Source organism: Lepidochelys kempii, chromosome 2 (assembly GCF_965140265.1).
Source record: "Lepidochelys kempii isolate rLepKem1 chromosome 2, rLepKem1.hap2, whole genome shotgun sequence".
NCBI lineage: Eukaryota > Metazoa > Chordata > Testudines > Cheloniidae > Lepidochelys > Lepidochelys kempii.
Window position 1 is genome coordinate 61,938,350 of NC_133257.1, and position 72,089 is coordinate 62,010,438.

At 41.6% G+C, this 72,089-nt stretch overlaps 1 protein-coding gene and 1 non-coding gene across 4 annotated transcripts; both read left to right on the forward strand.

Moving 5' to 3' along the window:
• Window positions 1-1,579: 1,579 nt before the first annotated feature.
• TRNAY-GUA (transfer RNA tyrosine (anticodon GUA)) lies at window positions 1,580-1,669 on the forward strand. The gene is given in 2 exon segments: window positions 1,580-1,616; window positions 1,634-1,669. It is a non-coding gene; the product is annotated as a tRNA-Tyr (tRNA).
• A 526-nt stretch (window positions 1,670-2,195) lies between these two features.
• MYBL1 (MYB proto-oncogene like 1) lies at window positions 2,196-47,286 on the forward strand. 3 transcript variants are annotated; one of them, XM_073330993.1, is made up of 16 exons: window positions 2,196-2,746; window positions 13,917-14,022; window positions 14,102-14,173; window positions 25,439-25,531; window positions 27,753-27,973; window positions 29,314-29,497; window positions 30,205-30,279; window positions 32,064-32,168; window positions 34,871-35,104; window positions 35,784-36,149; window positions 36,663-36,805; window positions 37,211-37,325; window positions 41,375-41,491; window positions 41,593-41,697; window positions 43,273-43,452; window positions 44,577-47,286. In XM_073330993.1, exons 1-16 carry the CDS (start codon window positions 2,727-2,729, stop codon window positions 44,703-44,705), a joined length of 2,265 nt encoding a protein of 754 aa, XP_073187094.1. In that variant the 5' UTR covers window positions 2,196-2,726; the 3' UTR covers window positions 44,706-47,286. The 3 variants fall into 3 exon arrangements, with proteins under 3 accessions (XP_073187094.1, XP_073187095.1, XP_073187096.1); XM_073330994.1 differs by lacking the exon at window positions 25,439-25,531; XM_073330995.1 differs by lacking the exons at window positions 43,273-43,452; window positions 44,577-47,286 and adding an exon at window positions 41,938-43,265.
• The last annotated feature ends 24,803 nt before the right edge of the window (window positions 47,287-72,089 follow it).

Here is a 72,089-nt window from a genome sequence, read left to right on the forward strand (position 1 = left end):
CCAATGTACTAGTCCTCATGTGGCCCTCGTGGTCATTTGCGTTTGAGACCCCTGGTTTAGGCAATCCCCCTGTCTTGGTTTTAGTTTCCTGTGATCCTGTCTTTTTCCTTTTTAAATCATGATTTATTTCATTTAAATAATTGTGCAGTACCAATTAACTAATTAAATAAAAGGTGTAAAAGTACTAAGTACTAAATGCTGTTCTTAAAGGATAAAGTATTTTATTTAGAGACACCACGAGTTAAAATATTTGTAAAATCCTTACATATATGATAGAGGTGAATCAGTTTATTAAGTGAAACAATTTTTAGAATTTGATCTTTTACATACTGTTTACTACAGTAGAACCTCAGAGTTATGAACACCAGAGTTAAAAACTGACCAGTCAACCGCACACATCATTTGGAACTAGAAGTTCACAGTTAGACAGCAGCATAGACAAAAAAATTAAAAAAATAAATACATTACAGTAATGTGTTAAACATAAAGTACTAAAAATAATAAAAGGAAAGCAGCAGTTTTCTTCTGCGTAGTAAAGTTTCAAAGCTGTATTAAGTCAATGTTCAGTCATAAACTTTTGAAAGAACAACCATAACATTTTGTTCAGAGTTACAAACATTTCAGAGTTACTAACACCTCAGGAATGGAGGTTGTTCATAAGTAACTCTGAGGTTTTATTGTACTTTCATTTCTCTCAGGGTAGACAATAATGATAAATAAGTTTTGTTTTTAATGTCTAGTCATTTCCTCTTTAGTTTTTATGACTATTTTGCTTGGGTTGCAAACAGTTGGGGGGGGGAAAGGGGTTAGAAAAGTTGCTTTTTTTAGACTAGGTTGAACACCTATTATTAGTGTTTGATTTAAATAAAAGGCAAAAAGATAATACCAGTTTGACTTTCATAATTAACCTCCCTTCCCCAAAACAAAGTACTTTATAACTGAGGAGGCTGATCTTCTGCCTTTCCTTATTCCTAGTGATTTTTCACAGGAGTAAGGGAGGGAGAATGCTATTCCTTAGGGCTTATCTACACTTATCCATGCAGCTGCACTGCTGTAGTGCTTAGTGAAGCTATCTACACCGGCAGGAGAGCTTTGCCCCTTGGCATAGGTACTCCAACTCCCCAAGAGGTGGTAGTCGTGTCAACGGGAGAAGCCCTCCCATTGATGGGTTAGGCTGTCTACACCCCCACCTTGGGCTAGGTTGGTATTACTATTTTGGTCAGGCAATATAAATTTGTACTGTAGACCAAGCCTCAGATTATACATTATATCATACCATATTATGTCAGGCAAATATACATGAAAGGAAGGAAAATCTCACTGGAGAGAATTTACTTGTTTTTATAGGGGGAAAAAATTGTAAGTCTGCCTACCTAACAGTGCATCAAGAGTCAACAGGTGGCCTCTCCAAAGCTCCATTTCTCTCTCCATTTTTTATTGGTATAAAAGCTGCCCTCACTAAATTTATTACTACTCCAGACTAACTTATTTTTAAGTGCCATGAACTAAATTATAGTAGATTGATTGAGTCATGAAAGTGAGACTTGTGTACAGAGGAAACAAGCCTAGTTTTAAAGTCCCTTCGATAGCTCAGCTGGTAGAGCGGAGGACTGTAGAGGTGCTGCCTATGGGAATCCTTAGGTCGCTGGTTCGATTCCGGCTCGAAGGAGACATGTTTTATATATTATCCTCTATAGCAGGGAAGGTGAGAGAAATCCCTTGTCAGTAACGTTTGTGCTAAAAGAGGTGTTTTCCTCCCTCTGCACACTATGCTGTTCACGTGCATTTTATTAGTCATGAGTCACTGGCACGCAAAAAAGCTCCTGAGTGTAGGTGATCACAACCAGCCTCACTGCCTCCCTGCAAGCGCCAGCCCTAGCAACTAGGGGGAGAGGGCCGAGGCCTGAGAAGCAAGAGCGGCGGCAGCTGCAGAGCCCAGACAGGGGTATGAGCTTATTGCACAGCCGCAGCGGACCAAGCAGCCATTGTCCCCCACTGCCAGGCTTGGCGGGAAGAAAAACTCACTCCCCCAGCATGCAGCGCGCTATGTCCCGCCTCCCTGCTCCCTCCCCGTGCCCGTCTGGCTCTATGCCCCGCCCGCTCCTTTCCCACTGGTCGCACCCCTTCCCCCTCTGGCGCGGTGCCCCGCCTCGATCTCGTGCCTCCCCCACAGCCAATGGGGTTGCAGTCCGCGTGCGCAGATTCAAACGGTGACTCTGGAAGGAGGCTGGGCGCGAGATTCGGCGGCACGGACAAAACCAGCCGGGAGTGCGGCGGCGGCGGAGCAGCTAGAGAGGGCGGAGAGGCGCGGCCGGGACGGGCACAGGGGAAGCTGGGGCGGCGGGGGACGCAGCTGGAGCCGGGGCAGTTGTGACGGAGACTTGGAGCCGCAGCTTGGACCCGGACAAGAAGCGTCCGCAGCCCCCGAGCCTCTCGCTGTAGCCGGGCCGGGCTAAGCCATGTTCTGTGTGCGGCGGGCCGGGCCAGGCCGGGGCTAGGAGCTGCTGCCGGTGGAGGGGGTGGGGTTAGATGCGCTGGAGTCTCCGGGAGCGGTAGAGGGAGTCGCCCGCTCCCCGCGGTGCGTGACGGGGACGGGCGCCACGAGCGGCACAGACTCCCGAGCCCGTGCGTGAGCCCCGGGGCAGCGTGAGGAGCCCGGGCGGGGAGCCGCGCAGCTCTGTTCGCCAGCCCGCCTCCGCCCCCCCTCCCTATGGTGCGCCTAGAGGATGGCGAAGAGACCGCGCAGGTGAGTAACGCCCCTGACTGGCCGGCCCGCCTGCCCCGGCTCAGGTGTCTCCGCGCCTTGGTCCCAAATCCCTGCTCCCTCCCCCGGTCTCAGCGCCTTCTATCTTCCGCCCCCAGGTGGGGCAGGTAAGTCCGCCTTGCCCCCACCCCTCGTCCCCTTTCATCTTTCTCCCCAGACCAGAGGCGCAGACTCTCCTCTTACCCAGCTGTCCTTCCCCGTGCTCAGTTATCATTGCCCACTCTCCGCACCCCGCAGTTATCCCGATCCCGTCTGCATCACCCCCTCTCTTCTGTCGCTCTCCTGTCGCCACACAGGTGTTCCCTGACTTCTTCATCTCCCCTGCATGTTGGATCCCCCAGGAGTCGCTGCATCCATGTCTTTCCCATGTTGCCCCCTACCACAGACATAAAGATAACCTCATCTTCTCTTTCCCTCTCTGCTTTCACACACCCCTGAGGGGAAGCTGGGGTTGACCATAATCAACCATGTGCTTTTAATATTCTTTGTCTTCACTAATTCTTATTTTAATTAAACACAAACTGTTTCTAGTCCTGGGATGTCCACTTATTGAAAGACCCCTATATGGGGTTCTTTCCCCGTAGCTGGGGATCTATGAGAGAAAGTGTGTTTAGTCAGCTGCAGACATTGAGAGCTGTTCTAGATAAATCCTCAATTTTGCAGGAGCCTGTGTGTCTCCTAAAAATTCAGATTTTGAATATAAAATGAAAAATGTGTTAATCTAGTTACTGCCATCCTCAGTGTTTCTAGTTGTGGACTTCCATAGTGTTACCTGTTTAAAAATAAATAAAATTTTGAAAACCAATAAGGAAATACAGAAGGGGGTTTAGAAGGTTGATAAGGGAAGAGCAGGATAGTTGTTAATAGCTTTCATAACTAATAGGTTTTGATTTTCCACACTATTTGGCGATTGCTGTGGATTCGTATTGTTCATAGGAGTGAAGAAATTATAGGTTGGTGGTTGCTACATAAGAATCTGCTACTGTATTTTTCTTCTTGAGATCAGGTTTATTACAAATACACTATAAATTAATAGTTCTTGTTGAAAAACTGCAGTGTGTGTGTGGGGGAGGAAGTAGTATGTTTGCCCTGTAATTTGTTTCAAGGAACACACAAATATCTGAGAAACTAGAGATAATCAACTACCTCAATGTAGGTGTGTAACTGTATCATATAACATCAGAAATTCCATCTACAGTATTGTACCCAGTATAACATCTGGAGTATCTCTCTTTCTCCAACAGAAGTTGGTCCACTAAAAGTTATTACCTCATCCACCTTGTCTATCTGGCGTTTAGGAGCTAAATAAGACTTACTAATCTTTCTGTAAGTGCTAACATGCTATCAGTGAATATTGAGTTGTGAAGAATTTACATTTCTTGCTAGATTATTAAAATAGGTGTGCATAGAGGATGAACTCGTCTGTTACAGGTTGGTAACACTAGAACAAAAAAAAACAAAAAACTCCATGTTGGCATATAACAACACGACATGCAAGAATGGGTGCAAATTGCTTTTGGGATTGCTCATTTAGTACAAGAGTAAGGAGGAATCTTGATCTTTGAGTTCCAGGTGGTATTATTAGATACAGTAACTCCTCACTTAAAATCATCCCAGTTAATGTTGTTAGGTTGCTGATCAATTAGGGAAAATGCTCTTTTAAAGTTTCACAATGCTCCCTTATAACATAGTTTGGCAGCCGCCTGCTTTGTCCACTGCTTGCAAGAAGAGCAGCCCGTTGCAGCCAGCTGGTGGGGGTTTGGAACCAGGGTGTACTGGCAGCCCCCCCATCAGCTCCCTGCTCTCCTAAATTCCATGTGCCACAGCCACCCAGCAGGTTACCAATTGCTGGCAGTTCAGCTGTCCTTCGCCCCCACTGCCATGTGCTGCTCCTGCCCTCTGACTTGGAATTGCTCCCGGGAACTGTGCAGGGGAGGGGGAAAGAGAGGGGCTAATGTCAGGGTGTCCCCTTCCCCCCTACTCCTGCCCCCTGTTTACCCCTTGTCCATATAGAGCAGCGTGGGGACAGGACAGAGCTCAGGACAGAGAGAGCTTGGTGGCCTCAGCTGCTGTCTCAACTTTCTGATTTCTTTTTTTTAAAGACAATGTACTTAGAATGGGGTCAGCGTACTTAAAGGGGCAATGCACATCTGTCTCCCACACACAGGGTGTGTGTCTCTGTCTCTGTCTGCCATGCTGTTTCCTCTCCCTCCATTCATGCTGCCTTGTAGAGTGTGAGGCTATATTAACAACGTGTTAACCCTTGAGGGCTCAGCCGAATGCCAGTTCATCATTTAGCAGTAAGACATTGCCTGGGAAATATTCCACCCTCTGACTTTACCACCTCAACCAAGCTTCACAATCATCATTGCTGTGTACAGTATTAAACTGTTTGAAACTTATACTCTGTGTTTGTTGTGTATGTATATATATGTGTGTGTGTGTGTATATATATATATATATATATATATATATATATATATATATATATTAAAAAAATATAGTTTTTTGTCCGGTGAAAAAAATTTCCCTGGAGTCTAACACCACCCCCCCCCATTTACATTAATTCTTATGGGGAAATTGGATTCGCTTAACATCATTTTGCTTAAAGTCTCATTTTTCAGGAACATACCTACAACGTTAAGCGAGGAGTTACTGTATAATATTCTTTGATTTTTAAAATGAGAGAAGTTTTCATTTCTTAATACATCTGCCAACTCTTCAGCTACATAATAAAAAGACACTGAAGGCTAGAATCTTAATTAAAAAAGTATTTTGACTACTAGAATTATTGAAATTTAACGTATATTTTGTTTACTCTTTCAAACAGCTTGGTGAAATGGCTCCATTTCACTTTCTGTTTTTATGCACTAATTCAATACAGTTTCAGTTCACAACACTACAGAGGAATGGTCAAATAAATTATAATCACTGTAATTTAAAAAAATCCATTCATTTTGAGTTTTAAAAAAACTACCTTTTGTTTACCTAAGCACATATATAATTTTTGGACCTATATGCTACAATTCATGTTTTTCAGACTGATATGGGTGGGGTACAAGAAATTTTAATATGTGACTCTAGAGTAGATACTTTTATCTCTGTGAAATTTAAACATTCAGTCTTTGGCCTGTGTAGAATGCATTTGTCTTTTTGTAGAACGTTCAAGTGAATAGTTCTTAACTGCCATTGTAGGCAGAGCTGTGTGTATCTTGCCCTGCTGAGGAATCCACTGCTGGCTGAGATATGCTCCATTTCCAGAATCTAGATACAATTTTTAAAAAATTGTTCCTAGCACATGGTAGCCCAGAGAACTGTAAATATATAAATCAAGTGTAAGAAGATACTCTGTTGTCTTCCTGAGGCTGTAGACAGCCTGAAATAGTGCTCCAAAGATGTGAACTGCCCCATTCACCTCAGTGATGTTAATTCTGAGTTTTAATTGACAGTTTAAATGTAAGCATTGTACATTATTTCAGTGCTAGCTGTTTTAGTAGAAACATCCAGCTAATATTATTGCATAATTCCATGTTATCTCCCACATCTAGTGTCAAAAGTGCCAACTGTGCCCGACCCACTTGCCAAAACATCCAGCTTTACTCCGAGAAACTTCTACAGTGTGATTTTGTGCTTCTTAAAAACAAAAATACCCACCCATCCCATGGTCTACTGGGAATGTAGAGTAGTGTAAAATATATTGAGTTTAATATAAAATAACAATTGATAATATTCATTGTCCTATTTCATTTGGAAAAAAAGTTGCATTTTAAAAATATATCCAAGTTGCTCCAGAGTTTCCTATTCACCGTACTAGAATGCCACAGTGACCAGGAACTGTGGTGTTGCTGCATAATTTTTGCCAGGCTTTTCACCGAGTGTACTGATCCTTGGCTATAATTCAAGAACAGATACGCTTTAGGTTTTTTTATTGCCTTTCAAAATGAGTATCGTATTAAATAGTTTGACCCAGAAACGGTAGTGTTTGAAGTTGTAGATTAGTAAGACTAGTGTATCTGGACCAGTGGGTTGTGTGTGTTGGGTAGTAGTTAAAACAGAAAGAGATACCTCAAGCCATATGCTTTGTTTGCTCTGTCACCATCAATTTGCAGGTGGTCTGAGCACAAAGCTTTCTGTTCTTTCAAGTCAGAATAATACTTTAAGGGGTTAATATTAGAGGTGCTTATGAAGTGTTCATTGTAAACCATTTAAATAGCAAGATGTTCGCGTATCAATTATCAATATTTTAAAAATTAATGTTGGTAAGAGTCATTCAAATGTGTAAAGCATTTAAAGGATGTCTTTTTGAAGTGGGAAATGAGAAATTAGATTAACTGTACTGTAACATAATTGGGAGAATTATACAAAATAAAACAGTATCTTATTGTCTCTTTCTTTACCTGATTGGCCCTTTTTCTGCAGACTGCTTTTTGTAATAGCTTCAGACTCCTTTTGCCAGTTGTTAACTTAATTTTGGTCCACTATGCAGTGCTTAAATTACAGAGATCCAGTTCACAGAGTGTAATCACATGGAGACAACTGAGTTGTAATTTTAAGTGTATTTTGTGGCTTACTTGAGGTGAAAAGGGGTAGTATCAACATGCAATTGCTGAGCCTGAGTGAAGAGGTGGAGTGTGTGTGAGTGGGGGTAGAAGTGTGGGCAGGGAGAAAAAATAAATTAAGACTTGGGGTACAGCTTTCAAAAGCACTTAGGTGACGTAGGAGCTCAAATCCCATTAAAAGCCAAATGGTTATATGTTGAAAGTCAATAGGACTTAAATCCTATTGAAAGTTGTATCCAAAACCTTAACGTTCTTTTTTCTTTACAACTTTGGGTACAACTTTCTTAACAACCTAAGCGAGTTAGGTTTCAAAGTCCCATTGACTTTGAACGTATGTACTTTTTTTATATTTGACTTTTAATGGGACTTAGATGCTTTTGAAAATTTTGAATTTTATCTTTTTTATAGACTAGGTATTTCTTATGACAGTAAAATTGAAAAACAAATAAGGACTGCGTGATCATTTTACAGTCATCACTCTGAGTGTAATCTACTTTAATAAGTAGTGGGAAGGATTTGCTATAGATCATTAAACATTTATATTTATGATAAAAAATCAAAGTACTTATACTGACAAATTAAAAGGGGGAAAATAACGCAGTTGTAAAGGAGGGGGGAAAAGAATGAGTTAAACCATTAGACACCTCTGTGTGCTCCTCTGTGTAACTGAGTTTGTTTGCAAAGTTAAGGTGGTGAAGTATTATACCACTTCTCCAGTAGGTGGAGCGTACTCAACATGATGGCACAAAAGTCACTACCTGTTTCTATCATTTCTTTCCTCTGCCCTGGTCTACACTAGGAGTTGAGGTCGAATTTAGCAGTGTTAAATGGATTTAACCCTGCACCTGTCCACATGACAAAGCCTTTTTTTTTTTTTTTTACTTAAAGGGCTCTTAAAATCGATTTTCTTACTCTATCCTCGACAAGGGGATTAGTGCTGAAATCAGCCTTGCCAGGTCGAATTTGGGGTACTGTGGACGCAATTAGATGGTATTGGCCTCCGGGAGCTATCCCAGAGTGCTTCATTGTGACCGCTCTGGACAGCACTCTCAACTCAGATGCACTGGCCAGGTAGACAGGAAAAGGCCTGCAAACTTTTGAATTTCATTTCCTGTTTGGCCAGCGTGGCAAGCTGCAGGTGACCATGCAGAGCTTATCAGCAGAGGTGACCATGATGGAGTCCCAGAATCGCAAAAGAGCTCCAGCATGGACCGAACGGGAGGTACGGGATCTGATGGCTGCGTGGGGAGAGGAATCCGTGCTATCAAAACTCCGTTCCAGTTTTCGAAATGCCAAAACCTTTGTCAAAATCTCCCAGGGCATGAAGGACAGAGGCCATAACAGGGACCCGAAGCAGTGCCACGTGAAACTTAAGGAGCTGAGGCAAGCCTACCAGAAAACCAGAGGGGCAAACGGCCGCTCTGGGTCTGAGCCCCAAACATGCTGCTTCTATGATGAGCTGCATGTCATTTTAGGGGGTTCAGCCACCACTACCCCAATAGTGTTTGACTTCTTCAGTGGAGATGGAGGCAACACGGAAGCAGGTTTTGGGGACGAGGAAGACAGCTCACAGCAAGCAAGCGGAGAAACCGGTTTTCCCGACAGCCAGGAACTGTTTCTCACCCTGGACCTGGAGCCAGTACCCCACCGAACCCACCCAAGGCTGCCTCCCGGACCCGCCAGGTAGAGAAGGGACTTCTGGTGAGTGTACCTCTTAAAATAGTATACATGGTTTAAAAGCAAGCTTGTTTAATGATTAATTTGCCCTGGCATTTGTGGCTCTCCTGGATGTACTCCCAAAGCCTTTGCAAAAGGTTTCTGGGGAGGGCAGCCTTATTCCGTCCACCATGGTAGGATGCTTTACCACTCCAGGCCAGTAGCACGTAGTCGGGAATCATTGTAGAACAAAGCATTGTAGTGTGTGTTTGTTGGTGTTCAAACAACATCCGTTCTTTATCTCTCTGTGTTATCCTCAGGAGAGTGATGGTATTCATGGTCACCTGGTTGAAAGGTTTTCTTTTCTTAAGGGTGCTTTTCTTAAGGGGACATTCAGAGGTGCCTGTTCCTGCTGGGCTGTTTGCCTGTGGCTGAACAGAAATGTTCCCTGCTGTTAGCCACAGGGAGGGGTGAGGGGCTAGCCACGTGGTGGGGGGGGAAGCAAAATGCGACCTTGTAACAAAAGCACATGTGCTATGTATGTAATGTTAACAGCAAGGTTTACCATGGAAGAGTGTACCCATTGTTCTATGAAATGTCTTTTTAAATACCATTGTCCCTTTTTTCTCTCCACCAGCTGCATGTGTTTCAAGGATCACATGATCTTCTCCTTCCCAGAGGCTAGTGAAGATTAGAAGGCGAAAAAAACGCACTCACAATGAAATGTTCTCTGAGCTCATGCTGTCGTCCCACACTGACAGAGCACAGACGAATGTGTGGAGGCAGACAATGTCAGAGTGCAGGAAAGCACAAAATGACCGGGAGGAGAGGTGGCGGGCTGAAGAAAGGGATGAAGCTGAAAGGTGGTGGCAGTGTGATGAGAGGAGGCAGGATTCAATGCTGAGGCTACTGGAGGATCAAACTAATATGCTCCAACCTATGGCTGAGCTGCAGGAAAGGCAGCAGGAGCACAGACCGCCGCTACAGCCCCTGTGTAACCAACCGCCCTCCTCCCCAAGTTCCATAGCCTCTTCACCCAGACGCCCAAGAACACGGTAGGGGGGCCTTCGGCCACCCAGCCACTCCACTCCAGAGGATTGCCCAAGCAACAGAAGGCTGGCATTCAATAAATTTTAAAGTGCTGTGTGGCCTTGTCCTTCCCTCCTCCACCACACCTCCCAGGCTACCTTGGCAGTTATCCCCCCTATTTGTGTGATGAATTAATAAAGAATGCATGAATGTGAAGCAACAATGACTTTATTGCCTCTGCAAGTGGTGATCAAAGGGAGGAGGGGAGGGTGGTTAGATTATAGGGAAGTAGAGTGAACCAAGGGGGAGTGGGGCTCATCAAGGAGAAACAAACAGAACTTTCACACAGTAGCCTGGCCAGTCATGAAACTGGTTTTCAAAGCTTCTCTGGTGTGCACCGCGCCCTCCTGTGCTCTTCTAACCGCCCTGGTGTCTGGCTGCCCTTAACCAGCAGCCAGGCGATTTGACTCTACCTCCCATCCTGCCATAAACGTCTCCCCCTTACTCTCGCTGATATTGTGGAGTGCACGGCAAGCAGTAATAACAGTGGGAATATTGGTTTTGCTGAGGTCTAACCGAGTCAGTAAACTGCGCCAGCGCGCTTTTAAAAGTCCAAATGCACATTCTACCACCATTCTGCACTTGCTCAGCCTGTAGTTGAACAGCTCCTGACTACTGTCAGGACTGCCTGTGTATGGCTTAATGAGCCATGGCATTAAGGGGTAGGCTGGGTCCCCAAGGATAACTACAGGCATTTCAACATCCCCAACAGTTATTTTCTGGTCTGGGAATAAAGTCCCTTCCTGCAGCTTTTGAAACAGACCAGAGTTCCTGAAGATGCAAGCGTCCTGTACCTTTCCTGGCCATCCCACGCTGATGTTGGTGAAACGTCCCTTGTGATCCACCAGTTCTTGCAGCACTATTGAAAAGTACCCCTTGTGGTTTATGTACTCTCCGGCTTGATGCTTTGGTGCCAAGATAGGGAAATGGGTTCTGTCTGTGGCCCCACCACAGTTAGGGAATCCCATTGCAGCAAAGACATCCACTATGACCTGCACATTTCCCAGGGTCATTACCCTTGATATCAGCAGATCTTTGATTGCTTTGGTTACTTGCATCACAGTAGCCCCCACAGTAGATTTGCCCACTCCAAATTGATTCCTGAGTGACCGGTAGCTGTCTGGCGTTGCAAGCTTCCACAGGGCTATTGCCAGTCGTTTCTCAACTGTGAGGGCTGCTCTCATCTTGGTATTCTTGCGCCTCAGGGCAAGGGAAAGCAAGTCACAAAGCTCCATGAAAGTGCCCTTACCCATGCGAAAGTTTTGCAGCTACTGAGAATTGTCCCAGACCCGCAATGCTATGCGGTCCCACCAGTCTGTGCTTGTTCCCAAGCCCAGAATTTGTGTTCCACTGTATGAACCTGCCCCATTAGCACCATGATGCCCACATTGCCAGGGCCCGTGCTTTGAGAGAAGTCTGTGTCCATGGCCTCATCACTGCGCTGATGTTGCTTACTTGCCCAGTTTCGCTTTGCCAGGTTCTGGTGCCGCATATACTGCTGGATAATGCGCGTGGTGTTTAATGTGCTCCTAATTGCCAAAGTGATCTGAGCGGGCTCCATGCTTGCCGTGGTATGGTGTCTGCACAGAAAAAAGGTGCGGAACTATTGTCTGCTGTTGCTCTGACGGAGGGAGGGGCGACTGACGACATGGCTTACAGGGAATTAAAATCAACAAAGGGGGTGTCTTTACATCAAGGAGAAACAAAAACAACTGTCTCACAGAATGGCCCCCTCAAGGACTGAACTCAAAACCCTGGGTTTAGCAGGCCAATGCTCAACCCACTGAGCTATCCCTCCCCTCGATATTTCAGACAGGACTGAATTGCCATTAAACTTTTCAAGGTGCCCCTGACAGACCTCACCGAAACGATTGTCGGTCGTTGATTTCAGAGAGGGAAGGAGGGAGGGAGGAGCAAATGAATACAAAACAAATCTGGTCTATTTCTTGTTTTGATCCACTCCATCTATCTTTTACATCTTTGGCTGGCAGCAGACGGTGCAGTAGGACTGCTAGCCATCCTCATCTCCTGCCTGCCTGGCAGAAGATGGTGCAATAGGGCTGCCGGCAGGACTAAAGAGAGTGACCTGGTTGAGTCACTCCTAATTTAGTTTCTGTGCCCATATCTGCCCATGTGCTCCTGACCGACCTTCCTGAGGTGGCCAGGAGCACCTCGGACACGATGATGATGGTTGTCAGGCCTATTGCACCGTCTGCTGCCACAAGGCAATGGGTTGCTGCTGCTGTGTAGCAATGCAGTACCGCATCTGCCAGCACTCAGGAGACGTATGGTGACAGCTGAGCAGGCTCCATGCTTGCCGTGGTATGGCGTCTGCACATAACTCAGGAAAAAAGGCGCGAAATGATTGTCTGCCGTTGCTTTCACGGAGGGAGGGAGGGGGGAGGGTCTGACGACATGTACCCAGATCCACCCGCGACAATGTTTTTTGCCCCATTAGGCATTGGGATCTCAACCCAGAATTCCAATGGGCGGCGGAGACTGCGGGAACTGTGGGATAGCTACCCACAGTGCAACACTTCAGAAGTCGATGCTAGCCTCGGTACTGTGGAAGCATTCCGCCAAGTTAATGCACTTAATGCACTTAGAGCATTTTGTGTGGGGGGACACACAATCGACTCTATAAAAATGATTTCTAAAAAACCGAGTTCTATAAATTCGACCTAATTTCGTAGTGTAGACATACCCACTGACTGTCAGGTAAGGAGCTCAGCACTGTAGTTTCAGATCTGCTGCTTGCTCAGCTAAATTTTGTCCATCTAAAATTGTAATTTGTCTTTAGTTCTTGTACTTTTCTTTTCTTTCCTTTTTGAAAGGAACCCCTACTCATGGTCTCACTTTGACTTTTCAGGATTCCATTGGATTTTTTTTTCCTTTTGCTTGTTTATTATCCTTCCTTCAGTTGACCCCCAGATAAGGGTGTGTATCTCATAATTTTTTCCTGCCTTCCACCTTCAGAGACTGAATTATTCCTCTGCAATTCTTCCATTCTAAGATTCACAGGAAAAAGGTTCAGGCATGGTTGTGAACTCTGATACGCTGGTTACTGCTTGTAGCAAGCATTTTATCTAGGTTCTGATACTGACACTGTATAGCACAATGTGTTTTTGTGGGTCTGGATTTAGTGATCATGAAAGGATTTAAAAAAAAAAAAAAAAGATCCTAGAAGACATTGCTTCCACTTGAGCAACATCCTTAAGTTAAACAAAGCCTGGGACCTGCCGTAACTGATAGTGTGACTGTCATATACTCTGTTAAATTCCTAAGTATTTTTAAAAATGTACATTCTCTAACTGTTTTTTTAACCTAGGACTTGCACTTGTGTACATCGAAGTACATATCATAGGATGTGTGTGTGTGTGAATTAAGAAAGGTGAAACATGGCATTAATCTGTGGGTTATTAGACTAGAAAACCATTTTGTCATGGCCCTAATGCACCTAGTTATTTGCTATGCCTAGCTGACACATTGTTGGATGCTATATTTAAAAACGCTTAAATAGTGAGGTTAAGCAAATCTTTAAGCTTTTAGGAATTTTCTGCCTATTCCTCACAATATACAGCTTTGCAAAACTGACTAGGTTCCTTGTGGGGTTTATTACTTACCTTTGAAGCATAGGATATGAGGAGGAAGGATACTATACTGGATAAGACAATGGTCTGTCTTTATGTTACTACAAATTTTATACTTCATTCTAGATATCTTCCAGAGATGCACCAGATGCACAGATTATAGCCAACACCCTCTCTGGTTTCTTGAGTAGTTGGTGGTCTATATTAATTTAAAATATATTTCTAGTTTGTTTAAACTGTTCTGTTTGTACTCTGCAGTGAGGAAGAAGATGACGACCTTCAGTATGCAGATCATGACTATGAAGTACCACAGCAAAAAGGGTTGAAGAAGATATGTAACAGAGTAAAATGGACACGTGATGAGGTAACACTTGACCAGGTAACTTTACTTTTTATATCATACCAAAATGCTATATTTCTCAGCTGATACTATGTCTTTACAGGATGACAAGCTAAAGAAGCTGGTCGAACAAAATGGTACAGATGATTGGACTTTCATTGCTAGTCATCTACAGGTAAGTGTGAAGTATAATTTTTTTAATGAAAGGGTCTGCAATGGTGATATGTCCAATATGGAGATGACTGGCTATGTAGCAGTTCACATGGGGAGGCATACATGACTGCTATATTTGACTATTCTATGGATACCCATAACTTGGGCTGGGACAGCCAAGTCCCAAACCCTCGAGGCTTGTTGAGTAAGACCAAGATTTTGACTTCCTATTAATTTCAGGAGTGAAGCCCGCAGCCTGTGAAGCACCAGTGTGCTATGCTCATGTCTGCCATTATATCTGAAGTGTGTTGCTGCATTCTGAATCATTTGCAGTCTTCATGTGGGGTTACAGTCAAGTCCATGTTGTGGATTAAAGTAGTTTAACTAGGAGGTGATAAAAGTACAGATCAATCAAAATCCTCCTTTCAGATGTGAAAGGAAAAAGAGGTTAGTTTTTTGACCAAAGGAGGATTCCTTATCACTGTGGCAATCTGTGTTCGGGAGCTATGAGTAAACCACCTCAAACCTAAAGCTTTGTACCAATTTGGCAACCTGTGGTCTTACTCCTACAATTGATAAGGTTAGAGTAATATCCAGTTTCCAATTCCCCCCCACCCTTCCTACTAAAACCCCTCCACCCCTTTTGTGAAGATGAGTTTAAACTAGCAGCTTTATCCGTCTGTGGATCTGTTCCACGCGTTGGGATATGGTGGTGGGCTGCATTAATGGAGAATAACTGCCATGTGCATGTTGATAGCACTGAAGTCCATGGCTTCTTATTTTTCCCAAGTTTCCTCATGATGAAGAGGGAGAGAGAGAGTATTGAGTCTTGTGGGCCATGGCATGATGGGTCTGGGTGAGGCAGCACAGGTGTTCTTTTTGGTATTGGGATCTGTGTGGTAAACAAATGAATAGAATGAGTACTTTGTGATACTGCATGTCAAAAGCACCATATGGTCACTGGTGTCAAGTGACAGATCTACACAGTACTGTAAACTTAGGGTAAATCTACACTGCAGCTGGAAGCAATCCTCCCAGTCCAGGTAGATAAACATGAGCTAGCTCATTAACAGTAGCAGTGCGGATGTTGTAGTTCAGGCTGGGGCTCAGGCTCTGAAGCCCACCCGACCCTCTAGGCTTCAAATTCAGAGCTGCAATGTCCACACAGCTATCTTTAACATGCTAGCTCGAGGCCCATTCGTGTGAGTCTTTCTATCGGGCTGGAAGGCTTGCTTCCAGTTGCAGTGTAGACATACCCTTAGGAACTTGTTTCCTGCCCAAGGACAAAAGAGTGTTGTCCACAAGTGCCAGAAGGGTTGAATTTGTGCGGTACTTTTTCGGAATCTGATTGTGAATGATCCAGGATTATGAAGATGACAGTGCTGCTGGAATTTGGGTGCCACTACCTTCTCAGAGACTTCACTAAGAAAACGAGGGGTAGGAATATATTCAATAAACGGCAAGGTTATTGCTGCCAAGAGCAGATTTCATGGTTGCCCAATCTTTGCCTTCTAAAATGAATGTAGTAGTTAACCTTTTGAAGGCATTGATGCTTTTAGTTCTCTTGCTGGTGGGGGAGTGGCACTGTATGTGAAAGAAAGCATAGAGTCAAAAGTAAAAAACATAAATGAATCAAACTGTACCATAGAATCTCTATGGGTAATAATTCCATGCTTGAAGAATAAGAATATAGCACTAGGGATATACTACTGACCAGGATGGCGATAGTGACTGTGAAATGCTCAGTGAGATTAGAGAGACTATAAAAATAAAAAACTCAATAGTGATGGGGGATTTCAGCTATCCCCATATTGACTGGGTACATGTCACCTCCGGATGGGATGCAGAGATAAAGTTTCCTGGCACCTTAAATGGCCGATTCTTGGAGCAGCTAGTCCTGGAACCCAGAAGAGGAGAGGCAATTCTTGATTTAGATCTAAGTGGAGCACAGGATCTGGTCCAAGAGGTGAATGTAGCTGAACCGCTTGGTAATAGTAACATAACATAATAAAACTTAATATCCCTGGGGGGGAGGGGGAAGAGGGAGAAAACACCAAAGCAGCCCACCACAGTAGCATTTAATTTCAGAAAGGAGAACTACACAAAAATGAGGAACTTAGTGAAACAGAAATTAAAAGGTACAGTGCCAAAAGTGAAATCCCTGCAAGCTGTATGGAAACTTTTTAGACACCATAATAGAAGCTCAATTTAAATGTAAACCCCAAATTAAAAAACATAGTAAGAGGACCAAAAAAGTGCCACCATGGTTAAACAACAAAGTATAAGAAGCAGTTAGAAGCAAAAAGGCATCTTTAAAAAGTGGAAGTGTAAAATTATAATTAGGAAGGCCAAAAAAGAATTTGAAGAACACCTAGCCAAAGACTCAAAAAGTAACAGCAAAAACATTTTTAAGTACATCAGAAGCAGGAAACATACTAAACAACTGGTGGGGCCATTGGATGATCGAGATGCTAAAGGAGCACGGAAGATAAGGTAATTGCGGAAAAACTACATGAATTCTTTACATCAGTCTTCACAGCTGAGGATGAGGGAGATTCGCAAACCTGAGCCATTCTTTCTAGGTGACAAATCTGAGGAACTGTCCCAGATTGAGGTGTCATTAGAGGAGGTTTTGGAACAAATTAATAAATTAAACAGTAATAAGTCATCAGGACCAGATGATATTGATCCAAGAGTTGGGAAGGAACTCAGATGTAGTCCTGCAATTTCACTAACTGTGGTATGTAACCTATCATTTAAATCAGCTTCTATACCAGATGACTGGAGAATAGCTAATATGATGCCAATTTTTAAAAAAGGCTCCAGAGGCGATACCAGCTATTATGGGCCTGTAAGCCTAACTTCAGAAGGGGGTAAATTGGTTGAAACTGTAGTAAAGAACAGAATTATCAGACTTATAGATGAACACGATTTGTTGGGGAAGAGTCAACCTGGTTTTTGTAAAGGGAAATTGTGCCTCACCAATCTACTAGAATTCTTAGAGGGTTCCATCAAGCATGTGGACAAGGGGGATCCAGTGGATATAGTGTACTTAGATTTTCAGAAAGCCTTTGACAAGGTCCCTCACCAAAGGCTCTTAAGCAAAGTAAGCTGTAAAGGGATAAGAGGGAAGGTCCTCTCCTGGGTCAGTAACTGGTTAAAAGATAGGAAACAAAGGGTAGGAATAGATGGTTCAGTTTTCAGAATGGAGAGGTGTCCCTCAGTGGTCTGTGCTGGGACCAGTACTGTTCAATATATTCATAAATGATCTGGAAAAAGGGGTAAATGGTGAGGTGGTAACATTTGCAGATGTTACCAAACTATGCAAGATAGTTAAGTCCAAAGGAGACTGAAGAGTTACAAAGGGATCTCACAGAACTGGGTGACTGGGCAACAAAATGGCAGATGAAATTCAATGCACACTGGAAAACATCATCCCAACTATACATATAAAATAATGGGGTCTAAATTAACTGTTACCGCTCAAGAAAGAATGTTTCTTGGAGTTGCTAGGAGTGGCCCCTGACCCTGCTCCCTGGCTGGAACGGGGCAAGCCCCAGACCCTGCTCCTCAGCAGGAGCTCGAGGGCCGGATGTAGCCCACGGACTGTAGTTTGCCGACCCCTGGGATACATAATAAGACAGAAAATATCATATTCTCTCTCTAAAAATCCATAGTATGCTCACATCTTGAATACTGCATACAGATCTGGTCACCCCATGTGAAAAAAGATATATTGGAATTGGAAAAGGTATAGAAAATGGCAACAAAAATTATTAGGAGTATGGAACAGCTTCCGTATCAGGAGGGATTAATAAGACTGGGATTTTCAGATTGGAAAAGAAATGATAGAGGTCTATAAAAATCATGACTGGTGTGGAGAAAGTAAATAAAGAAGTGTTATTTACTCATAACACAAGAACTAGTTGTCACCACATTAAATTAATAGGTAGCAGGTTTAAAACAAACAAAAGGAAATATTTCTTCACACAAGGCAGAATCAACCTGTGGAATTCTTTGCCAGACGATGTTACGAAGGCCAAGACTATAACAGGGTTCAAAAAAGAACTAGATAAGTTCATGGAAGATAGGTACATCAATGGCTATTAGCCAGGATGGGCAGGAATGCAAAACCATGCTCTAAAGTGGCAGAGACTGTTTTGTCAGAAGCTAGGAATGGGCGATGGGATGGATCACTTGATGATTTCCTGTTCTGTTCATTCCATCTGAAGCACCTGGCATTGGCTGCTGTCAGAAGACAGGATACTGGGCTAGATGGACCATTGGTCTGACCCAGTGTAGCCGTTCATATGTTCTATGTTCTTATCTTGGGGTGGCGGAGAGGGATGTCAGGTGCCCTTTAGCCTACAGCAATCATGAAGGATACCTTAACAGGTGATGGTATAGACAGTCATTGCTTTCAGTTCTGCTGTCTTGGTGATGAATTCCATCTTAGGTCTTTAACTCAGATAATGACTAGATACAAGATAATACGTCTTTTAAATGTGTTTACAGCAGCTGACATAATAAGGCCCTGTGTAAATCACAACTTCAGAAGGCATGGAAATCATGGAAATGCCCCAAACCATGATCTCTTAAATATGCTTTTAAAAGATAAATGTCTACAACAATTTTTAAAAAAACAACTGCCTTAGCTAGTTAATTTCAAGGACAGAAAAAATTTACAAGTAATGTTAGTCTATTTCAAGGACTAAATTTAGTTACAAAATTCATTCCATGCAACCTCCATGAAATTCAATACTTTGCCATTTACACTGTTGTGAATTTTTTTAAAAAAATTTGTGAATTACACAGGGTTCTAGTTATAAACTGAATGAGGTGTTAACTTCAAGAACACTTTAGGAAGTTCACATGGTAGAAATGTGACTGTTTACTAAAATAACAGTCAAATTTTTTTAAGTACTGGCTAAAATTAAATTTGGGTGCCTAAAATTCGTCTCATAAATGAAAGTGGGCAGAAGTTTTCAAAGCTGCTGAACACCTGCAGCTCATGCTGGCTTCAGTGGCATTTGTGAAACCTTAGTGCTTCTGAATCTAAGGCTGCTTATATTCAGGTGGCTAATTATGGATGTTAGGGGACTACCCTTAGGCATGCAGGTCTGCAAACGTTTGGCTTTTCTCTTCCTTCCTCCTTCTCCTCCTCCATCGTAGACTAACTTTTTTTGGTGGGGATAGTGTGTGTGTGGGGGGTGGGGGTGGGGTGGGGAGGGGTGTTGCATGAGTAAAGGTAGGGGTGTTTCTTGTATTTTCTCAAAGATGCTTGAATAAAAATACAAATAGGTTAGAGTATGACCAAATGTAATGGTGTGTAGTTGCACTGCAGAAGTCTAATTAGTTAATGCTTGTAAATTGTTTTCAACATACAAAATGACTTTAGGATCTTAGAGGGAAAGAAAGGGAGGAAATAGTCACTTTCCCCAAGCTAAGAGGTTCCAAAAACCTACTTGTAGGGAGAAGGAAATGATCCAAAGCTGACAAGATTGATAAGTGGTTGCCATTTTATTTAAAAAAGACAAAAAAAAGACAGGATCAATTATAGACCAGTGTGATTCTAACTCTTAAACTTGGGGTTGTTGTTTTTTGTTTTTTTTAAGTCTTTATGGGGGTCTGCCTGGTTTGAGGACTCTCTCACCACAGTAGCTGTGTAGGTGCCCCCGAAGACTCCCTTTTGGTAGCATCAAAGGAAATCAGCCTAGCTGCTGAAAAGAGAAGTTATTTAGCTGCTGTGTGGCAGTGGGGGGGTCAGTTAAGGGGACCCCCCCCAACCAGCCTGGGAAAAATATGGGGGAAGGATCAAGCATCCATTCACCAAGTCAAATAGTAATTGTGGGTGGGAACTGTACCTGTGAGCTGTTGCTGATACTCAGGCATAGGTTGCTTATACTTAAAAAAAAAAAAAAAAAAAAAAAAAAAAAAAAAAGGGGGGGGGGGGTGGCGGCAGGCAAGGGTGTTCTGTGGATTTGCCCTCTACAGAAATCTGCCATTCTGTGACAGGTTGTTGGCACTGAATGTGAAGGGGTTTTATAGTCAGTCTGTTAAACTCTTTAACTTTGCCTTGACCAAAAAAGTGGCAGCGTGTAGCGCTCATGTGCTAGCTAAGCGTGACTGAAATGCAGCTCATTTTTTGGTCAAGACAAAGCATTTTTTTTTTTTTTTAACACTTAACTTCACTCTCTGACAAAGATACCCTCTTCTGAGTATTCAGTAAAGATTCAGCACATCTGCCTCTTCAATTAAGAGCTCAAAATACACATGCCTGGGACCACCATCAGACTTAAGTGTGGAGTCTCTGATATTTCAGAAATAAACAAGCAAGCAAAAACAATTTCTTTAAAAATATTTCTGGCTGCCTTGTTTATGGATCATAAATAAACAAAAATGGGAACTTTAAAAAGTCTTATGTAAGTTACCTAAAAATAGAGGGAAATAGAAGCAATGAGGGCCACATTGGGAATAAGTCCCCTTTCCCCCCAAATATAAAGGATGAAGGCCTAAATTTGCTCTTGGCTGGCATAGGATTGCATGAAAGTAACAAGCAGAAATTCACTCAAAATGTTTTAAGCTATAACCAACTGGAAAAGGGGCTCTTTGAGTGGATGCAGATGTGTATTCTTCTCAGGTGTGTTGGTGACTTCCGCACTGAGTTGGAGACTTTTTTGGCACAGCAGTACTCCCTGAGGTGGTGCACGTGCCCTGTACCACTGAATGGCCCCTACCAAGATTGTATAAGAGTAGCATTACCAAGACTACCTTCAGTTCTGTCTTACTGTCTGCTACATGAGTTGGAGCTTTCTGTGTTGGGGTCTCCTCATTTCCCTGCTATTACTCTTTATTGTTCAGTATTTAATAGCATAAATAGTTACTGACAGTTAATACCCATAATTTAGGTTAGAATGAGTGTATTTAGTTGTATAGTTAGTGTGTGGTGCTTGATGCTGAAGGTTATGCTGTGTTCCCCAGTCTTCAAGCATTGTCTGACATGTGGAGTCTCTGTCCCATTCCTTTTCTTAAAGGACTGACCAATATTGCACTTTTCCTTGATGTGGCCCTTGCCCAGGCACCACAATACTCTGCTTGTGGTGCCTGGGCGAGGGCCACATCAAGGAAAAGTGCAATATTCGTCATTCCTTTAAGAAAAGGACACAGATTGCTAGACCTTAGTCTAAAGCAACACCTACTGGAACAGGCTATGACACCTGCCTCGGCACTGGGATCCTCTTCTGACCACTCAATTAGCTGTCCACAGACATTCTCTACTTCTATGGGAGTTGGGGACAGACCCCCAGCATCTGATCAGTCATTGAGACACAAGGGGTCATTCATCATTCCCATGTGTCCCTCGTAAGGAGATTTATAAAATGAACTGGGGCTGCCAGAAACCAAGGAGGGATTTGTCATTGTCTTCATCAAGAGCAGGGCCTTACCATCAGCAAGACTCTGGTACTCAGGGTAAAGCTGGGTCGCCAACCTTGTCTCCCTGGTACCAAGATGGGAGAATCCTAGTGCTGTACCATCGACTCTGCAACCGTCTCTGGAGTGGCTGTCAAGTCTAGTACCTATGGAAACTCTCACACATCACTTTGTGCCATCAAACCTGCATATTTATATGGTTGCTTCAGACTTGCTTTGTCTGTCTGTACCAGCATTCCTGCTAACTCAGGACATTAGTGCAGGGATGTCACCCCAGGCTACCCCTTCAGCCTTTTCAGCTTTGGGACAGAGATTGCCTTTAGCTCTAGTACCAATAAAGAGGTTAGCTCTGCCTGCAGTGCTTATGCAGGTTAGGTCAGTACCGAGACACCCTTCTCCATTGGCACTATCTGCAACATTGACCTTGGTACCAGGATCCTTGGAATCGGTAGCTGCCTCAGAGTGGGGACCGAATCCTGACTCCTCAGTATTGATGAGTAACTCTTCCTCGGTACTGGACCCCACTGTCAGACAGCCTCCCTACTACGATTTCCTCTCAGGACTGACTACAATGCTAACCAAGTTATAGATGTTAAATTTTCTGGGTTGAACAGTCACATAGGCGCCGACTTCCCCTCTGGCTGGTGGGTGTTCGACCCCTGCCCCTGCTCTGCCTCTTCTCTGCCTTTTCCCCTGTGTGCACTGCGTCCCAGCTCCTCTCCCTCCCTCCTGGAAAGTCCTAAGTGCTGCCAAACAGCTGTTAGGTGGCAGGGGGGAGGGAAATGCTGGGAGGGAGGGGGAGCAGGGATGTGGCACACTCAGGGGGTGGGGAGAAGGAGGAGAGGAGTGGGGAACTTGGCTGCCGGTGGATGTGGAGTACCTGTTAATTTTTCCCCGTGGGTGCTCCAGCCCCAAAGCACCCATGGATTCGGCGCCTATGGTGGATCACTCTGGATTTCCAGTGGCCATGCTGGGCTGGGCACCCACCAGGCCTACTGATTATTCAAATGCATCTTCTTGCACCAGATTGGAGTCCTCCAGCTCTTCTCCTTCCCATCCGTGGCAAAAGAGATGATGTACAGCTCTGGTTATTCAAGGTGGTCCAGGAGGATACCCAAAAATTGGTGGACATGCCTCGGATGGATTGCCATCTCTATTAATAACACCTGTCCAAATCTTCGTGGCAGACACCAGCGTCACTATACCCAATAGCCAAGGGTATGGAAAAATGATGCCATGTCCCTTGTGAGGAGATTCAGTGGTTCTGCTTGCACCTGGCTTAGTTGTCTGCTAATGAGAGGTTGTGACTCAGAAAATTTAAGTCTACCACAAAAGAAAAAGAATCTGAAAGACTGGACTTGTTGGGAAGAAAGATTTATTCTAATGCTTTGCTCCAGATGAGAATTGTGAACTAGTAAGCTCTTTTAGTGAAGTACAGTTTTATCAACTGGAAGATGATGATGAAGTTCACAGACAAATTGCCAGACCACTCCAGAAAGGAGTTCAAAGCTTTCTTGATGAAGGACTGGCTTGTGACACAGATCTCGCTGCAATCTGCTCTCAGTGTTGCATGTGCTTCCTCCAGAGCAATGGCCTCTGCAATCATCATGAGGGGGTCATCTTGGTTATTTAATTCCAAGATAGCATCAGATATCCACTAATCCATTAACCTATGTTTTGTTGGACAGTTTTCATTTTCGGACAAAACAGATGAGGTATTATGTGTTTTTTTTTTTTTTTTAAAAGATTCATAAGTGACTTTATTATCCAGCCTGGGTGTTACTATCCAGCCTCTAAGAACATCAGTATAAGACCCTGCAGCAGTATTCTGATCACTTTCACAGACAACCCTTCTATCCTTCCAGATGATATGACTCCTCTAAAAGGAAACGGAGACCCCAGAAAATTTCATCTAGCTCTCATGCTAATCAATCGTGTGCTCAGCCTCCTGTAGGGAAACAGCCCTTTTGACTTGTTTTTCAAGGGCTATGTAGCAGCCAACAATCTACAACTCCCTTCTCCGTTTGGAGACCTGTTATCGCACTTCCTGGGTGCTTGGGAACAAATATCTTAGGACAAGTGGGTCCTTAGTACTGTGGGATTGGGATATTTGATCCAATTAACTTCCATCCCTCCTCTCCACTCACCTTCTATGTCCCTTTTCAGGGACCTATCTCATGAGTTTGTGCTTCTTCTGGAGGTTCAGCCTCTCCTTGTCCTGGGGGCCATAAAGAAAGTTCCCCTATCGCTTCAAGGATGGGGTTTCTACTGCTATTTCCTGATTCTCCAAGTCCAACAGTGGACTTATTCTGGTCTGGACCTCTGGGCTCTCAACAAGTTCATCAAGCAAGTGAGATTCCACATGATTACCCTAGCTTCAGGTCTTCCTTCTCTGGATTAGAACAATTCGTTCCCAGCCCTCAATCTTTGGGATGTGTACTTCCATATACCGTAGCTGTTACCCAGCAATAGGAAAATCCTCATATTTATCACAGGAAGCAGTCATCAATACACAGTACTCCCCTTTGTCCTGTCATGGGATCCATATCTTTCCCTATCTCAACAATTGGCTGCTCTGTGAGTCCTTTCATGATCAAATTTGCTGGCATTGACTAAATCATCCACCTGTTCAGTCGACTGGGTCTTATCCTGAACAGAAAAGTCAATGCCAGTTCCTACCCAGAGTCTTGAGTTCATTGGAGCACTACTCGACTCTACTAGTTCAACTGCTTTTCTTCCCCAAGAGAGATTTCAAACTATTCACAAATTATGCAGGTCCCTCAAGTCTCACCTGTCTGCTACTGCTTGAACTTGTCTGAAATGGCTATGCCACATGGCCTTTTACCTATATAACCAAATATGCAAGATTGCACCTCCACACTCTTCAGCCATGCCTGAAATCAGTCTATTGTCTGAGCAAGCACCATTTGGACAAGTTAATCTGGCTCCCGCGAGCTGTACTATGATCTTGAGTGGTGGATGATCCGGGACAATTTGTGTGGGCAGATTACTTCCGTATTACGATGGTTTATGGAATGGCGAAGACTCCTCCGTAGAAACTTTCAGCCCATTCCATGAGGGTTCAGGCTATTTCAGTTGCTTTTCTGAAAGATTTTTCCTATTCTGGATGCTTGTAGGGCCACTACTTTGGTCCTTATTTCATATATTCACTCAGTATGTGGTTACTGCTGCATCCATATCTGATGCAAACTTTGGCCAAGTAGCATTGCAATCTTAATTTTCTAGACTCTGAATCCACCTCTGAATGGTCCTATTTGAGAGTCACCTGAGTGGAATACATGTCTGCATCCACTCAAAGAAAAAAGCTACTTACCTGTTCTGTAACTAACTATTCTTCGAGATACGGGTGCAGATGTGTATTCTGCGGCCCACCCTCAATCTCCTCTCCATTGGAGTCTTCAGATATTCTTTCTGGTGTGAAGGAACTGAGGGTGGATCAAGGCAGTACTGCCGTTATGTGACCTTGGGAGAGGCCACGAGGACATAAAGCACACATGCACTTCCCTTATGGTTACTGCTGTAGTAAAAAAAGTCTCTGGCTTTTTGTGTATATTGAGTGAAATACATATCTGCATCCACATCTCGAAGAACAAGTACAGAAAGGGTAAGTAACTTTTTCATAACGAAAAGAGCCCAACTATAATAGTGGCTCAGATGTTCAGTGATTACGTCTTTTCCACTTTGGAATAACCTGTTTAATGCTAATCATCTATAGTTCATTATTTAGTTTTACATTTGCATTAGTCAAAACTATTGCTGTTTGCTAGGAAAACAGTCTGGGAAACTGTCTATAAAGATAACCTTTAGCAAAGTCATTTTTTTAAAACTGTTTCAGAATCGTTCGGATTTTCAGTGCCAGCATCGCTGGCAGAAGGTTCTAAACCCAGAATTGATTAAAGGTCCCTGGACTAAAGAAGAGGATCAGAGGGTAATGGAACTTATTTCACATTGTGCTTGGTTATTTTTTGACTGTAGCAAAAGTATACCAAGACTTCTTTCTGTGTTGTCTCCTCCCTACTCCCATTATCCTGGTTTTGTTGGATTCTCTGATCCCAGATGACACATACTAGCTAGTTCACTGTGTTACGCTGGGTATATTCCACTGCCCTGGATGACATAAAATGTTAGGCCTGCTCAGGTGTTTATCATTTCCCCATGGTAGTTGAACAGCTTCTTTAACTCATTGAGTAGAGGAGTCCTCTGTGTTTGGAACTGACATTTGTAGGCCATAATCTGGCCTGTTTTATACCTTGTGCTCTCCCAGACCACCAGACTTAACAGGTGCCTGCCATGGTGGGGGAAAATGGATTTGTATGCTCTTGTGAAAGAGGCTTATAAGACTTTAAAAAGATAATGAAAACAAAACCCTTCCCTTTTTCTGCCTGTTAAATACAGTATTAATATAGTATTAATTCACATCTTCTTTGTTTTCTGTGAAAACAGAACAACTGGAAAACTAAGAGGATTGACATAACAGATACCAAACAAGTGAAACCTGAGTCAGAGTGGAAACTATTTTTATTCAGACTGTTTAAAACCCATAAATGTTTAAAAAGAAAAAAATACCATTTTTAAACAGTTGGAATAAAACATCATTCCCCTCCTTGTAGGGCTTTACTTGCTTAATATCTCATTTGATGATGATCTCAGTTCTTCAGTTATGTATAGCCTTCCAGGAAAAACAGATAAGACCTTTCATTACTAATATATAAAACAAGCAGCATGCACGCGTATTTCTTTACAAGAAGTATAGAATCCTAGAATTGTAGGACTGGAAGGGACCTCTAGAAGTCAAGCAGGACTAAGTATTATCTAGACCAGTGGTTCTCAACTTGGGGGGCTGCAGCCCACTGGGGATTCATGAGCCCTTTCAGACGGGCCACGGAGTCCCGCAGCTGAAACCTGGTGCCCCAAGCCCCAGCGCTGAAGCCAGTAACGGCATGCAGGGCTGAAGCTGGCAGCACCTCCCTCTCCCCAAGCCGGGAGCGGCATGTGGGGCTGAAGCTGACGGCGGTCCCGCACCTCCAGCCAGGAGCAGTATGGGGCTGAAGCTGGCAAACCTCCCCACAGCCCTCTGCCAAGTCAGGAGCAGTGGGTGGGGGAGGGGAAGAAGGGCTGAAGCTGGGAGCCCCCTCCTAACCCTTATACAGCCCCTACCTACCCCCTGCCTGCACCCTGAGCAGTTTTCATGCTTTTTGAACTGAGTCCCCACTTTGAGTTATTTTTTGGTTGCATCCCCCCACAGCCCAGACAGGTTGGGTGGCCTCCTGAGTGAGTCAGGGTGGAGGTGGTGCTCCCCGCCCTTGCCCCCCCAAATTAGAAGTAAAACTATGCCTATGCTCAAGACCCACCCAGAGCCCCGAGTTCCCCACCCCAACTGGGCCCTGGCATTTTTATAGCATGTTGAAGGCAGGCCTCAGCAGGAAAAAGGTTGAGAACCCCTGATCTAGACCATCCCTGAGAGGTGTTTGTCTATCCTGTTCTTAAAAATCTCCAATGATGGAGATTCCACAACCTCTATAGGCAATTTATTCCAGTGCTTAATTACCCTGACAGGAAGTTTTTCCTTAAGTCCAACCTAAACTGCCCTTGCTGCAATTTAAGCTCATTGCTTCTTGCCCTATCCTCAGATGGTAATGAGAACAATTTACTTCCCTTCTCTGTGTAACAACCATTTATATACTTGAAAACTGTTAAGTCCCCTCTGTCTTCTCTTCTCCAGACTAAACAAACCCAGTTTTTTCAATTTTCCCTCAAGGTCCTGTTTTCTAGGCCTTTAATCATTTAATCAAGTAATTTAAGTATTTCCCAATGTCAGTGCATCAGTTGGCAGGTGACACTGAAATCTAACTTGGTCAGCATATATTTTTCTACAGCTAGTGTTGCCTTTACAACATAGGCTCCTTTAACTTTAAAAGTAGGAGTTTATACATAATTCTGATACCAGGATTCCTGCCAATGACTTCTGAAAGCACCATGATTGTTTCTATAGGCCTTCTCTAATCCTTAACTTAATTTGTTAACAAATCAGTTTTATTATTCATCTTTTGAGATGTTAATTTTGCAAATGCTTTTTAATAATATTTCCAATCTAATTTTTCAAACATACTAAATTGTCTGTCATTGCTACTGTTTGGTTTGTGTTCCAGGTTATTGAATTAGTTCAGAAGTATGGTCCAAAACGCTGGTCTTTAATTGCAAAACACCTAAAAGGGAGAATAGGCAAGCAGTGCAGAGAGAGATGGCATAACCATCTCAATCCTGAGGTAAAGAAATCTTCATGGACAGAAGAAGAGGACAGAATAATCTATGAAGCTCACAAGCGTTTGGGAAACCGATGGGCTGAAATTGCAAAACTTCTTCCTGGAAGGTGCTTTTCAACGTATTTTTTGTATTAAACGTAAGAAAGTGTATGAAAGCCAGTCGTTACAAGGTCTTTCCAAAATCCATGTAACTATTGTAAAGGTAATCAAACCAAAAAAAAAATATATATCTCCACGGAAACCTCATTGTCTTCCTATGGATTTTGCAGTGTTTGCCAAAATTTAAGTTCTGCTTAAAAAACCAACAAAGCTTATGTCTTCTAGTTAAAGATAACTCTCATGATTAAGCAGTGTTTTCTTGTCTGTTGCCAGACCCACAAAAACATTATCAGCTGGAGTAATGTGATCTTCCTCCATTTATATCGTTCAAATGTCAACACTATTAACTGTTTTACTAATAAATACAACACCCATCTCATCCTGATTTTCCATCTGTTTTTAAGGCTATTGCAAGGCAAAATGTTACTAGAATATGTGCATATTCTGACATCCAAAAAGGTGATTAAATGTGATGTGGATACATTTTGGCTTTTCACTGAAGACACATGCCCCAGAAACACCCAATCTTAAACAAACTTTGAAAAAGATCTTGGGCAAGCTTACCGTAATTAAAGTGTTCTAAAGTGCAATTTCTGATCTTTCTAGGTTTTTATTTCGTTTTATCCACAGGTTAGCTAATGTGTGACAAATTCACAGCCAGATTGTGAGCCCCTTACTCAGACTGCTAAATTAATTGTATGAGTACTTCAGTTGAAGTCAGTGAGATTTCTTATGTAACTGCTCGACAGTGTGAGTAAAGGGCTTGCTAACTGTCCATTTGTTACAAGTTTTGAAATGTATTCTACAAAAATCTGCAGATACCCTCTTTTTTTTTTTAATTTAAATCCTTACTCTTACTCTGCAAGTAGTCTAATGAACTTCAGTGGGACTGAAGTGCGGGGTATTCATCTTGAGTAATGTTGCAAGAATCTGGCCTCTATGTGTGGTAGTTAGCTGAGAAGGTATCTAATGAATTTTTGGGTGATTCTATTTTTTTTTTTTAAAGAAATTTTAGATCCAAAAGTAATTGTCTAAAGTTCTGCAGGAATTAAATTGTGTGTTTTTTTTTTTTTTTACAACTTTATATTTGATAACGTTAGAGGTGAAAACAGTATGGTCATATAGCATATCCAGCTGTTGAGGTATCCAGTCAAGAAAAAGATGTTCCTCACCGGTTAGGGAAGTGGTAAAATGTATGTGATAAATGAAAAAAATTATTGGTGTAATTTACAATGTTTGCAATGTGGTGGTGGTGGTGGTTTGTAAAGTTGTGTAATTTACCTAATTAAAAATATGTTCCTGAAATAATTTGGTTTCCATATCTTCCTACTATATGACTTTGTTTTAGGACAGACAATTCAATAAAAAATCATTGGAATTCCACTATGCGAAGAAAAGTGGAACAGGAAGGATACTTACAAGATGGAATCAAGACTGAGCAGCCTAGTTCATCAAAACTTCAACACAAACCTTGTGCCACTGCAGAACACTTACAAACCCAGAATCAGTTTTACATACCTGTTCAGGCACAAGTAAGTTTTAAATGTACATACAAAAATGCATTAATTGCAGTGTATATTTCTTCTATACTGTTGGCATATTATAAAATATAAATTGGTCTCTGAAAAGGCCACCTGTCGACTTAATTTTGACCTAAATTATGTTTTGGAAAAGGAAACATAAAAACCTAGTACTGTTAGAACTGTTTCCATGATATATTTTAAATTCAGTAGGGAAGTTGTTTTCTAACTAAAATTTCCCAGCAGTGTTCCCAAGTCAAACCCTGCAATTCTAAAATCTTGAAAGTGCAACTGACTTCCTTCATTTTTGTTTTCACGCTGAAAAAGTACTTCAAAGTTGAAATGCAGACTGGATTTTAAATCGTATCAAGTGTTAGTAACATAGGTAAATTTGTTTAAAACATTTTTTTTTAAATTGAATGTTGCTTTAAAATGTGACTGCAGTGCAAATTTCAGTCTTCTGCTCAAGCTAAAATCAGGCTACATGGTTTGGCAATTTTTTCCAGTTTCAAAATTATTTATCAAGTTTGAAAATAGACAATCTGTAAAATAAAAGATCATTTAATTGAAGTCCGTTTTCAGCCATTTAGTAATTTAAGTTTTCTAAACTCTCTAATTAAAACTATACTATTTTCTAAAATATGAATCTGTTTGGCTCCCAGTCAGTCTCTAAAGTTGTTTTTTATAATATGCAAAGATAATTTTTTGAATTCTTTTAGATTCCAGGTTACCAGTATGTGTCATCAGAAGGCAGCTGTATAGAACATGTTTCAGCTTCTTCCAACTTTATTCAGGTAATTTTCATTGGCTATTGTAAATGAAATGAGGTTAGAGTTTGACTTATTCTGTCTCATTTCTTAGCCTGATAACCCAAGGATTCTGTTGTTTATTTTTAAAGTTTTAAGTAGTCATATTTTTTTAGTTTAAGGCCTTGACCGTTCAGCTAAATCTCCATTGTACAAACCTCAGATTGTATTTGTGCCTTTTTTCTTGAAAAAGCTGTTGCAACTTTACAGGATCATAGAGTCCTGTACTGAGAAATGAAAGGAGTCCCCATCCTCTTCAAGTGCAGGCTGCAGCTGCTCATCAGAGGATGCCTATGTTCATTTCTGATATTTGGAAATGTGATCAACTAATTTAGATCTGCCCACTAATTAAATCCTTTGGTCTAACGTCTGTCACTGACTAGGTGCATAGCTCCCATTAAATTTAGCCAAAGGCTGTGTTTTGCTTTTTATGTGTGCAGTACATGTATTACTGTAGACCTAAGTAATTGAAAGATTCACCTAAAATGTGTTAAGCCCATGTAGTAAATAAATTACTAAGATGATTTTATTCATATAATTTTTCTCACCTCTTCTGGGTAATCTAAACCTTTGTCAATCTTCACAAATATTGAAGTATTGAGGTAAACTGCATAGAAAAACCAAAAGTTTTATGTTGGATGTATTGGAATTAAGAGCAGAAATAAGTTTGAACTAACTTGTTAGAAAAAAAAACTTGCTTTGTGAAATGCTCATGATACACTTTGATTTACGTAAGGTATTGAGAATACATTGGTAACATCATAAATATTGTGCGCTGCAAGGAGCCTTCTGTTGGAAATGGCATTCTGGGATATTGTTAGTGGACTAGGAAATGGCAGAAAAGGCATAAATTTGGAAAAATTAAGCTAAATAAACTAACTTTTGTATGGCATTCTCTTCCCACAGTTAGATAGGCATGGATTTCTGTGAAGAACGCCTTTAACTTAACTATAATTTTTGCGATGTAGTTCATCTTTAAATAAAATTCTGTTCCTCCATCCTGCCACCCTGGTGTGGATGCAAACCATGATTGAATGCCCTAGGATGGCCTTGAAAGAAGCAGGCAACACTATTAACCCACTCTAGATATCAATATATATATAGAGAGAAATTAAAAATGCCACCTTCTTTTAAGACCCTTTTAAAACTCTGGCTCAGTAACTATATTTGAAACTTATCATTTACATCTATATTGACCACAAGAAACTTGTCTAAGTTATACTTGTTTCCCCAAAAACTTCCTTGTTTTTGTTACAACCAGTCCACTTCCACTGGTGGGAGCACTAGTGTAGACAGAACACCAACAACTGTCAGTGTTTGAAACTCATGTCATGCAGATCTATTCTGAGTAGGGTTAACCGTGCAGGTGCTTAAAATGCAGGTGGTCATCTGGAGTGTGCTCTAGACTTCTGTTTCCCTGGGTACTTCCACTAGAGCTAGAACTGAGGAATTGGTGAACATTCAGCACGCTATACTAGGCTTTTATGACAAAAACAGAACTAAAACTTATTAGCAAGCTAGCATGATTTTCTGCATGAATAGACTGAAAATCAGACAAATCTGTCTGTACTGGGCACTGAAATCATGCCAAAACCATGCAATTGGCAACCTTATTCTAAAATGGTTGTCAAGCATGGCTTTGTAGCTTACATAGTTCTGCTCCCAGCATGTGCAGGATGTAAGAAAGTAGAAGTCTAGCTAGTAAAGGGAGGCCTTACATTTATTGAGTTCTATTAACAGCTTCTATCCTGTTTTCTAAATACCCTTTTCAGCATCCATTTGTTGATGATGATCCTGATAAAGAAAAGAAAATAAAGGAACTTGAGTTGCTCCTTATGTCAGCTGAGAATGAAATCAGAAGAAAGCGAGTATCATCTGTAAGGACTGTGCATTTGTATACATATGTGCATTGGCTTTACACCAAGATTGATCAGCAGTTCGTTAATGGATGCTAGTAATTCTAGAATAGCTTTAATATGCTCTTCCAAAACTGATCAAACTTGGTGTACGTGTAGGACTTTAATTTGGGGAATGTACATTATTTTTCTTTTAACATAGTGTTTTTAACCTATGGTAAGTACTGTGGTATAGTCAAGTGCTTTTTTTCCATAATCCTAGAGCAAGAGATGACTTTCTGAATGGCAATTTCACCTGCTACTGGTTTTACTCAGCCCTAATTTGAGATCCACTCCAGCAACACTTCATGTACTGAGTAATTGTGTTACTTTCAAAGGGGTAACCATGTGAATAAGGGCTGTAAGATTTTGTTGTTTTTTAAAAACAGCCCAGAATTCAAAGTACTTATTTCCTTGGATAAACCATTTAGTTGATCAACATAGGTAATGAAAAATGCCTATATTTTGCTATATCTGATTTTTCTACTATTGACTCTCAGAAAAGATAGCAAAGGAGACCTATGGTTCGAGCCCTACCAAATTCATGGTCCATTTTGGTTAATTTCGTGGTCATGGGATTTTAAAAATTGTAAATGTCATCATGATTTCAGATATTTAAATCTGAAATTTCATGGTGGTGTAACTAGAGGTCCTTACGCAAAAGAGGATTGTAGGGGTGTGGTTGCAAGATTATTGTAGGGGGGTGGGTTTGTGGTATTATCATCCTTACTTCTGTTCTGCTGCTGGTGGCAGCACTACATTCAGAGCTGGGTGGCTGGAGAGCAGTTGCTTCTGGCTGGAAACACAGCTCTGAAGGCAGCAGACTGCCCAAGTAAGGATAGCATGGTATGATACTGTCACCCTTCTGCGTTGCTGCCCCCTGGACGTCTGGAAAGTGGAAACTGCTGGCCAAGGGCCCAGCGCTGAAGGCAGCAGCGAAGAAGTAAGGGTGGGACAGTATGGTATTGTTGCCCTTAAATCTGTGCTGCTGCTAGTCTCTGGCCACCCAGCACTGAAGGCAGCGCAGATGTAAGGGTGGCAATACCGTGACCCCCCTACAATAACCTTGCAACCCCCCACCCCCGCAACCCCTTTTTGGGTCAGGACCCCCAGTTTGAGAAACGTTGGTCTCCCACATGATATCTGTATAGTATAGGGTAAAAGTACACAAAAGATTAGATTTCACGGGAGAGGCCAGTTTTCACAGTCCATGACGTGTTTTTCATAGCTGTGAATTTGGTAGGGCCCTACCTATGGTCCAGTAAAACATTAGTGTCCTCTGCAGTTCCTACATGTATTTACAATACCAAACACCACAGGGTTCATAAAGGGACATTTATTTAAAAAAAAATACTTTCTCCTGCCATGCAAACTTTAATGACCGATAAAGGGGAAGTGAGTTGTGAAGAAGCAAAATTTGCAAGAGACAAAGTTATTTAAGTTAGGACCAGCAAGGACTGTGAGGAACTTCAGGAAAGACTGAAACAATCTAGGTGAGTGGGCAATGCAATTACATATGAAATTCAGTGTCAATAAATGTAAAGTAATGCACACTGGAGGGGAAAAGAGAAGAGTAACAAGGACGATCAAGGGCCTGAAAACACTATCATATGAAAAAAGTTGGGGATTGTTTACCGTAGAAAGGAGACAGATAAGAGGGAGGGGACATGATGCATGTATATAAAATAATGAATGGCATATATAAAGGTAGATCAGGAACTTCTGTTCTCCATCTCTCAACATAAGAACAAGGGGACATTATATGAAATTAAAAGGTAGTAAATTCAAAACTGATGAACTTTTTTCACACAACACTTATTTAGACTATAGAGCTTGTTGCCACAGGATGTTGTTGATGCCAAGAAATTAGCAAGTTTGGAAAAGGGAATGGATGCTAATGTGAATATCAAAAATATCCAGAGTTGTCATTTAATGATGAATTTTGGAAGGAATATGAAACCTTATGCTTCAGGGCTTAAAACGATTCTCTAATGGAGACCCTGATGATAGCTAACTTTGAGATCCAGGGGGAAACAGCAGACTATCCCACATCTGCCTACTGTGGACTTCTTTCCTCCTCAAAGCTGTGGTACCTGCCACTGTCAGAGATAGGATACTGGACTAGATGGACTCTGGTCCGATCCAGTATGATAATTCCAATGTCTCTTCATAAGCACTGTGTTATGATGGTGAATGAGAAGTTGGAAATGAAGTAGACTATAAACAAAAATGAACATCTCTTTATTAGTCAGCTTACTGTCTTACTGTTTAGGAGAGTGGGGAAGCTTACATCACCAGTGATTTTCAACGTGAGCAATAGGGAACCATACATAAATATATATGAAATAGAATTTCAGTCACAGTAATGAGTAGAGGTTAAAGGAATAAATGTAAGAGAAGGGGAATGTTGAGTGTCTCCTGTAAACTTAAGGGAAATAAGAATGTAATTGAATTACTTCAGAAAGTAAGTTGGCTGGGGAAAGGTGGGGAAATCACTGAGCTGAATAAAACTGTTGTAGAGTACATCCACTGGAGAATGGTAAAAGTTCAGTCTGAAACAAAATATTACTATGCAATGTGTCCATAATAGTGTGTTTATGAAACCTGCCCCAAAATCATGTTTCTGATTTATTTTCAATTTCAAATTTGAATAAAACATCAACCCATTTCTATTATACTACTAGCAAGCTGGAAGTTTCTCTAGCTGGTCTGGAAGCTTCATCATGGAAGATAGCATGTCTAATACGCTAAATAGCCTTGGGGAACAAACAAATGAGTTTTACAGTATGGATGAAGCCCAGGGTACAGCTGCCCAGCAGAATTCACCCACCAAGTACCTAGCTGTGGAGGCAAATGCAGTGTTATCATCTCTACAGACCATTCCAGAATTTGCAGAGACACTAGAGCTTATTGAATCTGTAAGTTGGGATGGGTGATTCTCTAGTTTTCAATAAAGATGTAATCCATTTATATTTGGGTATGTTCATATTTGCCCAGTACATATGTAAAATGTTTGAAATTACTTCATACAGTACCAGATAGGTATAGTTTCACTACTGTTGATTGCTTTGCTTTCTTGGAAGTCATGAGTGAATTGTACTGAAAACAAACTATATAAAATTATCTGGTTGTGTAAGAGGGGTAGGGGAAATATTTAATCCAGAGAGTAATGCCTTAGTTACAATCTTGATATAACTGAGTTACATTGACATTTTTTACTGGAATGCCAGAAGCTGGGGTAGCTGGTGGTTATAACCAAACAACCAATCTTAATTGCATCAAGCTACTTCTGTCTGGACTGTAAATGTATGTCTAAATTAGATTGTGTGTGATTGGGGTGAGTAATGAATATATTTTTGTAGCTTTTAAAATGTGAGAATTAATACTGAATATATAACTTCTCTTAATGAATTATAACTGGTTTCCAAAGCTCATATATAGAATGCAATATAATGAGAAAAACTGTTGCTGACTTGAAATATTCCAAACAGGAACTTTGCGATCTACAACTTCCACTTGGAACATTTCAGATAAGCAAAAATTTAGCTAAAACGTGAGTATGTTCATGCCTGAGTGTCTTGTATCCTTACATTGTAGGATCCAGTAGCATGGAGCGATGTCACCAGCTTTGACCTTTCTGAGGCTGCTAATTCCCCTATCAAACCTGCTCCAGTAACATTAATGAGGATTCAACACAATGAAGGGGCTATGGAGTGCCAGTTTAATGTCAGTGTTGTTCTTGATGGCAAAAAAAATAGTTGTAGCAGCGGAGAAGAAGAGATTCTTTCAACATCTCCTTCCATAGCCAAGTTCAGCACTCCACCTGCTATCCTCAGGAAGAAAAAAAGATTGCGAGTTGGACAGTCACCAGTCAATGAGCTGAATGATGGGTCATATAATGATGCTGTCAATGTTGCACTAAAACAAACACCAGTGAAAACACTACCCTTTTCCCCATCACAGGTATAAATTTTTTTAATACAGCTAGAAAGCTAGGATTGCAATGAACTGACACAAATTGCAGGATTTCTTGAATACATTGTACCTTAATTGAATGTATTAGGAAATGGCTTAGAACGTGTTAAAGGATTAGCTGAATTAACGAGAGAGTTTTAATATGGAAGAAATGGGTTATTTTAAAAATGGGGAAATTGGTTACCTGATTTCCTTTCTGGGACTGACCTCTACTGCAGCTTGACAACTAGGCTTCACTTTTCTACCAGCACATACTGGAGGTAGTTCAGATTTGACTGTGTAGCTACAGGGCCTTGCCACATTTTTTTTTTTTTTTTAAAGAAAATTCAAATTGAGGTTTCACTAGTAAATTCAGCTCATATTGTGGGGATAGAAGCGCATAAATTTTAAACAAGTTGTTAGGGATCTTCAGTGGAAATCACGTAGGGAAATTTGTTTTTTTTATTGCTCAACATAATGTAGGAGTTCATGTTTTGTAAGTTGGTTTAGTTTTTCTTTTAGTTTTTCAACACATGCTCTGGAAATGAACACTTTAACCTTGAAAATCCTGCATTTACATCAACTCCAATCTGTGGGCAGAAAGTTCTTATTACAACTCCTCTCCACAAGGAAATGACACCAAAAGACCAAAAGGAAAATGCAGGGTAGGATGACACTAAAGATCAGATGTTGAAATAAAAGCAAGATTCTGAGACTATGCAAAGCCAATTTCGCTGTATATGCAACTATTAATATTTTTAAAAGGAAGTTTAAATATTTACATGCAAACATAAATCCACCTTGTTTTTCTTTGATTTCCCAAGAAGCGACTATTATATTTAATTTTAATTTTCCCTTAATCTTTTTAATATTGTACTAAATGAAAATTAGTTGAGATGTACGTGGGGCAAATGCAGTGACATATTTGATTGATTTGTGTGTGTCTATGTACTCCATTTTATAAAGAAGTAAACAACAGTTAATTTTGATAGAGTTAAACTTATATGACAAATCCATCAGAAATCATGAAATGTTAAAATACGTATGAACATTTTTCTCTGCTTGGATAGTTTTAGAACTCCAACAATTAGAAGATCTTTACTGGGTACCACACCAAGGACTCCAACTCCTTTTAAGAATGCTCTAGCTGCTCAGGAGAAAAAATATGGCCCTCTCAAAATTGTGGTATGTGATCTCTTTGCCTGTTTGTTAATGTTTCTCTTAAGTGGGTCTGAATACCCTCACCATACAAAATAGTGACTTACAAAGTGAGCCTTAACACGAACATTTAAAAAAAAATTAGTAAAATTATTAGTGTTGTTGAAAGGTGTAGCACTTTCCAATCCTCGAAGATAGTCTTCTGTTTATCCACAGGACAGTTACAGCCTGGGGCAGCAACAGTGCAGGCTTCCCCTTTCTGCCCCACCAGTATGCTCCAATCATTTTTTTGAAGGGACCATCTCTAGGGGGTAAAAGATTCAGACCCCATGCTCATTCAATTTATATCCTCTAAGGGCTTGTCTACACTACTGCTTAAGTCGATATATCTTATGTCACTCGGGTGTGAAAACCCCCCTCCGCCCCGCAGTGATGTAAGTTACTTTGACTTAAAGCGGAGTCTACACTAGATGCTCTCCCATTGACATAGCTTCTGCCTCTCGTTGAGGTGTAGTAATTAAGTTGACGGGAGAGCGCTTTCGCGTTGATGTAGCGCATCTTCATAAGCTGCACTACATCAGTGCTGCTGCAGCACGGTGGTGAGGACAAGTCCTAAGAATACCAACAAGATTAGACGTAAGAATTTTCTGTGTGTTCTTGAATCACTATACATTAATCAGTTCTCATGCATATAGCTTGGAATTATGCATGTGATAATGCCATGATCTAAAAATATTTTAATTGTCCTTATTTTGGAATCAAACCATGTTTTCCAGGCCAGAGGGTATGAACAGGTGGTGATCTTTCACTTAGATAATTGGATGACAATGGAACCTTTCTGAGCTGGTGCAGATGAAAGTGTGGGTGACTAACTTCGTTATTTAGAAAACTGTCACTTTTTGACACTTAAAAACCAAGTTAGCCCTGGTGTAAAAGGGTGCAATTTCTAGTCAGTGGTAATTCAGCCTCCTCACACCAAGACTGAATCTGGTCCTTAAGCTTCTGCTCTCTGACCTAAGCTCTCAATAAATACTTTTTTTGGTAGTGATTAATATTTAGAAGTGGAGTGTCTTTCATCCTTAGTTGTATGTTCTTAAAATAAAATCTGGAATATTCTGAGAAAAGGGAGCTTTCATGAAATCTACGACTGAGTCCCATATCTTTATATAAAACGTCAGTGTGTTTGCTTTGAGTCTTCTGGCTTTTGAGGGTAACTTCTCTTTGCTATTATGACTATGTATAGCTTTATACCTATGCATTTTCAAACTAAGTCTGCTCATTTTAGCTTTGCCTCTTCCTGCTGAATTGCTTGCTGGTGCACAGGAATCTTTTGAATTCAATTGATTTTAGGGCTGTCGATTAATTGCAGTTAACTAGCAATTAACTCAAAAAAATTAATCGCTGTTTTAATTGCACTGTTAAATAATAGAATACATTTTCAAATGTATTGATTTCAATTACAACACTTAATACAAAGTGTACAGTACTCACATTTTATTTTTATTACAAATATTTGCACTGTAAAAATGATAAACAAAATAAATATTTTTCAATTCACCTTATACAAGTACCATAGTGCAATCTCTTTATCCTGAAAGCACAACTTACAAATGTAGATTTCTTTTTTTGTTACGTAACTGAGCTCAAAAACAAAACAACGCAAAACTTTAGAGCCTCTAAGTCCACTCAATCCTACTTCTTGTTTAGCCAATCGCTAAGAGAAACAAGTTTGTTTACATTTATGGGGGATAATGCTGCCCGATTCTTATTTACAATGTCAGCTGAAAGTGAGAACAGATGTTCACGTGACACTTTTGTAGCCGGCATTACAAGGTATTATGTGCCAGATATGCTAAACATCCGTATGGCCCTTCATGCTTTGGCCACCATTCCAGAGGACATACTTCCATGCTGATGACGCTCGTTTAAAAAAAAAAATGCATTAATTAAATTTGTGACTGAACTCCTTGGGGGAGAATTGTATGTCTCCAGCTCTATTTTATCCACATTTTGCCATATATTTAGTATTATAGTAGGTTTCAGAGTAACAGCCGTGTTAGTCTGTATTTGCAAAAAGAAAAGGAGTACTTGTGGCACCTTAGAGACTAACCAATTTATTTGAGCATAAGCTTTCGTGAGCTACAGTTCATCGATGAAGTGAGCTGTAGCTCATGAAAGCTTATGCTCAAATAAATTGGTTAGTCTCTAAGGTGCCACAAGTACTCCTTTTCTTTTTGAGTATTATAGTAGTCTCTGATGGTGACTCAGCACGTCGTTCATTTTAAGAACACTTGCTGCAGATTTCACAAAACGCAAAGAAGGTACTAATGTGAGATTTTGAAAGATAGCTATAGCACTCGACCCAAATTTTAAGAATCTGAAGTGCCTTCTAAAATCTGAGAGGTATGAAGTGTGGAGCTTGCTTCCAGAAGTCTTAAAAGAGCAGCACTCTGATGTGGAAACCACAGAACCCGAACCACCAAAAAAGAAAATCAACATTCTCCTTGTGGCATCTGACTCATGATGATGAAAAAGAACATGCGTCGATAAGCACCGCATTTGATTGTTATCGACCCATCATCAGCATGGACGCATGTTCTCTGGAATGGTGAATGAAGCATGAAGGGATATACAAATCTTTAGCACATCTGGCACGTAAATATCTTGCAACTCCGGCTACAGCAGTGCTATGAGAATGCCTGTTCTCATTTTCAGGTGACATTGTAAACAAGAAGCAGGCAGCATTATCTCCTGAAAATGTAAACAAATTTATCTGTCTGAGCGACTGGCTGAACAAGAAGTAGGACTGAGTGGATTTGTAGGCTCTAAAGTTTTGCATTGTTTTATTTTTGAGTGCAGTTATTTTTGTACATAACTCTACATTTGTAAGTTCAACTTTCATGATAGAGATTGCACTACAGTACTTGTACTAAGTGAATTGAAAAATACTATTTTATTTTTACAGTGCAATATTTATAATAAATAAAGGGAGCACTGTACACTTTGTATTCCATGTTGTAATTGAAATCAATATATTTGAAAACGTGGAAAACATCCAAAATATTTATATAAATAGTATTCTATTGTTTAACAGCATGATTAATCATGATTATTTTTTTTAATTCCTTGGCAGCCCTAGTTGATTTACATTTTGTGAATTCTGACCCCTTTCCTTTTCAATTCATTATATTTTGTCTGGTCCTTTGTTCCCACAAATACTAAAGGCTGCTCAGATTCAGTCTTTGGGATTGGCCCCACCCTTGCTACCCTTACTCTAGATTGTAACCTCTGCTCCTCACAATGCAAATAGTAGCTCTGCACTCCTGCTTTTATCCACTACTATCTTGGCTTTTAAAGCCAAAGTTTTGGGCTTAGCGGAATCCTCTCCCCCTGCTGGCACATAACAGGACCATCTGTATGTGAAATTATACACGGTATTTTATGGTTATTAGTGCCTTATGCAAAGATATATTATTGGTGTCAATAAAAATTTCTCCCCGACAAGGATCACATTTTTGTAGTGCGTAAACCATTGTGCTATTTGTAGGGGATGCTTCATCCCCTGTGTGTGTGTGTGTGTGGTTTTGAATTTGGAAGTATAAAATAAAGCTGGACACTTTAATCCAATAATGTACATGTTCAGTTTGAAATGTGCTACTTTTTGTAGGGGACAATGGTTTGTGCTTCCAAACAATGTGATTCTTACTGGAGAAAATTATCATTCATAGTTCCATTGGCTAATAAAAACAAATTGATATGTAGTTTAGGTAAACTTTCCCTGTTTAGGGTTAAAATATGTTTATATACCTAATGGGAAAACAAGCTGGCTAAAAATAACTTGGAATGATACAGCATTGTTAAAATCTGTTCAGTCTTGAAATGCTGAACTGTAGTTATCAAATGCAGTAATTTTTATTCCTTAATATGTTGGTGGATTTTACTGAGGCTTTCTACCTCCCATGGAGTAGATGATATCTCCTTGTTATAATAAAAAAAATGAATGTCAAATGTGGTGAAAACCAGCAACTGATAAATTTTCTGTGGCTTTCCCCCCACCACACTTCTATTTAAATTAGTCACAACCACTTGCCTTCTTGGAAGAAGATATTAGAGAGGTTTTAAAAGAGGAAACTGGAACAGATATATTCCTTAAGGAGGAAGATGAATCTGTCTATAAAAGCTGCAAGCAAGAGGTGATGGTGCAGTATGTTGCTTTATTATAATAGTGGTAGAAAAAAATGGCAACTCATAAATTGTAATCTTAAATTTTTTCTTTATAAAATGTTGATCACAGCACACTTCTGCCAAGAAAGTCAGAAAGTCATTGGTCTTGGATTCTTGGGAAAAAGATGAACTTGGTGCCCAACTCTTCACAGAAGAAAATGTTTTGGATGTACAGGTTGGTATACTAATAAATAGTAGAACTGGTAGAAATTTTGATGAAAAATTGAATGAATATTTCCCCCCCTTTTTTTTGATCAGCTCTAGTAAATAGTCACCTTGGGGGTCTAACTATTGACGAATAAGAGTAAACGTCTAGCAATTTCAAAAATAGTTGTCTCCAATACCCGCTTGGGTAGTGCTCCATGCTATGGTGTGTGGGATTATGGGTTTTGGGAATGTATGGATTGTATTGCAGGTGTTGATCTTTTGCTTGTTGGATCACTGGATTCTTGGATGACGTTAATGGCAGTGGGACAGGGGAAATTTTGCCTTTCTAGTCAGTTTTAAGGAAGGAGGTGATGAGCAGTCCTGTTCCATCCTTGGGAAGAAGGCTGGTGGCTGTAGTACCATCATTATAGGATGGACAACCTTTGAAATGAAGGGGGAAAATGAGGAATTTCAAGATCTTAGTAAGTATGTGGAGGATCCGCGGTGGAGGAAAGATGCAAAGATTGCTGGCAATTCAACACAGCTTTTTTTTAAAAAAGTATTTTGTTTTTTGTAAGCAATCAAGTGAATTTCCTACACAGTGGTTTTCTTTTATTTGTTTTTGATGGTTCTGTAAAAGTCTGCATACCAGAATTGTGGCCAGTGGTGCCTGGCAATGATAAAACTGGCTTATAGATTTATTGCTTTTGAATATAATTTAGGAGAATATATTAAACCAGTTTTTGAAACAATCAGTCCAGTGTCTCCCTCAGTAACTAAACAAAAAAACACTCAAAGAACTGGTCTGTTTTAGTAGCAGACTTCTAGTATAACTTTCTGTGTTAGTGTAGACAGAGATTTATATTTTATAACTGTTTCTAAAACGATGCCAAGCTATCAAGTTTTATATAACTTATTTTAAAGAAAATGTAATTGAAGCTGTAGTATGATTGTATAACATAAGGGAGAAGAAAAACTGGTCCACCCTCGTCAAGGAATTAGCATCAGAACCATGCTAGCAGCAACTGTGTTTAAATTTAGTTGTTACCAATACATTTTGGATCCCAGTATAATTTAGTACAGTGGTTCTCGACCAGGGGTTCAGGGCTCCCTGGAGGCCATGAGCAGGTTTCAGGGGGTCCACCAAGTATGATTGGCATTAGACTCAATAGGGCCCAGGGCACAAAGCTAAAATTCTGCCACATAGGACTGCAGCCCTATCCCTGAGTCCCACCACCCAGGGTTGAAGCCAAAGCCTGAGCAACTTAGCTTTGTGGGGCCCTGGGCAATTGCCCTCCTTGCTACCCCATAACATCGGCTCTGGCTCTTATGTGCAGAAAAATAGTTGTTGTGGCACAGCTGGACTGTGGAGTTTTTATAGCATCTTGAGAGGTCTCATAAAGAAAAAGGTTGAGAACCCCTGGTCTAGTACTTTATCCTGAATTGACACTAGTTTTCTCAGAAATGTTTACTCATTGATTCTACCTGCTACATATTTGCTCTATTTTCCCATTTTGTTTTTTTTGAAGTAACAGCTAAAGGTTATTTTACTAAATACTAACTTTTATTCCTCTTCCCCATTCCTCTGTCTTTTTTCCATTAGTCAGAAAATATCTATACTACATCTTTACTAATGATACCGTTGTTGGAAATACATGACAACAGATGTAATCTGACATTGGAGAAACAGGCAACAACTTCAACAAACAAAACAAATGCAGTAATTAAAAAGAAACTGAATTCTTGCACTTCAAAAAATGTCAAAATGGAAAAGTCTCTTCAGGTCTGGATTCAAGATACCTTTTGTTAATTTCATTAGCTATCTTAACGGTTAAATGGTTTCTAATTTTTTTTTTTTTTTTTTAAGTTTGGGTCAGTGTTTCTATGATTCCTGTTTTTCAAGCTAGTAATTTGGCAATGAAAACTTACTCCATGTCTGAACTCTGGGCAATTTTTAAATAAACTCTTTTTATTCAAATAAGTCAAATTTCAGAATTTATGTAATCGGTCTATTTTAGGATTGAAACACTTGGTAATGTTAAATGGCTAAGATTTCTCTGAAAAACGTTTCTGTGCAGTCACAAATTTCCTTTGGGCCAGATTCTAGTTCGTGGTTACATGGCAGTAAGGACATGTAAATTCCTCGCTGCTACTTATGCTAGCTCTGTAGTCCACCACAAGTCAGGCCTGATCCAGACATTCTACAGATTTGCTTCCCATGCTTGAATTTCAGTGCACAGGTTTTCTGGGGGGTTGGGCTAGTGGATCAATGATTTTTCTCTCTGCCCCCCCCCCCATATTGATAGCCCCAATGTCCACCACCATATCCCATTCATCCCAAAATGTCTGTCTGCTTTCCCCCCTTATGCATTTATAAAAAAAAAAAAAGTACCTTACTTCCTTTCTAGGCACCACACCCTTCCAAGCTGCCAAAGTTACTTTCTGCATTTCCTCTGAACAGCGATTACTGTGCATTGTCAATACTGCATTCTGCTGCCTTTTGAAACTTCAGAGTAAAATAAATGGGAAAACATTCTAAAAGAGGGGTTTTATTTAATTAGCTATTACAGCATCAATTATTACAATGAATATTTCAGTTCAAGAAATCCCCTCTCTCGCTTCTTTACCTCTGTTGCCTTAGAACTTTCAACCTGGCACATAGGCACTGCTGATGTGCTGAAAAAAACAGTGAGCTTTGTCACAGATTACCAAGTATGCAGAATACATGTGATAAATGTGATATTACTTGAATTTTGATTATATAAACTGTTGTGAAATTTAGTGTGGAAAAAGCTTTTAAAAGAAAATCTAAATTAGGATTATATTTAAATGCTGACATATTCCTAATACAGCTGTTTAAAATTTCCTTTGAACTGTTTTTTTGTTTTGTTTTGTTTTTTAATATAGTCAAATTGTGAATGGGAAGCAGTTGTTTATGGAAAAACAGAAGATCAGCTTATCATGACTGAACAAGCAAGAAGATATCTGAGCACATATACAGCTTCTGGCAGTACTTCAAGAGCTCTAATTCTGTGAGGATCACTGCAACTGACAAAACCATCCCTTCCCCTTACAATTAACACTACACTGAAGGAGATTCCAGTCAAATATATGTGAATGAAGTCTTTCTTTTTTTGAGACAACCTTGTAAAGGAAAACTTGTCTCTTTTTAATTGACAAAGGGCAGACATATGAAGCTTTGCCTTTTCAAGTAAGGATAGCATAAACAATCCTGCAATTAACTTTTTCAATATTTTTTTTAAAAAATCTAAAGAATAATAGTCAAAAATATTGGAGTAAATGTTAACATACACTTTTTTTAGCCCAGTTTTTCACATTTATTCTTCACAACATACATTGCTACTCTCCAGTTAATGCATTTTGAATGTAGGGTAGGTTTACAGGTACTTCTGATTTCTGAATAAGCAACATACACAGCTGTATGAAAATGCTTTTGCTTAAGTGCTCAGTTGCTTATGTAGCAATTTTTTTTCTACCATATAAAGAAACACAATGGAAAGGAGTCTAAAGGAAGGATAGAAAGTTGCACTACTAGTTTTTGGTATGCTGCAAAAACAATAAAATTAACTACAGTGTTAAATATATTTATTTGAGAATGGTACTAGAAATAAGATAGTAGGCAAATGGATGAATTAAGTTTTTTTCATTAGTGTAAAACATCAGTATTTTCTTCATAAATCTCAGAAACTGAGACCATTGTTGAATGTATTGTACAGTATGTAGGAACAGGGAAACTTTTTGTAAATTGGAAAGGAGTTTGTTTTTATAATTTATTTTCATTTTAAAGCTTAAATGTAGATATTTATGTGTATGTAGGTTGTCTAGAAGCCAACGTTGTTTCCTGTTATAACAGCTAAAGTGGTAAAGGACAAATTTTAACCTTGAAGTATGGAATAGCTGCATCATTACAGGCTGTGAAGCATATAAATCTATACTGTATGTTACATCTACCTAAGGATTGCACTATGTACCCTTTAAATCATGTTGGTCAGCAAAGTAGTTATAATCTGTCCTCTTAGTATACTATTACAAGTATTCCAAGAACTTGTTTTTAATTAATTTATATATATATAAGAGCAAACATGAGGTCCTTTATGTGACCCTATTATTGAGTCCTATTCATGAATTAAAAATTAATGCATTTTATTACGTTTTAAAAAAAACTTGGCACCTTGGTTTTTAAAACAGTCTTATCTGCACTTAGAAGTTTGACCATTGTATATTTACTATACTAAATATTTGAAGAGTGAAGAGAGCGTTTTTATTTATGAAAATCTTTGTCCTTATTTAAACCTCTACAGGTTACAACAGTTGCTTCAGTTGCCTATTTTAGGTATTTGCACTTACTTTGTCTTTTTTGAAGGAATGTTTTGGTTTGCTTTTGTTGTAGAGATTTTATGTAGTTAATTTCTTGCAGATTATAATTGTGTGCTATCAACAATACTGACAAGTAAATAGAATTGTACACTGTAGCTTTAGCTATTTATAATTCAGACACTCTTCCTCTCCACTCCCGGGTGTGCTGCTATAGATAATAGCAGAATCGGCTTGCTGCTATGAGAGATGGAAAGAGCGCGCATCATATGCACTGTATGTAAAATTTCAAAAAAAAAAAAAAAAATGATGGCAGGTTCTCCAGTTATCTTAATGAGATCAACCATTACTATGCAGGATATAGCAAAATTCATACCACAGAACTTATACCACATCATACCAAGACCTTTAGAAAATGGTTTTTGTTACTTAATTTTAACACTTGGTATGTGGTATGTGAACAGCAATCTGTGGTTATTAAAATACTTTTAAAAACAGCTCATGAGTTCCAATATTTTTAAAGGAACATTTAAATATTAAATGTTTGAATGCCTAGATTCTGTAGTTGGCTTAAAAAGTTTCAGCAATTTTAAATCGAATTAAAAGGAAGAGAAATTCTTGTAGAAAAGAGATCTGAAAATCGCAGCTGTGCCAGGATTATTCCTCATTCATGTCAAAAGAGAGGAGCCAATTAGAACCCCTTGACAGTGGTGGTTTTGGTGTGTTCATTGCTGGCAGTAGATTTCACAAGGAGAATCCAATTTGTGGCACAAAATGAATTAATGAAGGTGATTAAGTTGCATATGTAGAGAGATTCTTGTAAGCCTTTCATGCCAGGAACTGGATTTATTTTCTCCTGGATGAGGTCTTAGAAATGGTTGCACCAAAGACACCAGTACCAAGGTTAGACATAGTTATGATAAGTAGTATTTATTTGAGTTGGTATTGGTTGAATCATCTAGTTAACTGCTTCTTTGTTGCATTAGTGAGGAGGTTTTAATCTTTGACGTCAGGCATCTTTTTATCACCTTTTTGAATGTTGTGTGCATTTGCATTTCTTTCAGTTTAGAAGTAGACTATACATGCAGCAGCCAAACGTGCATGAAAACTGACTACATATATAATTCATTTTGTTTTAAGGTTTTGATATAATGTACAACAAATGCCTTGATTAAGTTTAGTTTTTTTTGTTGTACTACAAACTTTGTTTCATGTAAGAGAATCTTGCATATAATGCAGACCCATATTAACAGCAGAAATAAAGCATCTATGTACAAGGTTACTGGAAAAGCCTCTTGTTTCTTATGAGAAATAAGACTAGTCTGTGTGGTTTATTTATTGTAAATGTTCCAATTACACATTTTGTGAGAGTCTAATAATAGGTATGCATCCAAAGGGAGTGAAATGCTGCAATAATTCCACAGCTATCAGTATGGAGAATGGAAAACATGTCTGTGGGGATCATCTTTTTGGTATAGATTTGTGATAGAGACTGTCAAGTAGAGGTTGTAATGTGGCATCCATTACCTTGATTTTTATTTTAATATTCAGAAGAAAACTCATTTTGGTTTGCATTCCCTACTTTGTTTTTAGTTACATGAACAATTAATTTCTGAGAGGGAGGCTGCATGCAGCAGGGTTTTTTAAATTAATATGAAGGGTGATTTAGGGAATAAAATTTGTGGAACAAATAGTGAGTTCATGAAACTGACAAACTTCACTGGCAGATTGGAAAATCTGTAAGAGCACTATCTAGTTTAGGACTCACAAAGAATAAAAGCTTCACTGATGCAAGCTGTAATTGTCCTTTTAAAAAAAATTGCAGTGCATGATGCTTGCAACTTTTAACAGTTGGAACCGGTGTGAGGTCACTGTCTCTATGGATACTGTAATCTTTGCTTACTGGATCTTCTCATGCAAGTGTCTGAGATTTCAGTTTCTGCAAGTCTCCTTAGTGGTCTTAGACACACAGTTCCTCAAGCCACTCCCTGTCAAAAGGGAAAATAGTACTTGGTCTTTTCACAGGGCCATATACCCCAGCCAAACATTCTTCCTGGATCTCAGTAAGAGCAACATGACCTCGTCCTGTCTCTCAGCTACAAGCTTGGGATGCTTGGCAGATTTTCTGTTGTCCTTCTCCACATTACTTTTGCTTTTTTCAGTAAGTGGCTTCTAGAAAATCAGCTGTTCTGCATAAGGGGTTTTTTGATCTGTCAGCTGTAACTATAGCTCCTCTTACTCTCCCTGTCTTGGCCTTAGTGGGGAGGGATGGAAAGCAGTGGGAACAGCAACCATTAGTAGCATAGAACAGACAGAGGTGTAGTTTTTTACAATTTATTCTAATTCATAGGTTCTCAACCTAGGAGGAGCACTCACCCTCTCTTTATGGTTAGACATTAAAGGCTCCTAGCATCTTTCACTTAATATGGGATCATGGTATGGAAAAGGTTGAGAACTACTATTGTAATTCTACTTTTAGTACCTCAATTCCTCTTTTTCTTCTGTGAGTGCACAGCTGTATAAGAGGTGGAATTTGACTCCGAGTTTGACGCATTTAAACATTTGCAAGGATTTGTTCTCTTGGTATGTCCATAATCTGAGCAATGCCAATTAACTAGATGGGCATATATTGTTATAAAAAAATGTTGAGAAACTCAGTGTCATGGCTAAATACAAGATGGAACAGATTGTTTAGCATAAGTAGTAAACACACATGTCAAGGGACCATTCAAGGTGAAGTGGCCCATCAACACCCCTCCAGTTAATAAGGAGGAAAAGAGAGGGACGAAACATGCAGCTGGAGGGGGGGTTGTCAGTGCGTTATAACAAAGAATAAAAGATTCACTGATGCAACCTGTAATTCCCATTTGTAAAAAATGCAGTTAATGAAGCTTGCAACTTTTAACAGTTAGAATTTGTGTGAGGTCACTGTCTCTGTGGATACTGTAATCTTTGCTATTGGATCTTATGCAAGTGTCTCAGGCGATTACACTACCCACTCCTCTCCCCAATGACTGGAGGGTTGTTAATGGTCCACTTCACCTTGAATCATCCCTTGAAATATGCCTTAACTACTTATGCTAAACAATCTGTTCCATCTTGTATTTAGCTGTGACAGTCTGAGTACATTTCCCAGATCTGAAGAAGAAGAGCTCTGAGTAAGCTTGAAAACTTCTCTCTCTCACCAACGGAAGTTGGTCCGATAAAAGCTGTTACCTCATCCATCTTGTCAGTCCCGGGATATTAGAGAGACATGGCTACAACAACACTGCATATGCCGGTGTAGCTTATTCCTATGCAGGAATTGAAATAAATCATATTGGTATAACTGCATCTGCACTAGGGCTTTGTCAAGGTTCCTCCCCCACTCTGAACTCTAGGCTACAGATGTGGGGACCGGCATGAAAAACCTCCTAAGCTTATCTTTACCAGCTTAGGTCAAAACTTCCCCAAGGTACAAAATATTCCACCCTTTGTCCTTGGATTGGCCGCTACCACCACCAAACTAATACTGGTTACTGGGGAAGAGCTGTTTGGATGCGTCTTTCCCCCCAAAATACTTCCCAAAACCTTGCACCCCACTTCCTGGTCAAGGTTTGGTAAAAAGCCTCACCAATTTGCCTAGGTGACTACAGACCCAGACCCTTGAATCTTAAGAACAATGAACAATCCTCCCAACACTTGCACCCCCCCTTTCCTGGGAAATGTTGGATAAAAAGCCTCACCAGTTTGCATAGGTGACCACAGAAACAAACCCTTGGATCTGAGAACAATGAAAAAGCATTCAGTTTTCTTACAAGAAGACTTTTAATAAAAATAGAAGTAAATAGAAATAAAGAAATCCCCCCTGTAAAATCAGGATGGTAGATACCTTACAGGGTAGTTAGATTCAAAAACATAGAGAACCCCTCTAGGCAAAACCTTAAGTTACAAAAAAGATACACAGACAGAAATAGTTATTCTATTCAGCACAGTTCTTTTCTCAGCCATTTAAAGAAATAATAATCTAACACGTACCTAGCTAGATTACTTACTAAAAGTTCTAAGACTCCATTCCTGTTCTATCCCCGGCCAAGACAGAATATAGACAGACACACAGACCCTTTGTTTCTCTCCCTCCTCCCAGCTTTTGAAAGTATCTTGTCTCCTCATTGGTCATTTTGGTCAGGTGCCAGCGAGGTTACCTTTAGCTTCTTAACCCTTTACAGGTGAGAGGAGCTTTCCCCTGGCCAGGAGGGATTTCAAAGGGGTTTACCATTCCCTTTATATTTAGACAGGCTTGTACCTGTATGACTACTTCTGTTAAAAAAAATCACATCCTTAGCTAAAGTAATTATACCAGTACAAAATAAGTGTGGAGCCGGGCTCTGAAAACTTGAAAATGTCATAAATGTCTAATACTTCCAATATTTAGTTCTGAAACCTCCAAGGAAAGCTTAAGTTCTTTTTCAAGTGATGTCCTTATGGGCGGTTTGGGTGCCCCTGAGCTTGTAATTGGAGATTTATGGTGGTAATGCCTGGTTGGATTGGGTCCCCGTCTCAAGCCATTTCAGGCGGTTAATTAGTGCAGAGCGATAAAACAACCCCCCACCCCCACCCCCAGTTTCTTCCTTACCACCCTTGGCTATGAGTTGGAGCATTCAGCAGAGCTTAGTTAGAATAGTATACCCCAGTTAGTTCTAGTTTTGTTATAGATCGATAACTCCTTTCATTTCAGGAGCGCCCAAACACGTAGAATGGAACAACCACAGGGGGACACATCTTGAAGAACCTATTTTACTGCACAAGGTGAGTAACTTTCTCTTGCTGTGGAAGTAGGAATGGCAGTTCAGCAGATAGCACTTCTTTCATTGCAGGGTTGGACTGTTGCTGACTATGCCATAATTTAGATGAACAGATCTTGAATATTTGTGGCAATTAAGGCCTCTGATAGAACTTTTCTCAAATAGGAATATTAATTTGGTATGTTTCAGTTCTGCTGACCTAAAATTTTCCCCATAATTTCACTTAGAGGATTCTCCAGGATTTATAAAGCTGCTATGGTTCATGCCCGCAGTGTTTGCATTTCTTCTATGGGGAAAGAGGAACAGCCGTGTTAGTCTGTATTCGCAAAATTGGTTAGTCTCTAAGGTGCCACAAGTACTCCTTTTCTTTCTATGGGGAAAAGGATTCTTATTTGTAGTTTCAAAGTGCTTGAAATGGAAGGAAAGAAATCAGATCATCACAACCAACTAGTACAGAAAAGGGGCTTTATTGCTCCCAGGTGGTCTCAGTTGATTGCAATCAAATGGCCTGGATGATTTCCCCCCAGTCAGCAATATGCACCAATATGACGGGGGTTCCAAAGAGGATGGATCTAGACCAGGGGTTGGCAACCTATGGCACGCGTGCCAAAGATGGCACACCAGCCAATTTTTAATGGCACGCTGCTGCCTGCTGGGTCCCAGCTGCCGGCCCCACTCAGTGCCCGCTGCCGAACCCAGGCCGGGACCCCGGCAGGCAGCAGTGTGCCATTAAAAATCCTGCCTGCCCCGGCCCGCTCTTCTCCGCCCTCCACCACGCGGGGGCAAGGTGAAGAATCTTGGTCCTGCCGGCTGCTGCTGCAGGGCAGGCAAGCTCCCGCCTCCCCCCGCGGTGCTGGGTGCTTGCCCCTCCTCTTTTCTCTCCCTACCGCTGATCAGCTGATGGCCCTTGCAAGGGAGGGGAAGAAGTGGAGCCGGAGTGCGCTTGCTGCTTTGGGGAGGAGGCGGAGAAGAGGTGGAGACAGGGCCTTGGGGAAGGGAGGTGGAATCGGCATATCCCCTCCTGCCGTGAGCCACTCTGGGCAGGGGGCTGGGAGCACCCCCACAACCCCAGCCCACACCCCCAGCCCTCTGCCCTGACCCCTGCACCCCCCTCACACACACCAGCCTCCTGCTCTGACCCCTGTACCCCCCTACGACCCCAGCCCTGACTCCAGCACAACCAACACTCCCACAGCCCTCTGCCCTGACCCCTGCACCCCCCTCACACACACCAGCCTCCTGCCCTGACCCCTGCATCCCCCCACAACCCCAGCCCTGACTCCAGCACCCCCCCCACATACCCAGCCCCTCACACCCCATGCTCTGACTTCTGTACCCATCCCTCACACACCCTCTGCCCTGACTCCTGCACCCTCCTCACACACTCCCAGCCCTCTGCCTTGACCCTTGCACCCTCCACGACTCCAGCCTTGACTCCTGCACCCTCCTCACATACATACCCCCAGCCCCCTGCACTGAGTCCTGCACCCCCACACATACCCAGCCTCCCTACACCCCATGCCCTGACTCTTGCACCCCCCACATTCCCACCCCCACCATGAGCACCAAACGGGAGCTCCTGCACCCCTCCCCCCCCCGACATTCCTACCTGCACTCCTCGCACCAAATGGGAGCTGCCCAGGTAAGCACTTCACACCCAAACCTCCTGCCCCAACCCTGAGCCCCCTCCCTCATTCTAGCTCCTGGCCAGACCCAACATCCCAACACCCAGCCTGCTCCTTCACCCCAGCCCTGTGCTCAGTGCTCTCCCACCCTCAGCTCAGTGCAGATAGAGAGGAAGAGAATGGGCTAGAACCAGGGAGAAGGTAGGTACCCACTCTATGTGGGCAGGGCCGGGATCCCAGACCGGCAGTGGGCTGAGTGGGGCCGGCAGCCGGGACCCTGGCTGGCACGAGCCAGCGGACAGAACCCCAGACCAGCAGCAGGCTGAGTGGCAGTGGGCTGAGCAGCTCAGCCCACTGCCGGTCTGGGGTCCTGGCTGCTGGCCCCACTCAGCCCGCTGCTGGTCTGGGATTCTGGCAGCCAGCCCCTTGCCAGCCACGGTCCTGGCTGCAGGCCCCGCTCAGCCTGCTGCCAGCCTAGGTGAACAGAACCCCAGGCTGGCAGCAGGCTGAGCGGGCCGGCGGCGTAAGATCAGCATTTTAATTTAATTTTAAATGAAGCTTCCTAAACATTTTGAAAACCTTGTTTACTTTACATACGACAATAGTTTAGTTATAGAATATATAGACTTCTAGAGCGAGACCTTCTAAAACGTTAAAATGTATTACTGGCACGCAAAACCTTAAATTAAAGTGAATAAATGAAGACTCGGCACGCCACTTCTGAAAGGTTGCCGACCCCTGATCTAGACTGTTCTCAGTGGTAGCAGATGACAGAACAAGGAGTAATGGTCTCAAGTTGCAGTGGGGAAGGTTTAGGTTGGATATTAGGAAAAAGTTTTTCACTCAGAGGGTGGTGAAGCACTGGACTGCGTTAACTAGGGAGGTGGTGGAATCTCCTTCCTTAGAGGTTTTTAAGGTCAGGCTTGACAAAGCCCTGGCTGGGATGATTTAATTGGGGATTGGTCCTGCTTTGAGCAGGGGGTTGGACTAGATGACCTTCTGGGGTCCCTTCCAACCCTGATATTCTATGACCATGCACACTCAGCATAGCATGCAATACCACATTTACAGCCTTTCTGTCTTGACATCTTCTGTTTTGGGTAGTAAATCAACCTGCTGTCAGAAATCACACTGAAGCCTGGCCTACACTACAGGGTTAGGTTGACGTAAGCTGCCTTACATTTACCTAGTTATGGAAATGTCTTCACTTAAATTTGGCTTGGGCCAATATAAGTGCCTCTCTATGCTGATTTAGTAACATCATCTCCCTGAGCAGCATAGAGTAACGGTCAATGTAATTAGGTCAACGCAGTATCACTGTAGACATAGCGTTGCTTATGTCAACTGTTACTGGCTTCCAGGAGCCATCCCACAATACCCACACTGACAATACAATTGATATAAGCACTTCTGGTGAGGACATGTACTACTGACAGAAGGAGCCAAGTGTGCATGCACACAAGCAATTTAATAACTAGCAGCTGTATGCTGACATAAGTTAGGTCGAGGTAATTTTGTAGTGTAGACGTGGCCTAAGAAATTAACCACTCTTGTGTTTTAAGGCAGCAATTTCAGTTTGATCATATTACTAGAAATAACAATATACCCTTCTCCAATGCTGTTGAGATATACTTAAATTCTTGACCATCTTTTCAGAATAAATGTGAAAAAGTAGGTTTCAGAGTAACAGCCGTGTTAGTCTGTATTCGCAAAAAGAAAAGGAGGACTTGTGGCACCTTAGAGACTAACCAATTTATTAGAGCATAAGCTTTCGTGAGCTACAGCTCACTTCTTCAGATGCATATCGTGGAAACTGCAGCAGGCTTTATCTTTTTATTTTATAAAAGCCTGCTGCAGTTTCCACGATATGCATCTGAAGAAGTGAGCTGTAGCTCACGAAAGCTTATGCTCTAATAAATTGGTTAGTCTCTAAGGTGCCACAAGTCCTCCTTTTCTTTTTGTGAAAAAGTACTTTATCAACTTTATGTATAATGTGTTGACTCATCAATATGTAAGTGCTGTGGTTCCCTTTTGAAACTGCATCAAGTCAGATCATTATTAGGTGTTGGGTAACTCCTCCTGGTTTCTTGGTTTCTGCTAAGTAGTTCATTCCTGTCTATCTTAACTCACCCTCCCTTTCCTGTAGAAAACCACTCATTTGAGAGCTATACAGGCTACCTTTTCTCCCCTCAGTGTAACTGAAATTGCTGCTGTATATATGACTACAACTTTTTCCCAGGAGATTTGCCCCCTCTTGGCCCATGGACTCAGCCTTGCCTGTTATATTTGATTGTTTTCAAAACTGTTACATGAAGGGAGTTAAACTAACAAAGCAAAGAACCATCTCAGTTAATACAGAAGATTATATTACTCCAAAATTGCATTAGCTGTTTGAGTCATTGAGGACTTGGAAGAAAATGATCTTGAACGTTTATGGATCAATGTCCTAACAGATAAAGCAAAAGATGGAATATTAGTGTCTGCTATAAACTGCCCAATCATACTAGGAAACAGGATGACTGGCTCCTTACACACCTATCTATAATGTGTAAGGAGAAAAAGGTGCACGATGAAGGGGGACTTTAATTTGAGTGACAGGTGAGAGGTCTCATGCTGCCAGTACTAAAACATCCTTGGAATTTCTAACTATTGTAGGTGGCAATTTCCTCAGTCAATTGTGTTCATCCAACATAAAGGAATTCTGTATTACACCTCATTTTCACAGATAAAAAGGAAGTGATCATAGAAGTAAAATATAATGGCAGTTTAGATACAAGTGATTATGATTTGATTACATTTATAATGTGCCTCCATTTATAATGTGGAGTTATAATCAACTCCAGACCAGCTATATACATGCATAGTGCTTTAAAAGGGCCAATTTCACAAAGCTGAAAACAATTATGAGCCAAATCAGCTGTGAGGAGTAACTTAATTAGAAAATGTGAATGATAATTGGGAATTATTTAAGAACACTTTACTAGATACCCAAAAATCCACAATTGAAGGAGGCCAAATTGGTTAAAACATCAACATTGTTTAGAGGGAAAATTTAGGCAGCTATAAAAATATATATATAACAAATGGAAGAAAGGGGAAGTTGATAGTAATGAATATACATCAGAAGTTAGACATTGTAGAAAATTGATAAGGGAAGCAAAGGGACACAGGGAGAAATCTATGGTCAGCAGAATTAAGGACAAAACGGAGGTTTATTTAAAGTATATTGGGAACAAAAACAAGTGTTCAATAAATATTTCTATTCTGCAGTTGAGAAGAAAAACATTTAGTCATACCATATGGTAACACTCTTTCCACAACTATCTCAGGAGGATGTTAGGCATGAGTTATTAAAGTCTGACATTTTAAAATCAGCTGATCTGGGTAACTTACACCCCAGAGTTTTAAGAGAGCTGACTGAAGAGCTTGATGGACCATAAATGTTGATTTTCAGTAAGTTTTGGAGCACCAGGGAGGTTCCAGAAAACTGGAAGAAAGCTAATGTTGTGCCAATATTTTAAAAGGGTAAATGGGGTGACCCTGGTCATAATAGGCCTGTCAGTCTGATATCTATTCCAGGCAAGGTAATGGAGTGGTTGAGATGAGACTTGATTAATCAAGATGTAAAGAAGAGTAATATCATTAATGCCAATCAATATGGGTTTATGGAAAATAGATCCCCTCGAACTAAACTGATAATTTTGATGAGATTAAAGTTGGTTAATAAAGATAATGGTGTAATGTACTTAGACTTCTGTAAGGTGTTTGAGTTGGTGCCAGGTGACATTTTGATTAAAAAAAACTAGAAAGATATAAAATTAACATGGCCCACATTAAATGGATTAAAAGAGGCTAACTCATAGGTCTCAAAATGTAATTGTAAATGGGGAACCATTGAAGAGAGGTGTTTATGGGGGGGGGGTCCTTACAGAGACTGGTTCTTGGCCCTAGACTATTTAACATTTTTGTTTATGACCTGGAAGAAAATACAATCATCACTGATAAAATTTGCAGATGACATAAAAATTGAGGGAGTGGTAAATAATGAAGAGGACAGGTCACTGATATAGAGCAATCTGGAATACTTGGTAAGATAGGCAAAGCAAACTATGCATTTGAATATGGCTAAATGTAAAGGTATATATCTACAAACAAAGACTGTTGGCCATATTTACATGATGGGGGAACTCTATTGTGGGAAGTTGTAACTCTGAAAAAGATTTGGGGGTTGGGGTGGATAATCAGCTTATGAATTTGCAGTGCAATTCTGTGGCCAAAATAGCTAATGCAATCCTTAGATGCATAAACAGAAAAATCTCGACTAGGAGTAGACAGGTTGTTTTAACTCTATATTTGGCGCTGGTGCAACCGCTGCTGGATTACTGTGTCCAGGTCTGCTGCCCACAATTCAAGAAGGATGTTGATAAATTGGAGACGCTTCAAAGCAGAATGATTAAAGGATTAGAAAACCTGCCTTACAGTGATAGACACAAGGAGCTCAATTTATTTAATTTAACAAAGAGAAGGTTAAGGGGTGACTTAATTACAGTCTATCGGTACCTACATGGGGAGCAATTATTTAATAATGGACTCTTCAGTCTAGCAGAGAAAGAGGCATAATACAAATTCAAACGAGAAATAAGGCATACATTTTTAACAGTGAGAGTAATTAACCATTGGAACAACTAACCAAGGGTTGTGGCACGGACAATTTTCAAATCAAGATTGGATGGTTTTCTAAAAGATGCTCTAGGAGCTATTTTGGGTAAGTTCTGTGGCCTGTGCTATACAGGAAGTCAGACTAGATCGGGGTAGGCAACCTATGGCACGCGTGTCGAAGGCGGCATGTGCGCCGATTTTCAGTGGCACTCACACTTCCCGGGGTCCTGGCCACCAGTCCTGGGGGCTCCACTGCTGGCCTGGGGTACCGGCTGCCGGCCAGCTGGGCTTCCAGCCACCGGCCCCGCTCAGCCCTCTGCCGGTCCCAGCCACCGGCCTGGGGCTCTGCAGCTGCCCCCAGCTGTGGCCCACTGGCCCCAGCCTGGGGCAGTGAGGGGTGCAGACAGGGACAAGAGGTGGCACAGCTCAGCACCCCCACCTTAAAAATTGTTCCAGCACCACTGTACTGGGATATTTTTAAGTCCTGATTTGCTGCTTACATCACTATCACGCCATGTGGAACAACGCACTGCGTTTGATGCTGAGATTAGAATGTACATGCAAGAACTGGAATCAGAATTTTCTAACAGATTTCAAGATTTCCAGCAATTTGGCCCAATGCTTTCTTTTCTAATTAAACCTGAAAAGTTCAACGAGAGCGACTTGGATTGGTCGGTAGTTCAGTGGATGTGTGTTGAAGATTTTGAAATGCAGCTCATTCAGTTAAAAAGTTCAGAATTGTGGCCATTGAAGTTTGGAAATCTGCGGAGTGCACTTGAAGCTACTGAGAGAGATCATGGGGCCTCTGTTCTGACCTGCTGGACGTCCGTGCCAGTGAAATTTAATTGTTTTGAAGAAAATTGCTTTTGCAATGCTTTCAGCATTTGGATCCACATACCTGTGTAAACAGATATTTTCACACATGAAATCTGTCCTCTGTCCCTCTCGGAGCCGGTTAACAACTGATCACTCAGAAGCCTGTGTACAGCTTAAAGTATCCAAATACATGCCAGACACTGGAAAACTCAGCAAGGAAAAGCAAGGGCAAGGATCACACTAAACTGATAAGATCTGCATTTTAATTTAATTTTGAATGAAGCTTCTTAAACATTTTAAAAAACTTATTTACTTTACATACAACAATAGTTTAGTTATATATTAAAGACTTATAGAAAGAGACCTTCTAAAAACGTTAAAATGTATTACTGGCACGTGAAACCTTAAATTAAACTGAATAAATGAAGACTCGGCACGCCCCTTCTGAAAGGTTGCCGACCCCTGGACTAGATGTTCACAACGGTCCCTTGGAATCTATGAATTTATAAAAGGAACCAATCTGAAGAGCGCTTTAAACACTGCTGCTCTTTGGTATAGTAGTACAAAGTGATCCATTTCTGCAAAATTTGTGTGATGTGTCATTCCATATTCTTTATGAAAATAAGCTTATAATATGAACATGCCATAACTGAGATACTTTATGCAAGATGGCTCATGTAAGATACCACTGGAAAGGTTATGATTTATTAAATGAGATTATCCTAGTATGATAGGGAGGTGGTTTGGTGGAGTGGGATAGCACACACCTTGAATAAAGCATGAAGATGGCAGAGGGAGGAGACAAATAGCTAATCTCAGATCCCCTCCAACAAAAAATCTTGAGTTAAGGTTGCTCAAATGTATTACTGCATATCACAAACACTAAAAAGCAAGGAAATCAGAAGTTGTCACACCTGACACTGTCCCAGTCTCCAAGCATTAGTCTACTGCTATCACCACACTCTACCACATCACCATACTAAATACTCTTTCTGTCACTCAAGTCCCTGTCTACGTTAAGGGTACTAGCCTTGGTGTTAATTGCATTAATGCAGACACACTGGTTCAAAATATTAATGTAGACATGCTGCAGTGACACAATGTGGGGCTTGCCGCAGTGCTTGAGTCTGTTACTGGATTAAGCTGCATGCTTACGCCATGCTTTGCGCTGGTGCAGTGCCCCTACATTAAAGGCTTGTACTGGTATAATGACACTTACAGTTACACGTATTTCTTCAGTGTAGACAGGGCCTCAATAGTAACCGGATGACGCTATCATCTCAGTGCACAGGTTAACACTCTGAAGATTGCACCAGAGACTACTAGAGCTAAAAGTTTGAGTTTCTGCAGTTTGGGCTGGAGTCAGGCTGTGTAGATAAAGCTGTTACAGCCCCAGCCTCTGTGGATTAGGCACAGAGGTGACCATGTAAACATGATGACCAGTGGGTTACACACATGAGAGAACTAAAAGTCATACTGCAATGCACGCCTCAAGTTGACCCTGTTAATCTGTTTTGTTATAGAGTAGCCAACTAAACGTATCTGTCTGGTTTTAGTAAGCAGTATTGGACAGTTGATTTGATTTTAAAGTCATAAAGAAATGTAGACGTAGTCTGTGTTTTAAATAAGGTAAGAAATATGGAGCATGTGAAGTATTTTATGTTCCTTTCATTTGTATGGCCTGGCTTTCATTCCAAGATATTTGTTATGAAATGATGTCTGTGTTGGAAAGTCAGAGGTAAGGTTAGGAGGACTTGTGGCACCTTAGAGACTAACCAATTTATCTGAGCATAAGATTTTGTGAGCTACAGCTCCCTTCATCGCATGCATTCAGTGGAAAATACAGCGGGGAGATTTACATAGAGGTAAGGTTGTGTGCTGCTGTGGGACTTTAAATTGATTGGTTTGGGCACTATCTTAAACTCAGCAGAATTGGCACTACACTTGCTAGCTCTGTTTCAATACGTTGGAAACGTCTACATACTAGTTTACTGAGTGTTGCCCGTGGATGTTGCTCTTGCCTCCGTTCTATGATGAAATATGAATCACAGACTCTAGGGATGGAAAAGACCTATCAGAAACCTCTCGTCCCTCTTCCTCCCAGAGCAGATTTGTTCCCTACAGAGTATTTTCTATTCATTTCTACCAACTAGCTTTAAATGCCTCAAGCACTGAAGTCTGGTCTACAGTGGGGATTTGCCCTAATTTCAGCCAGCTGCTAGTGTAAATGCACTGATGCAAACCCCTAGAGACAAAGCTGCTCTCTGCATTGGTGGAGCGTACCCCTGCTTGAAACAGGGTTAAGGTGCATCGATGCAAATCATTGCTTATATTAGTTTGTTCCTGTTGGTGGCTAGTTGCTGGTAGCTGAAATCAGGGCAAATCCAGGTGTAGCCAAGATCTGGGCCACTTTAAGCACTTAGATCAGGATTGTTATTCATATTAACAAGATTGCTCAACTGAAGAAAGCAGAGCAATAGGGACAGCCCCAAAAAGCATAATCACTTAAAAAAAAAAAAAGTCCTTTGTTTGCTCATGTGAAGCTACTCAGCAGAGTTTACTCATGGTACAGCCCTGCTATGAAGGAAATTATTTTTAAAGGATTGGGCAGTGACAATAAATATAATGGGCCCAATCCACTGCTGCGTTACTCCAATCTAAAACTAGCATAACTCTGTCAGAGTTGCACTAACCTAAAATGAGACCCACAATGGTGAATCACCCCTAGTGTTTATTAAAGACATGTTTTGGGGTATTTCTGTCTGCACAGTACCCCCTTTGAAAGCTCTATAGATCAGAAAATCCTCATTTTCAGCTTTTAATCTGAGTTCTGTTTGGCTCAAAACAATATATTTGTCTTCTGCCTTCACTTCTCACCTTCATTCTTCACAACAGAGACCATATGTATTTCCAGACGCAGGCTTCTTTTACTCATAATCCATAGAATCACATTAAATAAGTCACACTGAATAACTCATCAGAATCACCCAGCACTAGCAGCCAAGCATGGCAGGTAGATCAAAGCAGACCAGAGCATTTATGGAAAGAAATAGAGTGCTGATGGGCCTGATTCTTGCAGCCAATGCAATGAGCCAATTTATTGATGCAATTAGAGCTTTGTCTTCTTAATATTGGGCCACATTTTTATTCCAGTGACCAGCAGTTAACTTGTTCTTGGACAGAAACTCTGCTACAGACTCAAACTCAGAGGCCTTGCCTCTGGAAAACTGAGATATTTAGTTATTCCTCCATCAGGTATGCCAATATATCACACTCTCTTGGCGCCCTGGTGTACTGGTCCGTGTAGTAACCAGTCCCTCTCCCTACACTGTTAGCAGTAATCTTGCCTTGCCATTGCATGAGGGTGGGAGGGAATAATAGGCTTTCTGTAGCTTCTTCCCCATGCTAACACATCTGCACAGCACAGGGTAAGGTTTGGTTCTTTGTACATATTTTTATGTGCTGTATATGATTAAAAAAACAACAACTATTAATGTTTCTTCCCACAGCAATTTTTACTCCCCATTAATTCTCTCATACATTTTTGTATAGTATTGCTTTTATTGTAGGCTACAAAAGAGATAAGCAGCTAGTATAGACTGCACATCCCCCAACAATAATAAAGCAGCTGCAAAGAGGCTTCTGCCTACTCACTGCTATGTCCCCTATACCGCATTTATTTCACCAGCTGCCTTTGTAGTCCCAGACTTTGTTCAAGTTTATTTTTAAAGTCTTTTCTAGACTGTATATCAGATTTCTGGCTTCCTGTATATGGTATCCACATGGCCTCTAATTGAGGAGGGATGGATTTGTTGGAGCCTATGGCTTGCAGGAGCAACATGGAAACTCTCTGGGTCTTTAGTGTTGATAGCCTGGGGCTATGGAGTGTCCTCTGTTTCTGACCCTGGGAGAAAGCCCTGTGCCTTATGATAGGAACATTCTGGGAGTAAGATATGAGTTCTAGTAATTGCTCTGCCACATACTTCCTGTGAGATCTTGGACAAATCACTTAATCTTTCTGTCTCTCAATTTCCCTATTGATAAATGGGAGATATTTACTTACATCACAAGGGGCTTTTGGGTCTTTGTTTAAGAATTTTTGTTAGGTGTTAAAGGCCTGGTCTATGCTACAGAGAGAGGCTGACATAAGGCAACTTGCGTTGACCTAACTCTGTCAGTATCTACATTAAAATGTAGCTCCCACCAATGTAACTCACCCACTACGCCAACTTAATAACTGCACCTCCATGGGAGGAAAAGCGCTTAAGTCGATGTAGTTAGGTCGATGCAGCATCAGTGTAGACACTGCATTGCTTACGTCGACTGTTGCTGCCTTTCAGAAACCATCCCACAATGCCTCACATGGATAGTTTAATTGGTGCAAGCGCTCCTGGTAAGGACGCACACTGACGACACAAGGAGTGTAGTGTGCATGTGTAAAACTGACTCAATTACTGTGGTGGGTGTACATCGACGTAATTGAGATCAACTTAAGTTTGTAGTGTAGACTTGCCTTTAGATACTATTGTGATGGGTGTATCAGTGGCTTAAAGTGTCCTATCCCATTGATCAAGGGTTGTGCTTTGCAATATTTAATACTGGAGATTACCAAATGCTGTAATTGTAGGTATTAGTAAAAACCTGTTATGGGAAGAGAGAACAGGGTATTGGATTGGTGAAAGAATTTAAAATAACTTGATCAACATTTTATAGGTGATCTATTAAAATGATCATCTACCTTATATCTATTGAGTGGATGCTGCTCAGCACATTACAGGCTCAGACCCTTAGCTTGTGTTTAATTGTAAAGTGATTAAGATACATTTGAAGTTAGGGGTTATATAAATTATCTGAATTATTATGCCTATTAATTACTGGTACTTGTTTTTCATTAAAACTACTGTTGAATTAAAGGGGAAACAGCTGAGATTTGATAAAGCACTCGATCTCATGAATCAGTGGAATTTTGAACGTACCTATGTGTCTCTCTTACACTTCTTCACTTAGGGCTTAACATTCCTCTTTGGTATGTAGGATGAGCAGTGTTGCAGGAGATGATTTTCCAGGACATAGACCCTGTCTTGAAAGGAGGATAGAGTCCTGCTGTCTGCTTGTCTAAACATTGCAAACATTTGTTTGCAGCAATATGTCACTGAGCTCATCAGTGTACGTTATGTATTCAGTTGAGTGTGTGTGGTGATATTATGCAACAGTATAATATATGGAAGGATGCAGATGTGTGTCAGGCTGCAGCATATAGCAAATACCTTAGGCACGTTAGTCGGAAGCGTGTCCAGCATTGGGCCAGAACAGCTTTATAAATCAGTTGACTGCAATTTACAAATGAATGAAAAGTTCTCTGTAGCCATAAGGAAATAAGCAGATCAGTAATGTCTGGAGGGCCTGCTTCACCAGAAGTGGGCCAGTTTGTGAGTCATTTTGCTCTGGCAAACGGCCAGGCTTTGTGTATTCCAGACACCAGATGGGAAGCAATTATGGATGTGACAAGCAGGTCATCTGGCAGACAGGCTATGGACCTGCTGCTGCTGTTGCATAATTTTTGGCGGGAAGAAGAAAATTTTCCTTTTCAAAAAACAACCACCTCTTTCTAGGTAATAGATTCTTCAGAGAAGCCTCTTATTTACTGTGCATGTAGTCCCTTGCTTTTGTTTAGTGTTTGCTTCCCTAGCACTCTCTCTGGCTCTGGCTTTTGCTTTACAAAGGAGCAGGCGTTTTTCCTGGGTCTGCAGTAAAAGCTGATTAGATCTGTGTTCGTACCCCATGTAGTTGGCAAGTATTGACCTGCAGAGTTAACATTAGGCACAAGCAATGCAAATCAAAAAGCGAAGAGTTACTTTCTAAGGTCCTGCAATAACTTGGCAAACCTGAATTGATTGTCAGTTCTTTCAGCAGCAGAACTGCAGAGAGAAAACTCCTCTCCTGTCCAGATCTCTCCCTCAGAGGAAATGGGGGAAGAACTCAGCACCTATCCAGATCTCCCCATCTGATGGCAAGACCAGATGAAGGAAACTCACTGTAAGTCTGGATCACCCTTTCGGGGCCATGTTAAATCTATGTACAGAGTACAGTTCTTTGACTGTAGTCACTGGCCTGCAAAAGAGGAGTTATGTCACCTGGGACAAGTTAGCTTGGCTGACTCCAGCTGAGTTCAACAATAGAGCCCGTCCAACGAATACACGTTGCTAATTGCATTACAAAATATGTATTACACGTTCTATTGCTTTCTTCTCGATGGGTATATCTACACAGCAAAGAAAAACCCATGGCTGGCCTGTGCCAGCTGACTCAGGCTCATGGGGCTTGGGCTGTGTGATGAGGTGACAACTCCACACAAGACTGAAAGAGGTTAAGGTAGCCAGGCTGGCCAATTAATTCCACAGGCTGCACCTGGAGGAAGAGCTAGGGAGCAGGGAACTAATTGGAAGCAGTTTCAGCCACAGGCACGGACTTTCCAAAGTGCTGGGGAGTGCTCAACCCCCTGCTCTGTCCCAGGCTCTGCCCCCACTCCACCCCTTCCCCCAAGACCCCACCTCACCCCACCTCTTCCCACCCAGTTCCTCCCCCTCCTCCAAGCGCACCGTGTCCTTGCTTCTCACCTCTCCCTCCCACCCCAGCCTCCTGCATGCTGCAAAACAGCTGTTCATGGTGGGCAGGAGGGAGGAGATGGTACTGATCTGTGGAGTCTGCCGGCGGGCAGGAGGCATGGGTGGGGGGGAGAGGATGCGGGGCTGCTGGTGGGTGCTCAGCACCCACCATTTTTTTTCCCCGTGGATGCTCCAGCCCTGGAGCACCCAGAAGTTGGTGCCTATGGTTTTGGCTGTGCAGGAACAGATAGGGGCCTATATAAAGCCAAGTACCTGGCACTAGCTGGAGACTGCTAGGACAGACTGCAGGAAGCAGTCACTTCCTAGGAAGGAGGAGGAGGGTTTTGGAGCTGGTACACCCAGAGAGAGAAGGGGAACCAGGTGTGGTAGGAAGCAGTCCAGGGAAGAAGTAGTGAGGACTGAGAGAGGAAAGCCCAGAACTGCTGAGCTGAGGGTCCATGGTCTGGAACGCAAAATAGAGGGCGGGCCCACATTCCCCTACCAGCCACTGAGGGAGCGGCACCATGGGGCAGTGAGAGGGAACACTGCCTGGGACTGTTAGGAAGAAGGGACTTTGCTACCCTGGAAGGGCTGAGTCACAAAGAGGATGCTTTGGTTCCTGGCAGAAGAGAGGCGGACCTGTGAAAGAGATGGAATGATAGTATGCAAGCCGATGTTGACCTCAAGAGCTAATACCCAAAATGACCAGGAGGAGGCACCAGACCGGCAGTGGGTGGTGCTCCCAGTGACACGCTGTTTCATTGCTGTGTAGACTTCTGGGCTCTGGGACCCTCCTACCTCACAGGGTCCTAGAGCCCAGGCTCCAGCCTGGCCCGGAGGTCTATACAGCAACGAAACAGCCCCACAGCCGGAGCCCTGTGAGCCTGAGTTGGCTGGCACAGGCCAACCGTGAGTGGCTAGTTGCTGTGTAGACATACCCTATCAGACCTGGGAAAAAGGAAAACAAACACATAGTGTATTGCATGTTACATTTTCAGGGTTGTACCTCAAATTTGCAAAGCCCTCAGAGAGCACACAAAATCTTTCTGCAGTTCCAGAGTGGGGGCAGCTCCTTGTGCTAATGGCTTTTGGTATCTGAGAGGATTTTCACTATTGCATCATCATCCACCACCATGGCGGGGAATGGCAAAAACACTCATGGGTTACCCTAACTTAATTTCCCTACCCTATGTTTGCAATAATGAGTCATTAGTGTATGTAGATAGAACCTCCTAAATATTTTGCAATTTGATTTTTCCTGAGCTGAGGACTCACGGTGCTTGTATACCATGGTTATAGAGAACGATATATCATAAATATCTAGATACAGTAGTTGCAAAGTCTGAATCCAGATCTGAACACTCACAAAATTCAGGAGAGTTCAGATTAAAAGCTTTGGCTCAGCTCATTGTAGAGACTCTGACCAGCTCCAGATTTGAATTTTCCCAAAGTTCACAGGCTGGGACGAGGCTTGGATATATAGATTTCATTTGGCCTCATCTCTGTGTGTATAATAGGCTGTGTTTTAACAGATGAACCATATACTCTGCTTGACTGGGGAAGAGCCAGAGCAGATGTTTTTGCCAAACGTTTCTGACTGTAACTGTGAAAAGGTGGCTGGTAAAGCAAGGATTGAGACGAGCTTTCGTGACGGGGGCTTGGAAGCCTAAAAAAGGCAGTTTCAAAGGGGAGGGTGAGACCTGCGGCTGAGAGTTTTTAAGGGCTTCTGTAACCTCAGACATCTATACTGTAGTTCAGCTCCCCACCCCCATCCTGATCCCACTCCGAAAGGTCACGGCACAGTTCTGCCTTGACAGTTCAATTCAGCCAGGCTCCCTTTGTCACAGTGACCATGGAGCTCTGCAAAAGGGAAAGAGACAACACCTGCCCTGGCTAGCAGCAGCAGAATGGAAAATAGCGCTGACTTATGTCGTCCAGCAAGACTCCCTCATCTCCTTCAGTCTCTGATGCTGTGGGCTCAGTGCGCTCATTGCAAAGGCAGGCTAATAGTTTTTCAAGGGATGCCCACATCCAGCCCTGCAGGAAGCTCTTCCTGCTCCAGATTAAAAATTAGAAGTCATAATTTCAAAATTTTAAAATAAATTGTTCAGTGAACGATGTGGATGGTTTAATTATGATGGGGCAGGTAATGGGTTTTAGTAAAAGCAATCTGTGCCTCCTCTGTCAAGTGAATGAGCAACAAGCGGCAAAATAAGTTGCCACTTCAGTGGAATGATCCCAAAGTGACAATCTGAATAGTTACAAAGTTGGGCTACAGAGCTGAATGTTCTCAGTGTTTATGGGGCTTTGGATCCATGGGTTTGGTTCTCCCCATTATACAGAGAGGCCATGAAGTTTGCAGCTGAATCTGAATACAGAATCCCCCAATGTTCAGGGGACTTGGCAATTTTTTACTAGGCCAGTTTATTTCAGGCTCCATATCCAAACACTAGAAAGTGTTTGGATCAGGGGTTCGGTTTTATTCAGACCCATCTCTGAGTAAGATTTTGCTAGATTGCATTAACTGTCCCAACTGGGAAAACATTTCATGTGTATTGATTGTTGTTTTTGTGGAACTGTTTAATAAATGGAATGGAAGTTATCCCATTGCATTAGCTTACTCTAGTTTAGTTCCTTAACATGAACACCACAAATCCTTTCCTGAACCTCAGCCATGCAAGACATCCTCTCTCCTGCTCTCTCTGAGTCTCCACTGACCATGAAGGCGGCTGTGTCGGCTATGAGTTGCCTGAGCAATATGACAGCTGCAAGGCAGGTGAACTGAATTTTAAAACAAATGACCTCAGACCATCTCGAAAGGAACGAACCTTTATTCCACAGAATCAAATTGAATTCTCCGGGTGATTTGCTAGACTTGTTGCTCTCCCATGACTGCCTCACTGGAAGGCAGTTCTCTCCCCTCCATCTCTCTCTGCCCTGCCAGAATTGGGAGCGGGGAGGAAAGCTGCATTTTGGTTTGATGCAAGTGAAAATCAGTGTTTTATTTCTAAGGGTTAAAGTTGGGTGGGGGGAGCTGAGGGCCCGGGCATTGATTCGTTCCAGAAATGCTGCCATAGAGATTAAGTGGCATTTCCACTGACGGCTGGAGTGGGGCTTTCTGAATGACTTCACCCAGGCTGCCTGCACTGGCTGTGAGGCTTGCCAAGTAGTCCCGGTGATATCTGAGTGAAACTAAAGTGCAATCATCCCTGCAGCCACTGCTCTCTGCCACCTCCCAAGAGGCCAGGGGTAGTTACATTTCACTTTCTTTGCTTCTCTTTATTTGACTTCAAGATAAAAATCTTGAATTTAAATTCCCAGCCTTGCTTTAGAGCTGTCTCAGTGGAGAGCTTTTGAAAGCACCAGTCACAGGAACTTCTCTTCCCCTCCTCCCTCCCCTTGGTGTTACTGTTGATTCTGGATTCTCCTTCTCTGTAATTCTGCTGCACCGATTGCCATCTCTGTATCACTGCTTGTATCTTTTGCTGCCTTAGCAACTTAGTCATGACTTCCTCTCCTCTCACCTCATCTCTTACTATGCCCTTACTTACCTACATGCCTCCAGCTTCCATCCAGGGCATACCACACGATCCATTGTCTACAGCCAAGCTCTAAGATACAAACGCATTTGCTCCAACCCCTCAGACAGAGACAAACACCTACAAGCATTCTTAAAAGTACAATACCCACCTGCTGAAGTGAAAAAACAGGTTGACAGAGCCAGAGTACCCAGAAGTCACCTACTACAGGACAGGCCCAACAAAGAAAATAACAGAACACCACTAGCTGTCACCTTCAGCCCCCAAATAAAACCTCTCCAACGCATCATCAAAGATTTACAACCTATCCTGAAAAATGATCCCTCACTCTCACAGATCGTGGGACACAGACCAGTCCTTGCTTACAGACAGCCCCCCAACCTGAAGCAAATACTCTCCAGCAACCACACACCACACAACAAAAACAGGAACCCATCCTTGCAACAAAGCCTGATGCCAACTCTGTCCACATATTTATTTGGGGTGACACCATCAGAGGACCTAATCACATTAGCCACGCCATCAGGGGCTTGTTCACCTGCACATCTACCAATGTGATATATGCCATCATCTGCCAGCAATGCCCCTCTGCCATGTACATTGGCCAAACCAGACAGTCTCTACGCAAAAGAATAAATGGACACAAATCTGACATCAGGAATCATAACATTCAAAAACCAGTAGGAGAACACTTCAACCTCTCTGGCCACTCAGTAAAAGATTTAAGGGTGGCAATTTTGCAACAGAAAAGCTTCAAAAACAGACTCCAATGAGAAACTGCTGAGCTTGAATGAATATGCAAACTAGATACCATTAACTTGGGTTTGAATAGAGACTGGGAGTGGCTGGGACATTACACATATTGAATCTATTTCCCCATGTTAAGTATCCTCACACCTTCTTGTCAACTGTCTAAATGGGCCATCTTGATTATTACTACAAAAGTTTTTTTTTCTCCTGATGATAATAGCTCATCTCAATTAATTAGCCTCTTACAGTTTGTATGGCAACTTCCACCTTCTCTGTATGTATATATATTTCTTCTTACTATATGTTCCATTCTATGCATCCAATGAAGTGGTCTGTAGCCCATGAAAGCTTATACTCTAATAAATTTGTTAGCCTCTAAGGTGCCAGAAGTACTCCTGTTGTTTATGCCCTTCTCTATTGCCTACCCCAAATTCCAACTTTCCAGCTACCAGTATATTTAGAGGGCTGCTGCTCCCCTTTTCACACTGGCAAAAGATCCTCAACCACTCTCAGGGCCTCCCATCCAGTTCAAAACTGCCCTGCTTGTTTTTAGACTCCTTCACAGATTTGCTGTGGTCTCTCCCATGGGTCCTTTCTCTCTCTATTCCCCTTTCAGCTCCCCTGGCTTATGTTTTCTGTTCCTCAGTGCAATTTACCACAGCAGATAAGATTCTTCTTTGCAGCTTGTGCCATTTGAATCACCCTTCTTGTCTTTCTTTCCCCCAGACAGGTTCAAGAGAGGCTTGTATGGTGCCAGGGTGACCAAAGGAAAGTAGGAAAGGATGCATTTCAACTGAATGCTAGTAGCACTCCAGGAGATTTTTGGATTTGGCTGCAACCTGGGGCAAATCTGACCAATCTGTTGGCATTTTCATTCTGGGTGAGGGAGAGGGTTCAATTTCTCTAGCTATTGTTGAAATGCCCTGATGCATCTATGATCACTAGATGCCATAATGATGCAATTTGGTTATGCTGGGCAGAAGGTTAGCTGAGCTAACTAAATGTACAGCAGAGCCCATAGCTTGCAAAGAACAGCAGAGAGAGACCAGAAAGAGTCAGGAGTGTTGATACAGCATTTAGGAAGGGCAGTGGGCTGAATGTTAAATGGCAGAAGTACTGTCCTAACTATGTTTCACTGCCCTCGACTGAGGGAATGTGAGGCCTGCTCTGGGATTGGTGATGATGTGGCTGTCTAGAGACTGGCCTTCTGAAGGACAGACAAGTCTCTAATAAATTCTCTTTTTGGCCAAGTGTAGGGTTATTCTAGGTTTTAAACAGAAGATCTTGAGTTCTACTTCCCTCTGATGACATTGAAGTGCATGTAACCAGTGTGTGTAGAATAAATGAATGTGAAGCCCTATAACATATGTTCATACTGAAAAGCCAAAAAGCAATTTTGCCCTTTTGTCATGCTTAATTTGACTATTTAATCCTTATATAGCCAGACTGTTGCTTTTCTAGCAGATACAATGTTGTGGGTCAGATAAAGACATACAGAGGAAGGGCTAGGACCACATGAAAGTTATTGTTCACCATTTTTCAGAGTTCAGATGAGGACAAAGGGTGCTATCCCTGACTCCTTATGCAGCTTAGGCAAAATACACATTGGAGTCCAGATTAAGACTGAGCTCTCTAAACCATGGCTGAACTTCTAGGGAGTGGAGTGGTGGACTGAAATGCTTTAAAAATCAATATTGAAAGCTACATAAGATACATCACTAACCGGAGACACTAAAAATGATGAACACACTTAAAATAAACTCTTTGGAAGTCACTGTCTAGACCTGAGTGCAAGGGTCGAGATACTCACCAACAGCTAATGCCCTGTTAGGAATGGAGCTGCCTGGATGCCTTGAAAGTAAGCACCTGTTGCTGTAGGTCCTCTCTTTGTGGGCATTAAAGTCAGGGGCAACTCTGGATGGAGGGCCTGCAGGATTGGGCCTTTAGGCTCAAAAACACAGAGAACCAGGTCCTTGGTCCCCACTTCATCCCCTTTGTGTTTCTCCTGAAGTGCAAAGGTGACGGAAAGCTGCCCTAACAAAGCACTGGTGATTCCCTTTGCACAGGAGAATGCCCTGGTGACCTACAAACAATGGAGCCAGCTTTACACCATCTGCTTCTGGCCTCTGCCCTTCCTTTCTCACCAAAGTGGGCATGTGTGGATGGGAGAAGCTCTGGATAGAGTAGATAATGTCTTTGTGAACATGACAGTTACTTTTGGTACAAGTTAGAGCCGCACTAAGAGTATTCCAACATGAACTGGGGGCGAAAGTAGCTACAGTTACCCCCATGATAGGGAGGGAGAGTGGGAAGCCAACCTTTTTCTTTTTCTTTCTTTTTTTTTTTAAAACCTGCTTTCCCCTCCTCAAGTGGATTCAGTGGTGCTCAGATGCCCATCAGGATCGGGCCCAGAATCTTGAACATGGGTCTGACCGATAAAAAAAATTCTTTCAGTTTACTTCTACATTTAGATAATCATGGGTTACTTGTATCAGTAAAATATTAATGCCAGGCTTTGCTTTGTGATTATGAATAAGGCATTTCATCACACAGGGTTATTCAGTGTAAGGCGGCACTTATAAGAGTTACTTGGATAATTTTTAAAATGTTGGAGGGAAGCCCATGAAGCATATTTTCTCTCTTGAGTCCGGTATCTGATTCTGTTGTGCTCTGTCCAGTAAAACTCCTGCCTACCGGCAGATTTTTCCCGTTAAATGAGTTTGCTTATAGGCAGATTGGATACTAATGAAGGCTTTGAAGTCCTGCCAGTTTTCTGTTTGGTTTTATTTATGAACAGAAAACAAACACAGCAAAGTTAATTTCTTTCTGCAGTTTTGCTGTCAAGCATGTTGCAGAGGGATCAATCCAAGGCTTGCCTTTCACAGAAGAAAAACCGGGGTGGCCCACAGCCTGATTAATGAGAAAAGACAGGGACAACTTTCCCTGCTTAGCATTTCATAAGTTATTATGAGCCCATAAGGGGAGGATTTTAGGATCAGTGTTCCATTTTGTAATGGGCATGAACCTGTTTCTTTCGCTTTCTGTGTACTGTACTTTTTAAATGTCAAAAATCTCTGTTTGCAGAGGTGTCAGCAATTTCTTTCTTGTAATTGCTGCAGCCCGATTACAGGCTGATGCACGCCTTGTGCTCTTTCAAGGAGATTTAACTTTATTTCTTGTTGTGTCCCTTAGTCTAAGATGAAAGTATGTAGTTGCCCTTGGTGTATGGAAAGTTATCACGACATATTAAAGTACCACCCACTGGAGTTTCCTTTCCATCCATGGGGCCCTAGGGAGAGGTCTCTAA

Excerpts from the sequence above, each read along its gene's own strand:
- MYBL1 (XM_073330993.1), top strand. The coding sequence starts at position 2,727 with ATGGCGAAGAGACCGCGCAG. Across the intron at positions 29,498-30,204 it reads ACATACCTGTTCAGGCACAA|ATTCCAGGTTACCAGTATGT; the intron begins GTAAGTTTTAAA and ends GAATTCTTTTAG. Across the intron at positions 36,150-36,662 it reads TACCCTTTTCCCCATCACAG|TTTTTCAACACATGCTCTGG; the intron begins GTATAAATTTTT and ends TTTTTCTTTTAG.